The 70,412-nt window shown below is 43.2% G+C and overlaps 1 long non-coding RNA gene and 1 pseudogene across 1 annotated transcript; both read left to right on the forward strand.

The window, feature by feature from the left end:
- Positions 1 to 14,584: 14,584 nt before the first annotated feature.
- Positions 14,585 to 15,592, forward strand: LOC144325159 (uncharacterized). The gene is made up of 3 exons (XR_013390476.1): positions 14,585 to 14,676; positions 14,959 to 15,038; positions 15,568 to 15,592. It is a non-coding gene; the product is annotated as an uncharacterized LOC144325159 (long non-coding RNA).
- A 1,163-nt stretch (positions 15,593 to 16,755) lies between these two features.
- Positions 16,756 to 19,320, forward strand: LOC144325158 (heat shock protein HSP 90-beta pseudogene; annotated as a pseudogene).
- The last annotated feature ends 51,092 nt before the right edge of the window (positions 19,321 to 70,412 follow it).

Raw genomic sequence — 70,412 nt, forward strand, 5'->3', positions numbered from 1 at the left:
AAATGATGGAATACTTCCATGTTGCCGAACTAACAGGGAGGATAAGAGGAGATATGGTACCAAAAGTGAATAAGGAGTGGGCTATCTTTAATGAATACATCAAAATTTATGTGGGAAAAGTAGAATTTCTGACAGATACTGAGTGAATCCAGAAAATGATTAGAGTGAAAGGAGAGTAAAGCTAAGAGAAAAGAAGAGATTAAAGGAATAATGAAATGTGTTTAAGCTAGTTGGAAAATAAAGTAGTGTAACAAGAACGGCTGGAAGTCAAGTCACTTGGTGGGTGTCCGTGTGGGGTAGGTATGTAGGTATGTATGTATAGTGTAGGTAGGTATTATATAGAGCATAGCTGTCAACTTACAGATTTGAAAATAAGGGACCAGCAACCTCGAAAATAAGGGATCAGTTGTCAAAATAAGGGATTTTCCAGGCACAGGTGTGTTCAACTTCTGAGCCCCTCCGAGCCAAAGGCAGAAAGCCCAGCCAGCAGCCAAACGAAGCCTCAAGCGGTGGTTCCCACAGCGCAGCAACCTGGCAAAGGGGATGCAGCAAGGAAAATGACCGTCACTTCTCCGCTGGGAAGCGCTGAGCAAAGGCGAGTCCCCAGGCAACGCGGCTGATTTGATCGGCACAAGGCATGCAAGCTCCACCCCCCAGTCGTTCTTAGATTCCTTATTGGGTGAGCAACGCAGCCAAGCAACACAGTTGGAGCCTCCCTCCTCCCTGGCCGGCAGGGAGGGAGGGAGAGGAGCTGCTTCCTTTGAAACCCGGGAAATTTAAGGGACATCATCAATAAGGGACAGCAGCGGGACACGGCACTGGGATAAGGGACTTTCCCGCCACATAAGAGACGGTTGACAGCTATGATATAGAGTAATGTAGGTAAGTTTTATGTTATGAAAATTAGGTAGTGTGTTGTGTACGTGTATTGTGTAAATGTATATGTATGTGTTTTATATGTTAAAAAATTAAAAAAAAAAAACAACCTGACGGACGTCGTCTTCAGTCTTCCAACTAAACTCATGCCTTCTTTTTTTTTAAAAAAAAAATTTCCTCCGGTTAAGTTGTCGAGGGTGGATGTCTTTTAATGTGACAAAAAGCCTTCTGTTTCAACTGCCAGATCTTTTAAGGGAGCATTTGCAAGCGTTTGGCACCATTTTTGAGTGAATTGCCAAAAGTCAGATTTTTGCTGAAAATGTGACCCCGGGGCTTCAGGATTTTTTTTAAAAAATTATTTTCCGCCGGTTAAGTTGTTGAAGGCTGCTTTCTTCTCCTGTGGCAAAAAGCCTTCTCTTTAGACTGCCAAAGCTTTCAGGGCAGCATTTTCAAGCGTTTGGCACCATTTTTGAGTGAATTGCCAAAAGTCAGATATTTGCTGAAATTGTGACCCCGGGGCTTAGGGAATTTTTCAAAAAATTATTTTCCGCCGGTTAAGTTGCTGAGGGCTGATTTCTTTTCCCGTGAAAAAAAGCCTTCTGTTTCTACTGCCAAAGCTTTCAGGGGAGCATTTGCAAGCGTTTGGCTCCATTTTTGAGTGAATTGCCAAAAGTCAGATTTTTGCTGAAATCGTTACCCCGGGGCTTAGGGATTTAAAAAAAAAAAAAAAAATTGTCCGCCGGTTAAGTTGTCGAGGGTGGATGTGTTTTCCTGTGACAAAAAGCCTTCTGTTTCGACGGCCAAAGCTTTGAGAGGAGCATTAGCAAGCGTTTGGCTCCATTTTTGAGTGAATTGCCAAAAGTCAGATTTTTCTGAAATTGTGACCCCGTGGTTCAGGGAGTTTTACAAAAAAATTTTTTTCCGCCGGTTAGGTTGAAGGCTGCTTTCTTCTCCTGTTGCAAAAAGCCTTCTGTTTCGACTGCCAAAGCTTTCAGGGGACCATTTGCAAGCGTTTGACACCATTTTTGAGTGAATTGCCAAAAGTCAGATTTTTCCTGAAATTGTGACCCCAGGGCTTAGGGATTTTTTCAAAAAAAAAATTTCCGCCGGTTAAGTTGTCGAGGGTGGATGTCTTTTCCTGTGACAAAAAGCCTTCTGTTTCGACGGCCAAAGCTTTGAGAGGAGCATTTGCAAGCGTTTGGCACCATTTTTGAGTGAATTGCCAAAAGTCAGATTTTTGCTGAAATTGGGACCCCGGGGCTTAGGGATTTTTTTTTTAAAAAAAAAAAATTCTGCCGGTTAAGTTGCTAAGCAGTGATTTCTTTTCCTGTGACAAAAAGCCTTCTGTTTCGACGGCATTTGCAAGCGTTTGGCACCATTTTTGAGTGAATTGACAAAAGTCAGATTTTTGCTGAAATTGTGACAGCGGGGCTTAGGGATTTTTTTAAAAAAAACCATTTCTGCCGGTTAAGTTGTTGAAGGCTGCTTTCTTCTCCTGTGACAAAAAGCCTTCTCTTTCGACTGCCAAAGCTTTCAAGGGAGCATTTGCAAGCATTTGGCTCCATTTTTGAGTGAATTGCCAAAAGTCAGATTTTTGCTGAAATTGTGACCCCGGGGCTTAGGGATTTTTTCAAAAAATTATTTTCCGCCGGTTAAGTTGCTGAGGGCTGATTTCTTTTGCCGTGACAAAAAGGCTTCTGTTTCGACTGCCAAAGCTTTCAAGGGAGCATTTGCAAGCGTTTGGCACCATTTTTGAGTGAATTGCCCAAAGTCAGATTTTTGCTGAAATTGTGACCCCGGGGCTTAGGGATTTTTTCAAAAAAAATTTTTCTGCCGGTTAAGTTGCTGAGGGTGGATGTCTTTTCCTGTGATAAAAAGCCTTCTGTTTCTATCGCCAAAGCTTTCAGGGGAGCATTTGCAAGCGTTTGGCACCATTTTTGAGTGAATTGCCAAAAGTCAGATTTTTGCTGAAAATGTCACCCCGGGGCTTCAGGATTTTTTTAAAAAAATTATTTTCCGCCGGTTAAGTTGCTGAAGGCTGATTTCTTCTCCTGTGGGAAAAAACCTTCTGTTTCGACTGCCAAAGCTTTCAGGGCAGCATTTTCAAGCGTTTGGCACCATTTTTGAGTGAATTGCCAAAAGTCAGATATTTGCTGAAATTGTGACCCCGGGGCTTAGGGAATTTTTCAAAAAATTATTTTCCGCCGGTTAAGTTGCTGAGGGCTGATTTCTTTTCCCGTGACAAAAAGGCTTTTTTTTCTACTGCCAAAGCTTTCAGGGGAGCATTTGCAAGCGTTTGGCACCATTTTTGAGTGAATTGCCAAAAGTCAGATTTTTGCTGAAATTGTGACCCCGGTGCTTCAGGATTTTTTTTAAAAAAATTATTTTCCACTGGTTAAGTTGTCGAGGGCTGATTTCTTCTCTTGTGACAAAAAGCCTTCTGTTTCGACTGCCAAAGCTTTCAGGGGAGCATTTGCAAGCATTTGGCTCCATTTTTGAGTGAATTGCCAAAAGTCAGATTTTTGCTGAAATTGTGACCCCGGGGCTTAGATATTTTTTCAAAAAATTATTTTCCGCCGGTTAAGTTGCTGAGGGGTGATTTCTTTTCCCGTGACAAAAAGCCTTCTGTTTCGACTGCCAAAGCCTTCAAGGGAGCATTTGCAAGCATTTGGCACCATTTTTGAGTGAATTGCCAAAAGTCAGATATTTGCTGAGATTGTGACCCCGGGGCTTAGGGAATTTTTCAAAAAATTATTTTCCGCCGGTTAAGTTGCTGAGGGCTGATTTCTTTTCCCGTGAAAAAAAGTCTTCTGTTTCTACTGCCAAAGCTTTCATGGGAGCATTTGCAAGCGTTTGGCTCCATTTTTGAGTGAATTGCCAAAAGTCAGATTTTTGCTGAAATTGTGACCCCGGGGCTTCAGGATTTTTTTAAAAAAATTATTTTCCGCTGGTTAAGTTGTCGAGGGCTGATTTCTTCTCCTGTGACAAAAAGCCTTCTGCTTCGACTGCCAAAGCTTTCAGGGGAGCATTTGCAAGCATTGCGCTCCATTTTTGAGTGAATTGCCAAAAGTCAGATTTTTGCTGAAATTGTGACCCCGGGGCTTAGGGATTTTTTCAAAAAAAAAAAAATTTCCACCGGTTAAGTTGTTGAAGGCTGCTTTCTTCTCCTGTGACAAAAAGCCTTCTGTTTCGACTGCCAAAGCTTTCAGGGGAGCATTTGCAAGCATTTGGCTCCATTTTTGAGTGAATTGCCAAAAGTCAGAGTTTTGCTGAAACTGTGACCCCGGGGCTTAGGGATTTTTTCAAAAAATTATTTTCCGCCAATTAAGTAGCTGAGGGCTGTTTTCTTTTCCCGTGACAAAAAGGCTTCTGTTTTGACTGCCAAAGCTTTCAGGGGAGCATTTGCAAGCATTTGGCTCCATTTTTGAGTGAATTGCCAAAAGTCAGATTTTTGCTGAAATTGTGACCCCGGGGCTTAGGGATTTTTTGAAAAAATTATTTTCCGCTGGTTAAGTTGTCGAGGGTGGATGTCTTTTCCTGTGACAAAAAAGCCTTCTATTTCGACTGCCAAAGCTTTCAGGGGAGCATTTGCAAGCATTTGGCTCCATTTTTGATTGAATTGCCAAAAGTCAGATTTTTGCTGAAATTGTGACCCCGGGGCTTAGGGAATTTTTCAAAAAATTATTTTCCGCCGGTTAAGTTGCTGAGGGCTGATTTCTTTTCCCGTGAAAAAAAGCCTTCTGTTTCTACTGCCAAAGCTTTCAGGGGAGCATTTGCAAGCATTTGGCTCCATTTTTGATTGAATTGCCAAAAGTCAGATTTTTGCTGAAATTGTGACCCCGGGGCTTAGGGAATTTTTTTTTAATAAAAAAATTCCGCCGGTTAAGTTGTTAAGCGGTGATTTCTTTTCCTGTGACAAAAAGCCTTCTGTTTCGACTGCCAGATCTTTCAACGGAGCATATGCAAGCGTTTGGCACCATTTTTGAGTGAATTGCCAAAAGTCAGATTTTTGCTGAAATTGTGACCCCGGGCCTTAGGGATTTTTTCAAAAAAATATTTTCCGCTGGTTAAGTTGTCGAGGGCTGATTTCTTCTCCTGTGACAAAAAGCCTTCTGTTTAGACTGCCAAAGCTTTCAGGGGAGCATTTGCAAGCGTTTGGCACCATTTTTGAGTGAATTGCCAAAAGTCAGATTTTTGCTGAAATTGTGAACCCGGGGCTTAGGGATATTATCAAAAAAATATTTTCCGCTGGTTAAGTTGTTGAAGGCTGCTTTCTTCTCCTGTGACAAAAAGCCTTCTGTTTCGACTGCCAAAGCTTTCAGGGGAGCATTTGCAAGCATTTGGCTCCATTTTTGAGTGAATTGCCAAAAGTCAGAGTTTTGCTGAAACTGTGACCCCGGGGCTTAGGGATTTTTTCAAAAAATTATTTTCCGCCAATTAAGTAGCTGAGGGCTGTTTTCTTTTCCCGTGACAAAAAGGCTTCTGTTTTGACTGCCAAAGCTTTCAGGGGAGCATTTGCAAGCATTTGGCTCCATTTTTGAGTGAATTGCCAAAAGTCAGATTTTTGCTGAAATTTTGACCCCGGGGCTTAGGGATTTTTTCAAAAAATTATTTTCCGCTGGTTAAGTTGTCGAGGGTGGATGTCTTTTCCTGTGACAAAAAAGCCTTCTATTTCGACTGCCACAGCTTTCAGGGGAGCATTTGCAAGCATTTGGCTCCATTTTTGAGTGAATTGCCAAAAGTCAGATTTTTGCTGAAATTGTGACCCCGGGCCTTAGGGAATTTTTTTTTAATAAAAAAATTCTGCCGGTTAAGTTGTTAAGCGGTGATTTCTTTTCCTGTGACAAAAAGCCTTCTGTTTGACTGCCAAAGCTTTCAGGGGAGCATTTGCAAGCATTTGGCTCCATTTTTGAGTGAATTGTGAAAAGTCAGATTTTTGCTGAAATTGTGACCCCGGGGCTTAGGGATTTTTTCAAAAAAAAAAATTTCCGCCGGTTAAGTTGTCGAGGGTGGATGTCTTTTCCTGTGACAAAAAGCCTTCTGTTTCGACTGCCAAAGCTTTCAGGGGAGCATTTGCAAGGGTTTGTGACCCCGGGGCTTAGGGATTTTTTCAAAAAAATATTTTCCGCTGGTTAAGTTGTCGAGGGCTGATTTCTTCTCCTGTGACAAAAAGCCTTCTGTTTCGACTGCCAAAGCTTTCAGGGGAGCATTTGCAAGCGTTTGGCACCATTTTTGAGTGAATTGCCAAAAGTCAGATTTTTGCTGAAATTGTGAACCCGGGGCTTAGGGATATTATCAAAAAAATATTTTCTGCTGGTTAAGTTGTCGACGGCTGATTTCTTCTCCTGTGACAAAAAGCCTTCTGTTTCGACTGCCAAAGCTTTCAGGGGAGCACTTGCAAGCGTTTGGCACCATTTTTGAGTGAATTGCCAAAAGTCAGATTTTTGCTGAAATTGTGACCCCGGGGCTTAGGGATTTTTTAAAAAAATATTTTCCGCCGGTTAAGTTGTTGAGGGGTGATTTCTTCTCCTGTGACAAAAAGCCTTCTGTTTCGACTGCCAGATCTTTCAACGGAGCATATGCAAGCGTTTGGCACCATTTTTGAGTGAATTGCCAAAAGTCAGATTTTTGCTGAAATTGTGACCCCGGGCCTTAGGGATTTTTTCAAAAAAAAATTGTCCGCCGGTTAAGTTGCCGAGGGTGGATGTCTTTTCCTGTGACAAAAATCCTTCTGTTTCGACGGCCAAAGCTTTGAGAGGAGCATTTGCAAGCGTTTGGCACCATTTTTGAGTGAATTGCCAAAAGTCAGATTTTTGCTGAAATTGTGACCCCGGGGCTTAGGGATTTTTTCAAAAAAAAAAAAATTTCCGCCGGTTAAGTTGTCGAGGGTGGATGTCTTTTCCTGTGACAAAAAGCCTTCTGTTTCGACTGCCAAAGCTTTCAGGGGAGCATTTGCAAGCGTTTGTGACCCCGGGGCTTAGGGATTTTTTGAAAAAATTATTTTCCGCTGGTTAAGTTGTCGAGGGTGGATGTCTTTTCCTGTGACAAAAAAGCCTTCTATTTCGACTGCCAAAGCTTTCAGGGGAGCATTTGCAAGCATTTGGCTCCATTTTTGAGTGAATTGCCAAAAGTCAGATTTTTGCTGAAATTGTGACCCCGGGTCTTAGGGAATTTTTTTTTAATAAAAAAATTCTGCCGGTTAAGTTTTTAAGCGGTGATTTCTTTTCCTGTGACAAAAAGCCTTCTGTTTCGACTGCCAGATCTTTCAACGGAGCATATGCAAGCGTTTGGCACCATTTTTGAGTGAATTGCCAAAAGTCAGATTTTTGCTGAAATTGTGACCCCGGGCCTTAGGGATTTTTTCAAAAAAATATTTTCCGCTGGTTAAGTTGTCGAGGGCTGATTTCTTCTCCTGTGACAAAAAGCCTTCTGTTTCGACTGCCAAAGCTTTCAGGGGAGCATTTGCAAGCGTTTGGCACCATTTTTGAGTGAATTGCCAAAAGTCAGATTTTTCCTGAAATTGTGACTCCAGGGCTTAGTGATTTTTTCCCAAAAAAAAATTTCCGCCGGTTAAGTTGTCGAGGGTGGATGTCTTTTCCTGTGACAAAAAGTCTTCTGTTTCGACGGCCAATGCTTTGAGAGGAGCATTTGTAAGCGTTTGGCACCATTTTTGAGTGAATTGCCAGAAGTCAGATTTTTGCTGAAATTGTGAACCCGGGGCTTAGGGATATTATCAAAAAAATATTTTCCGCTGGTTAAGTTGTCGACGGCTGATTTCTTCTCCTGTGACAAAAAGCCTTCTGTTTTGACTGCCAAAGCTTTCAGGGGAGCACTTGCAAGCGTTTGGCACCATTTTTGAGTGAATTGCCAAAAGTCAGATTTTTGCTGAAATTGTGACCCCGGGGCTTAGGGATTTTTTAAAAAAATATTTTCCGCCGGTTAAGTTGTTGAGGGGTGATTTCTTCTCCTGTCACAAAAAGCCTTCTGTTTCGACTGCCAGATCTTTCAGGGGAGCATTTGCAAGCGTTTGGCACCATTTTTGAGTGAATTGCCAAAAGTCAGTTTTTTGCTGAAATTGTGACCCCGGGGCTTAGGGATTTTTTCCAAAAAAAATTGTCCGCCGGTTAAGTTGTCGAGGGTGGATGTCTTTTCCTGTGACAAAAAGCCTTCTGTTTCGACGGCCAAAGCTTTGAGAGGAGCATTAGCAAGCGTTTGGCACCATTTTTGAGTGAATTGCCATAAGTCAGATTTTTGCTGAAATTGTGATCCCGGGGCTTAGGGATTTTTTTTTTAATAAAAAAATTCTGCCGGTTAAGTTGTTAAGCGGTGATTTCTTTTCCTGTGACAAAAAGCCTTCTGTTTGACTGCCAAAGCTTTCAGGGGAGCATTTGCAAGCGTTTGGCACCATTTTTGAGTGAATTGCCAAAAGTCAGATTTTTCCTGAAATTGTGATCCCGGGGCTTAGGGATTTTTGCAAAAAAAAAAATTGTCCGCCGGTTAAGTTGTTGAAGGCTGCTTTCTTCTCCTGTGACAAAAAGCCTTCTGTTTCGAACTGCCAAAGCTTTCAGGGGAGCATTTGCAAGCATTTCGCTCCATTTTTGAGTGAATTGCCAAAAGTCAGATTTTTGCTGAAATTGTGACCCCGGGGCTTAGGGATTTTTTCAAAAAAAAATAATTCCAACGGTTAAGTTGTTGAAGGCTGCTATCTTCTCCTGTGACAAAAAGCCTTCTGTTTCGACTGCCAAAGTTTTCAGGGGAGCATTTGCAAGCATTTGGCTCCATTTTTGAGTGAATTGCCAAAAGTCAGAGTTTTGCTGAAACTGTGACCCCGGGGATTAGGGATTTTTTCAAAAAATTATTTTCCGCTGGTTAAGTTGTCGAGGGTGCATGTCTTTTCCTGTGACAAAAAAGCCTTCTATTTCGACTGCCAAAGCTTTCAGGGGAGCATTTGCAAGCGTTTGGCTCCATTTTTGAGTGAATTGCCAAAAGTCAGATTTTTGCTGAAATTGTGACCTTAGGGCTTAGGGATTTTTTTTTTAATAAAAAAATTCTGCCGGTTAAGTTGTTAAGCGGTGATTTCTTTTCCTGTGACAAAAAGCCTTCTGTTTGACTGCCAAAGCTTTCAGGGGAGCATTTGCAAGCGATTGGCACCATTTTTGAGTGAATTGCCAAAAGTCAGATTTTTCTTGAAACTGTGACCCCGGGGATTAGGGATTTTTTCAAAAAATTATTTTCCGCTGGTTAAGTTGTCGAGGGTGGATGTCTTTTCCTGTGACAAAAAAAGCCTTCTATTTCGACTGCCAAAGCTTTCAGGGGAGCATTTGCAAGCATTTGGCTCCATTTTTGAGTGAATTGCCAAAAGTCAGATTTTTGCTGAAATTGTGACCCCGGGGCTTAGGGATTTTTTTTTTAATAAAAAAATTCTGCCGGTTAAGTTGTTAAGCGGTGATTTCTTTTCCTGTGACAAAAAGCTATCTGTTTCGACTGCCAGATCTTTGAAGGGAGCATTTGCAAGCGTTTGGCACCATTTTTGAGTGAATTGCCAAAAGTCAGATTTTTGCTGAAATTGTGACCCCGGGCCTTAGGGATTTTTTCAAAAAAATATTTTCCGCTGGTTAAGTTGTCGAGGGCTGATTTCTTCTCCTGTGACAAAAAGCCTTCTGTTTCGACTGCCAAAGCTTTCAGGGGAGCATTTGCAAGCGTTTGGCACCATTTTTGAGTGAATTGCCAAAAGTCAGATTTTTCCTGAAATTGTGACCCCGGGGCTTAGGGATTTTTTTTTAAATAAAAAAATTCTGCCGGTTAAGTTGTTAAGCGCTGATTTCTTTTCCTGTGACAAAAAGCCTTCTGTTTCGACTGCCAAAGCTTTCAGGGGAGCATTTGCAAGCGTTTGGCACCATTTTTGAGTGAATTGCTAAAAGTCAGATTTTTGCTCAAATTGTGAACCCGGGGCTTAGGGATATTATCAAAAAAATACTTTCCGCTGGTTAAGTTGTCGAGGGTGGATGTCTTTTCCTGGGACAAAAAGCCTTCTGTTTTGACTGCCAAACCTTTCAGGGGAGCATTTGCAAGCGTTTGGCTCCATTTTTGAGTGAATTGCCAAAAGTCAGATTTTTGCGGAAATTGTGACCCCGGGGCTTAGGGATTTTTTCAAAAAAATATTTTCCGCCTGTTAAGTTGCTGAGGGTGGATGTCTTTTCCTGTGACAAAAAGCCTTCTGTTTTGACTGCCAAACCTTTCAGGGGAGCATTTGCAAGAGTTTGGCCCCATTTTTGAGTGAATTGCCAAAAGTCAGATTTTTGCTGAAATTGTGACCCCGGGGCTTAGGGATTTTTTCCAAAAAAATATTTTCCGCTTTTTAAGTTGTCGAGGGCTGATTTCTTCTCCTGTGACAAAAAGCCTTCTGTTTTGACTGCCAAACCTTTCAGGGGAGCATTTGCATGAGTTTGGCACCATTTTTGAGTGAATTGCCAAAAGTCAGATTTTTGCTGAAATTGTGACCCCGGGGCTTAGGGATTTTTTCCAAAAAAAAATTGTCCGCCGGTTAAGTTGTCGAGGGCTGATTTCTTCTCCTGTGACAAAAAGCCTTCTGTTTCGACTGCCAAAGCTTTCAGGGGAGCATTTGCAAGTGCTTGGCTCCATTTTTGAGTGAATTGCCAAAAGTCAGATTTTTGCTGAAATTGTGACCCCGGGCCTTAGGGATTTTTTCCAAAAAAAAATTGTCCGCCGGTTAAGTTGTCGAGGGTCGATGTCTTTTCCTGTGACAAAAAGCCTTCTGTTTCGACGGCCAAAGCTTTGAGAGGAGCATTTGCAAGCGTTTGGCACCATTTTGAGTGAATTCCTAAAAGTCAGATTTTTGCTGAAAATGTGACCCCGGGGCTTGGGGATTTTTTCAAAAAAAAAGTTGTCCGCCGGTTAAGTTCTCGAGGGTGGATGTCTTTTCCTGTGACAAAAAGCCTTCTGTTTCGACTGCCAAAGCTTTCAGGGGAGCATTTGCAAGCATTTGGCTCCATTTTTGAGTGAATTGCCAAAAGTCAGATTTTTGCTGAAATTGTGACGCCGGGGCTTAGGGATTTTTTCCAAAAAAAAATTGTCCGCCGGTTAAGTTGTCGAGGGCTGATTTCTTCTCCTGTGACAAAAAGCCTTCTGTTTCGACTGCCAAAGCTTTCAGGGGAGCATTTGCAAGTGCTTGGCTCCATATTTGAGTGAATTGCCAAAAGTCAGATTTTTGCTGAAATTGTGACCCCGGGCCTTAGGGATTTTTTCCCCAAAAAAATTGTCCGCCGGTTAAGTTGTCGAGGGTCGATGTCTTTTCCTATGACAAAAAGCCTTCTGTTTCGACGGCCAAAGCTTTGAGAGGAGCATTTGCAAGCGTTTGGCACCATTTTGAGTGAATTCCTAAAAGTCAGATTTTTGCTGAAAATATGACCCCAGGGCTTGGGGATTTTTTTTTAAAAAAATTTGTCCGCCGGTTAAGTTCTCGAGGGTGGATGTCTTTTCCTGTGACAAAAAGCCTTCTGTTTCGACTGCCAAAGCTTTCAGGGGAGCATTTGCAAGCATTTGGCTCCATTTTTGAGTGAATTGCCAAAAGTCAGATTTTTGCTGAAATTGTGACGCCGGGGCTTAGGGATTTTTTTAAAAAAATATTTTCCGCTGTTTAAGTTGTCGAGGGCTGTTTTCTTCTCCTGTGACAAAAAGCCTTCTGTTTTGACTGCCAAAGCTTTCAGGGGAGCACTTGCAAGCGTTTGGCACCATTTTTGAGTGAATTGCCAAAAGTCAGATTTTTGCTGAAATTGTGACCCCGGGGCTGAGGGATTTTTCCAAAAAAAAAATTGTCCGCCGGTTAAGTTGTCGAGGGTGGATGTCTTTTCCTGTGACAAAAAGCCTTCTGTTTCGACGGCAAAAGCTTTGAGAGGAGCATTTGCAAGCGTTTGGCACCATTTTTGAGTGAATTGCCAAAAGTCAGATTTTTGCTGAAATTGTGACCCCGGGGCTGAGGGATTTTTCCAAAAAAAAAATTGTCCGCCGGTTAAGTTGTCGAGGGTGGATGTCTTTTCCTGTGACAAAAAGCCTTCTGTTTCGACGGCAAAAGCTTTGAGAGGAGCACTTGCAAGCATTTGGCACCATTTTTGAGTGAACTGCCAAAAGTCAGATTTTTGCTGAAATTGTGACCCCGGGGCTTAGGGATTTTTTCCAAAAAAAAATTGTCCGCCGGTTAAGTTGTCGAAGGTGGATGTCTTTTCCTGTGACAAAAAGCCTTCTGTTTCGACGGCCAAAGCTTTCAGAGGAGCATTTGCAAGCTTTTGGCACCATTTTTGAGTGAATTGCCAAAAGTCAGATTTTTGCTGAAATTGTGACCCCGGGGCTTAGGGATTTTTTTCAAAAAAATCTTTTTCCTCCGTTTAAGTTGTTGAGGGCTGATTTCTTGTCCTGTGATAAAAAGCCTTCTGCTTCGCCTGCCAAAACTGTAAGGCGAGCATTTGCAAACATTTGGCACCATTTTTGAGTAAATTGCCAGAAGTCAGATTTTTGCTGAAAGTGTGACCCAGCTTCGGGATTTTTTCAAAAAAATCTTTTTCCTCCGGATACGTTCCTGAGGGCTGATTTCTTGTCCTGTGATAAAAAGCCTTCTGTTTCGACTGCCAAACCTTTCAGTGTAGCATTTGCAAATGTTTGGCACCATTTTTGAGTGAATTGCCAAAAGTCAGATTTTTGTTGACATTGTGACCTCTGGGCATAGGGATTTTCTCAAAAAAATAATATTTCGCCTGTTAAGTTGCTAACAATATAGGAGAAAAACACACGGAGTGAATTTTTCACAGCCCCACAGTTGTTGTTGTCTGTATTTATTGAATTATTTCAGCATGCAAAATAGGGCACGGATGTCAGGATTGATGGGTCCAAGTAGGCATGATGGGAGCAACAGTATTTGTTCTTTAAGTGTGTCTGCCACATTTACATGTGAGGAAGCCAGAAACTAGCAAACAAGCAACAGAATAAGAAATCTACCCACTACTGTCTTCATTACTAACACACATCTAAAGCAGCAGGTAAGTTTTGGCACTTTGAAGTCACTGGTTTTTATTCACACAATGTTCCCAGTTGCGCCTCAGCTGTGTCATATCTACGGGAAACTGCCCAGAATAGACCCACATCCCATGTCATTCTGGCCTCCTTCGGGAGAAAGGGTGAAATATAAATTCAATAAATAAAATAATTATAAGTGAGTGTCTGGCTTGCAGATGTTCTTTGGAAGCCCAACATCTGACATGGCTTCCTTCTGAGAGCAGGAAGCTCCTGCAGCCAATCAGAAGCCGTCCCTTGCCCCCCCCTTCTAGAACCCACCACTCTCAACCAACTCTCAACTGCCTCCCCCCCAACATTCAGACTCGCTTTAATAGCATAACTCTGCCCCACTACTGTGAACTGAGTTACTGAGTTACACTGCTATGGCTGACCTTCGCAAAGGTAAGAACCTGGAACCCCATAGGATTATAGAATTGTAGAGTTGGGAGGGACCCCAAGGGTCATCTAGACCAACCCCCAGCTCAAGCATCCATGGCAGATGGCCATCCCACCTCTGCTGAAAAACCTCCAAGGAAGGAGAGTCTACTGCCCACTGAGGGATTTCTTCCCACTGTCAAACAGCTCCTGCTGTCAGAAAGCTTTTCTTGAAGTTGAGTCAGAATCTCCTTATTGTAGCTTGAATCCACGGCTTCAGGTCCTGAGGGCCTCTGGAGCAGGAGAAAACAATCTTTCTCCTTCCTCCCTGTGACGGCCCTTGAGATATTGTCAGGGCTGCATGGTGTGGCTCTCATATCCATGTCCTGAGGGACAGAGAGCAAAACGCTTCTCTGTCCCCTTTCTCCAGCCCAGGCAGAATTGCAAGGGGTCAGTGCATCTGGCTGGTAAGAAGATGGTTGGAGTTTGGAGCCCAGCCGGGGCTGGCTGTGGGCAGGATATTTTCTGTTGTGAATTACCATATTTTTCGCTCTATAGGACGCACTTTTTCCCCTTCAAAAATGAAGGGGAAATGTGTGTGCGTCCTATGGAGCGAAGAAGCCATAGCCCCGCGACCCTCTCCCAGCTGGAAAGGTGATGCGCGGCTATGGCAGGAGCCTCTCCGCTGCGCCTTTCCGCTGCTCCCTGACCTGCTCTTTGGGGCTGGTGGTGGGCTTCCCCTGCCAGCCCCAAAGAGCAGGTCGAAAGGAACCTGAAGCCTGGAGAGTGAGAGGGGTCGGTGCACACCGACCCCTCTCGCTCTCCAGGTTTCCAAGGTAAGCCGCCTGAACGGCACCTTGTTTTATTGGCAGAAGTAAGGGGTTGCTGGAAAAATTACTAACTAGAGATGCAGAAAAGGGAGGCATGGGGAAGTCGGTGAAAGAGGGTAAATGAAAAGAGGGTTATGAACCTATACGTGTTTTATATGTTGTGTTTGTTTTTGTATTGCGTTGTGTATGTTTAAAAAATTTATGTTGGAAAACTAATAAAAATTTATATATATATAAAAAAAAGAACGGCACCTTGTTTTAGAGTGGGGAAACAAGAGGGGGAAAATTCTCCCCCTCTCTGCGCAGCGCCTCCTGCCGCTTCACTGAAGGGGCGCTGGGCAGAGAGGGGGAGAATTTTTTTTCTTGTTCTTCCCCCTCTAAAACAAGGTGCGTCCTATTGTCCGGTGCGTCCTATGGTGCAAAAAATACGGTACTGGTTGGTAACTTCCTCTGTTTTTATTTTCCTTTCTGTCTCACAGGTTCTCAGGCAGGAAGACATCAGCATAAACAAATCTCCCTGGAGATTGTGGTATGTTAATTCCTTGGGGAGCCTCTTCAGTGGGGCTGGCTGGTGGGTCTGGGCCTGGCCCCCTGGCCAGGTGGAAAGGGCCTTGCAGGGAGCAGCCTTCACCCTCCCACCTGCCCCCTAGGTCCCTCCGCTGGCTGGCCGCCCCCTGGTGTGGCTGGGGGGAGAGAAAATATGGACGGCGATCTGCCCCAGAAGAAAATCTTTGGGGAGGGCCCACGGGACCCCTGTCCCCTAGAGTGGATGCCTTTGGCAGGAGAGTAAAATGTCCTTCTTCCTTTGCAGGGCCGTGGTTTGGAAGTGCCGGTCAGGGCTCCGGCCAAGCAGCAGCCCAGCGGTGCCACGTCCAAAACCAACATCGGCAGGTATGCTGTGCCCTTCTGTGGCAGGGGTGGGGCAGTCTGAGGATGGCACGGCCGGTGTGCTGGGCTATTGCCTCATAAGAAAAGGTTTTTAATAGAGGGTGAATTGAAAGGGTGGAGGGTTGGAGGAGAGGCAGAAAGAAGAGCTCATTCGACCGTGGCTAGGGGGCGCGATCTGGACGGTTCTCCAGGGGCGCAAGATCACTCAGCTACGGCTCTGCGTACAGGGCGCCCTTGACATTTGAGAGCCCAAAGTTGGCCCTTGGTTGGGCACAGTTCCAGGTTGAAACCTGTGGAGGCCCCTAGGCAGTCAAAATATCCCTGGGCTCCTTGCAAATCATATCCTGATACATTTTTTATTTTAGCAACCAACAATAATTAATAGGCAAAATAAACAGTACTTATTCTGATCCGTTGTTGCCTGGCCCATAGGCCTGCTCTGTCCATTGAATAATCTGGCTCTGGTGGAGATCAATCCCAGAATTCTCCCTGTCTCCCCCAATCATACTAACTGAGCTTGTTTCTTCCTTAGGCGAGAGGCCGGCCAGAACAAAGGGGGAAAGGCTCCCAGCTCAGGTAAGTGGAAATGCCAACTGAGTGCCCCATATTTTAGGGATGCTTCCTTCCCTTGTCCCCCATCCTCATGCCCCAGACTGGGGCTAGCATGGCAGGGAGCCAGGCGCCTGCTCATGTTTCTTTTTTCTTTGCAGTGTGGGAGCCTTTCCCCAACACATATTTTGTTCTGGCAAAATCCCTGGAGAGGCGTGGCGAACATCAGGTACGAGGGCAGAGGGAATGAAGGGATCCTTGTGAAACATGTTTTGGGAGTCCCACCTGTGGCTTCCATTCTCATGCGATGTCCTTCTTCCTCCACAGGGCCACGCCTCCAGGGATGAGGCTCCAGCGCCGGCTCCCGGAATGAACCAAGCAACATCCCGGCGGTTCCCGGCTGTCGTCCCTCGCGGCGCGTCCCCACTGCCCCTCCCCCATACGGGCATGGCTCCATCCCGACCCGGTTTGGCACAGAAGCAGCAGCCAAAGTTTCCTCCCATTAAAACAGCTTCTCAGCTGAGGGAGGAGACTTTGGCTGTTGCTTCTGTGCTAGGCCGGTCGGACGCCCGTACGGTGGAGAAGTGGGGAGCCCTTCTAAGATCAGGTAAGTGGAAATGCCCCTTCCCAGGTCCCCCACCCTCCTGCCCCAGACTGGGGCTAGTGTGGCTGGGAGACAGGAGCCTTCTGATGTCTCTGTTTGTTTTGCAGCGAGGGATAAGTACAGCCGTGGAACCGCCACATTCCTCCGGGAGGGACTGGAGCCCAGACGACGGCCTCTCGCCCCTGAGGTAATGGGACAGGGGGGAGGAGGGGGGCCTTAGGAAACACACAAGGAGGGCCTGCAGGATCAGGCCAAGGGGCCATCTGGTCCACCCTCCTCTTCTCCCAGGGGCCACCCAGATGCCACTGCGAAAGCAGTCAACAGGATTCGACCCCAAGAAGCAGTGCTTCAAAGATCCCTTCTTTCTTGCAGGATCTCGATCGTGCACCGCTGTGGCTGCTGCCCAAGCCTCCCCCCAAAAGACTAGGTAAGAGGAAGGGAACCTTTGCACGGGGCGAGGAGAAGGCTGGGGGCCTTCCTACAGGGGTTGCTTCACTACAGCTCCCATTGTCCTTGACGACTGTCCTTTCCCCCCTTCTTCTTTTTTTAATAAAAAAACACAGGTTGAGGCGAATTCCAGAGCGTTTGGATCTCAGCTGAAGGACTGGAAATCTTTATGCAGGAGATCATTTCCAACGCCTCTGATGCACTGGACAAGATCAGCTATGAGAGTCTGACAGATCCCTCAAAGCTGGAAAGTGGCAAAGAGCTGAAGATAGATATCATTCCCAATCCCCATGATCGCACCCTCACCTTGGTGGACACCGGTATTGGCATGACAAAGGCAGACCTTATCAACATTCTGGGCACCATTGCGAAGTCTGGCACCAAATCCTTCATGGAAGCCTTGCAGGCTGGTGCAGACATCTCCATGATTGGACAGTTCGGTGTGGGCTTTTACTCTGCTTACCTTGTGGCTGAGAAGGTTGTGGTTATCACCAAGCACAACGATGATGAACAGTATGCCTGGGAGTCATCTGCAAGCAGCTGCTTCACTGTCAAAACTGACCATGGCGAACCCATTGTCCGTGGTACCAAAGTGATCTTGCACCTGAAGGAAGATCAGACTGAATACCTGGAGGAACGTTGCATCAAGGAAGTGGTGAAGAAGCACTCCCAGTTCATCGGCTACCCTATCACCCTCTATCTGGAGAAGGAGCGTGAGAAGGAAATCAGCGACGATGAGGCGGAAAAGGAAAAAGTGGAGAAGGAGGATGAAGAGGCAGCCCCCAAGGATGAGGAGAAGAAGCCCAAGATTGAAGATGTGGGCTCAGATGAAGAGGAGGAAGGTGGCAAGAGCAAGAAGAAGACCAAGAAGAACAAGGAAAAGTACATCGACCAGGAGGAACTGAACAAGCCCAAGCCCATCTGGACTCGAAACCCTGATGACATCACTCAGGAGGAGTATGGCGAGTTCTACAAGAGCTTGACTAATGATTGGGAAGACCATCTGGCTGTTAAGCGCTTCTCTGTGGAGGGGCAGTTGGAATTCTGGGCGCTTCTCTTCATCCCACGCCGGGCCCCATTGACCTCTTTGAGAACAAGAAGAAAAAGAACAACATCAAGCTCTATGTGAGGCGTGTCTTCATTATGGACAGCTGTGATGAACTCATCCCTGAGTACCTGAACTTCATCCGGGGTGTAGTGGACTCTGAGGATCTGCCCCTGAACATCTCCCATGATATGCTGCAACAAAGCAAGATTCTCAAAGTGATTCGCAAGAACATCGTCAAGAAATGCCTGGAGCTTTTTGCAGAGCTGGTGGAGGACAAAGAAAACTACAAGAAGTTCTACAAGGCCTTCTCCAAAAATCTCAAGCTGGGGATCCATGAGGACTCTACCAACAGGAAACGCCTGTCAGAACTGTTGCGGTATCACACTTCCCACTCCGGCGACAAGATGAATTCCCTCTCCGAATATGTGTCCCGTATGAAGGAAAACCAGAAAAGCATCTCTTACATCACAGGTGAGAGCAAGGAGCAGGTGGCTAACTCTGCCTTTGTGGAGCAAGTGAGGAAAAGTGGTTTTGAGGTGGTGTACATGACAGAGCCCATTGATGTGTAGAGCGTCCAGCAGCTGAAGGAATTTGATGGCAAGACCTTGGTGTCCATCACCAAAGAAGGGCTGGAGCTGCCAGAGGATGAGGACAAGAAGAAGAAGATGGAGGAAAGCAAAGCCAAGTTTGAGAACCTTTGCAAACTCATGAAGGAAATCCTGGAGAAGAAAGTTGACAAGGTGACGGTCTCAAACAGGCTGGTCTCCTGGCCCTGCTGTATTGTCACCAGCACCTATGGCTGGACCGCCAACGTGGAACGTATCATGAAGGCCCAGGCCTTGCGAGACAACTCCACCACGGGCTACATGATGGCCAAGAAGCACCTGGAGATCAATCCTGACCACCCCATTGTAGAGACGCTGCGTCAGAAGGCCGAGGCAGACAAGAACGACAAGGCTGTCAAGGACCTTGTGGTGCTGCTCTTGGAGACAGCACTGCTTTCCTCTGGCTTCTCCTTGGAGGATCCACAGACTCACTCTAACCGTATCTCTAGGATGATCAAGCTGGGACTCGGGATTGAGGAAGATGAGGTTGGTGCTGAAGAGCCTAGTGCCGCTGCCTCTGAAGATATTCCCCCTCTGGAAGGAGACGAGGATGCCTCACGCATGGAGGAGGTGGACTAAAGAGACCTCCCCCTCTGTCTTGCCCCCATCCATTCCCTGCACCATCGCCTTGCTCAGGAAGACTGGCTCCGGCAGGGCTCTGGCAGGCCTTCGTAAGCAGTCTCTCACTACCTTCCTGTACAATTGGTAGCCAGTGTGACAAGGGGTCTCCACACCTATCTGATCTGTCTTTCTGCTGCTCTAGGGGAAAGGGACCGGCCCACTGGTTTTAGGTTTTCCCTCCCCCCCATGCGGGTTTTATCCTTTTTCTGTTGGGCCACCAAGCATCCATCCTACCATAGCTGAGGTGAACACAGTGAATGTCCTCCCCACTAACAGAGCAGTGAGTTGACTCCTTGCCTCCCTCCCTCCCTGCTGCCCTTTGTCCTCAGAGAGCAGGGACTTGTACTCTTGTTGGCTGTTTGTATTTGGTTTGGTTTTACTGGAATTAAAATAACAAAGAATGTGGTTTACCTTGATGAAAACAAGGCGCATTAAATGCTTCAATATATTACTTTCGTCCTGTGTTTACTGTCAGTACAAATGTCTTGTAATGGTCGCCTGTGGCTTCTAAAAGCAGGCCCTCCAACATTTCTCCAGTGAGAATAGGGATGTCCCATTCCATAATGATAATTTTACTATTTATACCCTACCCATCTGATTGGGTTGCCCCAGCCACTCTGGGCAGCTTCCAACATATATAAAAACATAATAAAACATTAAACTTTTTGTGCTATACAGGATTGTCTTCAGACAGCTCGGGGGTTGGATAACTCCATAACCTCCAACATCTCTCCAATGAAAATAGAGACATATTAAGGAAAAGTGGGGCATTGTGGGATCAAATCAGAAACCGAGACGGCTTCTCCAAATTAGGGATGTTCCTGGAAAATAGGGACACTTGGAGGGTCTGTAAAAGCCATCAGCGTGTAGCAGCAGCCACACCCCAGGAAAGGCTTTGACCAGCCAGCTAAAGCAAGTGAGGGTAACCAATGGTTCTCAAACCCTCAGAGAGTTAACACAGAGACAGGCCCTGGTGGATTGAGCAGAGGAGACCAATTGTGGTTCCAGTGGTCTGCAGGTACTGTAGAGGGATGTGAGGGGCAGAGGGGGTTTGTCGGCCTGGCAAGGCAGCCCATCTCAGAGACAAAAAACCTTGATTTTAAATCTCCACTGCATGCATGTATGTGTGTTGCATATATGATGGAAATCTTTAAACGGCTCCCAATACTGGTGTTGCCTCAAATCTAGTTTTATTTTTTTAGGGAGACGTGTCTCAAATTAGTTCTATGCCTCCTACTGATGTGGGTGGTGCTGTGGTCTAAAACCACTGGGACTCTTGGGATTGCCGATCAGAAGGTTGGCGGTTCAAATCCCCGTGACGGGGTGAGCTCCCATTCCTCTGTCCCAGCTCCTGCCAACCTAGCAGTTCAAAAGCACACCAGTGCAAGTAGATAAATGGGTATCAGTGCGGTGGGAAGCTAAATGGCATTTCCGTGTGCTTTGGTTTCCGTCACAGTGTCCCATTGCGCCAGAAGCGGTTTAGTCCTGCTGGCCACATGACCTGGAAAACTCTGTGGACAAACGCCGGCTCCATTGGCCTGAAAGCAAGATGAGCACCACAACCCCATAGTTGCCTTTGACTGGACTTAACCATCCAGGGGTCCTTTGCCTTTTTTTCTAATGCCTCCTACTATATCAACTTCCAGTAAAGTTTTCCAGTTTTTGAGGCTCCATCAATTCTTTCCACAGTATGTTCCTCCTATCTCTCAAGAGTGAGGAAGTAATAGAGTTGTGGGGACATTTTTCTCTTGTTTCTGGATAGTGGGTGAACAACTCTGGGCATTTGTTGTTTGGAATAAATTACATTGTAGATTAGAGGTAGGAATTAATAAATACGTATTATATGTAATTATGCTTCATTCATCCATAATAGCATATACTTAAGGGTATTGCTTAATCTACTTTTGGAAAACCGTAAACAAGCAAAATTGTAAACAGCAAATTAAACACTGACTCATGACTTTTCCACGGTCTTCAACTGGAAAGTTCTCAGGGACAGATTTACAAGAACAATACACTTGCTTCCAACTGCCATACCTGTGTTTCCTTTCCTGAAGGGGAGGGGGAGAGTTAAATGATGCAAGGAAACTATAAATATCAGTTAGGCATAGTAATACTTCTTTAAACCACACCAAGGAAACACCATAATGTTGTGGGAACCACTAAACAAAGTTTCCTATTTCTTTCACACACACTGTTTGAAACGGTGAACTGAAACTTGACTTACTCGAGTAAATTAGAGTAGAATAGGGCTTAATTTTAGCAAGGTTACAGAGATCATTTTGCCAAAAGAACATCGCTGTTCTCAAGGGAGATCCAAGGAGGAAACAAACCTCCCTCGCAGAGTCATATTCCGGAGCCTCTTTTATTCCTGCGGCACTGAGAATGTCTACATGAGATTAGTTCTTAAGTATAGCAAATGCAGTACAGTATACTAATAGAGTTTAAAATTAAGGATGTGGACCTGTGGGAATTAGAGATATGGCCAAGTCATGTGGCATGTGATAGACTGGTGCAGGAATCGAACAGGGTACCTCTGAGGGATTCTGTGTGACACACACACTGCCAGCTAAGGGCATTTCCACACTTCTGTTTGCCCCATGGTTTCTAGACATGTTTCTAGGCAAGCAGTTTTCTGCTTTCCCCCTTGCCATCTTCCTTTCTAGGGAGCTCTTTAGCTCTAAACTGGAGCAAACATCAATCTGGAGAAAACCCGAATGGCCATTTGTTCCAAATGAGCACTAAAGAGCTGTGGGGTTTTTTTCCTGGGAGGAAAGCCCTAAGAGACAAAAGAAGCGTGAGAAAAGTGAAATCTCTGGAAACGAAAAACAGGAATCAAAGCAGTAACAACAAAGAAGTTTCCTAAATTCACTCAGACATTACCATTCACGTGGTTGTGCCATCCAAAACAGAATGGTACTGCCATCGCCGGATTTACATATAAGCTTAACAAGCTATAGCTTAGGGCCCCACTCTCTTGGGGGCCCCAAAAAAATTAAAGGAAAAAAACCTGGACATGCATTTCCAAAATATAAGATAAAAAAACAAATTAAATAAAACCTACATACAGCAACAGTGTTTTGTATTGTGTAGGTCCATAAAATACCATATAGCATATATTCAACACAAAAAACAGTGACAATTTGTTGTTGACAAACGACAGCTGGACATATAAAGGGCCCCATTATCTTCAAGAGCTTAGGGCCTCATCAAACCTAAATCCAGCCCTAGGTACAGCTATTAGCCCTGAAATCCTGCCCTAAATCTAAACCTAAACCTAAATCCAGCCCTGGGTACAGCTATTAGCCCTGAACATGGAACCTTCCGGGGAGGAAAGGATTGCTGATTTCTTGCCCTGCTTGTATACTTCCCCAAAGCATTCTCCGCTGGAAAGACGACGTTCTAGACCAGGGATTACTATTGTTATTTGTTGAATTTATATATCGCCCTATACCTGGAGGTCTCAGGGCGGTTCTGTGCTGTCTGGGACTGGTCAGAGTATTGATCTGGACAGTACCACACTGGCTACCCCTACCTCAGTGGACCTTTGATCTGAGGATCAAGGGTCAGCAAACTTTTTCAGCAGGGGGCCGGTCCACTGTACCTCAGACCTTGTGGGGGGCCGGACTATATTTTGAAAAAAAATAATGAATGAATTCCTATGCCCCACAAATAACCCAGAGATGCATTTTAAATAAAAGCACACATTCTACTCGTGTAAAAACATGCTGATTCCCAGACCGTCCGCGGGCTGGATTTAGAAAGCAGTTGGGCCGGATCCATAGCTGTCAACTTACAGATTTGAAAATAAGGGACCGGCAGACTCGAAAATAAGGGACCAGCAGCCAAAATAAGGGATTTTGCTTAGCTTATACAGAAATTCACCACTGATGGAGCCATGCTGCTTTGGCTGCGACTGACTGTGTTTTGCGGGGGTTGGACTAGATGATCCTAAGGGTCTACAACTCCGACCAAAGTAGAGTGGCAGACAAAACTGATGAACGACGTCAAGATGGCAAAGCTTACAGGCAGAATTAGAAACCAGGAAGATGACCTCTTTAATAAAGAATGGGGAAAGTTTATCATTTATTTGAAATGCTATTGTAAAGAGTTACATACATTGGTAGGATTGACAGAAAACTTGTAGTGAAAATTTGAACTATGGATGGACAAATGATTTATAAAAATAGAGTTATGAAAGGGATGCAGAGGGGGAAATCACTACATTAAGATGCTGCACTGATTGGAGGGTATGCTAAGCAGCACGTCGGGGCTGCCGTCGTCCTGGTGCGAGGAGTTCCATCGGCCCTTCCCCGCCCAAGAGAGAGGGAGAGAGACTCTCGCCCATGCTGCCCGCAAGCCCGGCATGAGGCGGTTGCGGCGGCGACGCGGCAGCTGAAGCGCTGCCCTTCTGCATCCCTCCCCATCCCCTCCTCTTCCTCCTCCCTCAGGCCACCTCCTCAGCCACCACTGCCCCCTCCGGCTTCCCCTGGCAGCGCGGTGGAAGTCTCGCAAGAGAGGGGCTGCCTGCTCGCCCGCCGCCACCCGTCTCCTCATGTGGCAGCTCGCGCGCATGCTCTCTCTCACGGCGGAGGACCCTGAGCCGCTGCTTCCCTCCCTAGCCGAGCAAGCATGAAACCCGGGAAATTTAAGGGACATCATCAATCCGGGACAGCAGCGGGAAACGGCGCTGGGATAAGGGAGTTTCCCGCCAAATAAGGGACGGTTGACAGCTATGGCGCACCGACCCCTCTCGCTCTCCAGGCTTCAGGAAGCTATCAGCAAGCCTGGGGAGCCCGCGGGAGTTCCTGCCGGGCTCCCTAGGCTGCGAATAGCAGCCTGCTTGCCCGGAGCGCGGGGCGCACTGAAGCAGAGCGCCCCGCACTTCAGGCAGACATCGGCCAGCCCCACAAGCTCGGGGGACAGCGGGGAGGCGCAGCGCTGCCATCCCGCTGTTCCTCGACCTGGTTTGGATTCCCTGACCTGGTTTTGGGGGGGAAATAAAGGGGGAAAATTTTCCTTTATTTCCCCCCCAAAAAACTAGGTGTGTCCTATGGGCCGGTGCGTCCTATGGGACGAAAAATACGGTAATTACTAAAGAAGGTGGTCAAAATGACCTGACCTAAAATGACGGAATACTTCCATGTTGCCGAACTAACAGGGAGGATAAGAGGAGATATGGTACCAAAAGTGAATAAGGAGTGGGCTATCTTTAATGAATACATCAAAATTTATGTGGGAAAAGTAGAATTTCTGACAGATACTGAGTGAATCCAGAAAATGATTAGAGTGAAAGGAGAGTAAAGCTAAGAGAAAAGAAGAGATTAAAGGAATAATGAAATGTGTTTAAGCTAGTTGGAAAATAAAGTAGTGTAACAAGAACGGCTGGAAGTCAAGTAACTTGGTGGGTGTCCGTGTGGGGTAGGTATGTAGGTATGTATGTATAGTGTAGGTAGGTATTATATAGAGCATAGCTGTCAACTTACAGATTTGAAAATAAGGGACCAGCAACCTCGAAAATAAGGGATCAGTTGTCAAAATAAGGGATTTTCCAGGCACAGGTGTGTTCAACTTCTGAGCCCCTCCGAGCCAAAGGCAGAAAGCCCAGCCAGCAGCCAAACGAAGCCTCAAGCGGTGGTTCCCACAGCGCAGCAACCTGGCAAAGGGGATGCAGCAAGGAAAATGACCGTCACTTCTCCGCTGGGAAGCGCTGAGCAAAGGCGAGTCCCCAGGCAACGCGGCCGATTTGATCGGCACAAGGCATGCAAGCTCCACCCCCCAGTCGTTCTTAGATTCCTTATTGGGTGAGCAACGCAGCCAAGCAACACAGTTGGAGCCTCCCTCCTCCCTGGCCGGCAGGGAGGGAGGGAGAGGAGCTGCTTCCTTTGAAACCCGGGAAATTTAAGGGACATCATCAATAAGGGACAGCAGCGGGACACGGCACTGGGATAAGGGACTTTCCCGCCACATAAGGGACGGTTGACAGCTATGATATAGAGTAATGTAGGTAAGTTTTATGTTATGAAAATTAGGTAGTGTGTTGTGTACGTGTATTGTGTAAATGTACATGTATGTGTTTTATATGTTAAAAAATTAAAAAAACAACAACCTTACGGACGTCGTCTTCAGTCTTCCAACTAAACTCATGCCTTCTTGTTACTCATGATGATCCAGGAAAGTTCTATGGGCACCCTTTCAATTCAACCCAGCTCCTTTTATCCCTGAGGTTCTAGAAGCCTGGTGAAATTATTTGGCCATCCCCTTTACCCTTACACCTCCTTAGGAAGGAGTGTGTGGCTATGGCACTAGTCCATGGCGCCATGAATCATAGTTTATTAACATAAAGAGCATTAACTCCTGTATCCCATGGAATAGGAGGGACGTGGGTGGCGCTGTGGTCTAAACCACTGAGCCTCTTGGGCTTGCCAATCAGAAGGTCAGCGGTTCGAATCCCCGCGATGGGGTGAACTCCCGTTGCTCGGTCCCTGCTCCTGCCAACCTAGCAGTTCAAAAGCACATCAAAGTCCAAGTAGATAAATAGGTACTGCTCTGGTGGGAAGTTAAACAGTGTTTCCGTGCGCTGCTCTGGTTCACCAGAAGCAGCTTAGTCAAGCTGGCCACATGACCCAGAAGCTGTACGCCAGCCGACGTGGGGATCCAGGGCACAGTCCTTCAATGGCTGCGCTCGTTTCTCTCTGGTCGGGGACAGAGGGTGGCGCTTGGGGGGGAATTGTCATCGCACCTCTCCTTGGTGTGTGGAGTGCCTCAGGGTGCGATTCTCTCCCCGATGCTTTTTAACATCTTTATGCGCCCCCTCGCCCAGCTTGTCCGGAGTTTTGGGCTGGGTTGCCATCAGTATGCTGATGACACCCAACTCTATCTGTTGATGGATGGCCATCCTGACTCGGCCCCAGACACACTGACCAGATGTCTGGAAGCTGTGGCTGGATGGTTACGTGGGAGCTGGTTGAAGTTAATCCTGCGAAGACAGAGGTCCTCTGGCTGGGGCGGGACGATATGGGATCGAGGGGGCAACTCCCATCTCTTGCGGGGGTGCAATTGGTGCCAGCACCGTCCGTTAAGAGTCTGGGTGTAATCTTCGATACCTCCCTCTCTATGGAGGCGCAGATTACAGCTATAACAAAGGCGGCATTTTTTCATCTCCGCCAAGCTAAGCAGTTGGCCCCTTATCTCTCTCGCCCTGACCTAGCCACTGTGATCCATGCGACGGTCACCTCCAGACTGGATTATTGTAACTCGCTCTACGTGGGGCTGCCCTTGAGACTGACCCAGAAACTCCAGCGGGTACAGAATGCCGCAGCGAGACTCCTTACGGGGTCCTCGCTGCGAGATCACATTCACCCGGTGCTATACCACCTGCACTGGCTCCCGGTGGAGTATAGGATCAGGTTTAAGGTGCTGGTTTTAACCTTTAAAGCCCTATACGGCCTAGGACCCTCGTACCTACGGGACCGCCTCTCCTGGTACGCCCCACAGAGAAACCTACGGTCTGTAAATAAAAACATCCTCAAGGTCCCAGGCCTCAGAGAGGTTAGGCTGGCCTCAACTAGAGCCAGGGCCTTCTCGGCTGCGGCTCCAATCTGGTGGAATCCTCTGTCACAAGAGACTAGGGCCCTGCGGGACCTGACATCTTTCCGCAGGGCCTGCAAGACAGAGTTGTTCCACCAGGCCTTTGGTCAGGGCGCAGCCTGACTCCCTCCTCTGGCAACCTGCACAGTATTTTGGTTGCCATCAATTTGATTTTAATTAATTTTTATAATGAAATATTTTAGAATGTGTGATTATTCAACTATTTGGTTATTTGATTGTTGTTAGCCGCCCTGAGCCCAGCTTCGGCTGGGGAGGGCGGGATATAAATAAAATTTATTATTATTATTACGCCAGCTCCTTCTGCCAATAAAGCGAGATGAGTGCCGCAACCCCAGAGTCATCCGCGACTAGTCAGGGGTCCCTTTACCTTTACCTTATCCCGTGGAATAAGTTCACCCTGGGTAAGAAGGAAAAGCTAGACCTCAACAGCCACCTTAATAAAGCTGTGTATCTCCTTATTGGCAGACTGAACCCCATGTTCTGAAATCTATGGGCAAAAGCAGTAGGCACCATTGGAGAGTTTCATGTGACGTATTCACTGTGGCCCTACAAAGGAACTTGCATCAAGACAAGAGTTCCCCTTTTCAGATTCTGTGAAGTGAACCAACAGGTGGGTACTTAATTTGTTCCGGAGGTCCGTACTTAACCTGAAACTTTACTTAACCTGAAGCACCACTTTAGCTAATGGGGCCTCCTGCTGCCGCCGTGCTGCCGGAGCACGATTTCTGTTCTCATCCTGAAGCAAAGTTCTTAACCTGAAGCACTATTTCTGGGTTAGCGGAGTTTGTAACCTGAAGCGTATGTAACCTGAAGCGTATGTAACCTGAGGTACCACTGTATGGGGAAATGGTGTGTGTGTCCCTTTGTGTATCAGGGTCACGGCTGACGTTTTGTTTCCAAAACATACAGGGAGCCTCTATAGATACAAGATCTATCAATGACTATTCATCAAATAGCTAAAGAGAACTTCCTGAATGAGAGGCAGAAATCCTATGAAAACCAGTTGATGTGGGGCAAACGATGGGAAAGGGCCAGCATCTTCACATCCTGATTATGGGCTTTCCAGGGGCATCTAATTGGCCACTGCTGGAAGATGCTGGACTAGGTAAAACCTTTGGGATGATCCAGCAGAACTCACTTTTTCTCACTTCTCACTCTTTCTCCCTCTCCCAGCACACTGCTATTCTGTACATTGTGCCCCAGTGTCTGCAACAATAGGACCAAGCTACCATTAAGGGACGCGGGTGGCGCTGTGGGTTAAACCACAGAGCCAAGGACTTGCCGATCAGAAGGTCGGCGGTTCTAATCCCCGCAATGGGGTGAGCTTCCATTGTTCGGTCCCTGCTCCTGCCCACCTAGCAGTTCAAAAGCAGTCAAAGTGCAAGTGGATAAAAAGGTACCACTCCGGCGCGAAGGTAAACGGCGTTTCCGTGTGCTGCTCTGGTTTGCCAGAAGCGGCTTAGTCCTGCTGGCCACATGACCCGGAAGCTGTACGCCGGCTCCCTTGGCCAATAAAGTGAGCACCGCAACCCCAGAGTCGTTTGTGACTGGACTTAACTGTCAGGGGTCCCTTTACCTTTACCTTTACCGTTAACAATATTTACCACTTACCCATGTGGTCAGTGCCCTTCAATGACTTCTTTTTCCAGTAAGCCAACTTCACTGGTAACACTGGTGGGAAACACTAGGTTTATTCTCTCAGCCACCACACACATACAAACAAACACACCTGCCTTTAAGCCATTGTTTGATAGTAAAGTCTATTTTACAGTTTATGCTCTGTGACCATTGATACCCTACTCATGTTCAGGTTTCGCTTCACCAAGAAATGGATAAAGTGATTTTGGAGCTAGAAACCACAGGAAGTTTGCATACGTTCTACTGTCTGCTGTCATCTAGTGTTCCTGCAGGGTATCTCAGGCAATTCTGTAAATCAGAGCTAGGGCAATGTGCCTTCAGACAGTAAGTCATCATTTTGATAGGTTCATCTCATTGGGTTGCTGAAACATTAAGAAGTCTGCTACTATAGATGGGCGGGACCAATTGTGCTGATTGCCACCTGATTGCCATCCCCAATGCCAGCCAGTTAACAATTGTCTGTAATAATAATAATAATAATAATAATAATAATAATAATAATAATAATAATTTATTATTTATACCCCACCCATCTGGCGGAGTTTCCCCAGCCACTCTGGGCAGCTCCCAATCAAATGTTAAAAACAGTACAGCATTAAATATTAAAAACTTCCCCGAACAGGGCTGCCTTCAGATGTCTTTTAAAGATAGGATAACTGCTTATTTCCTTCACATCTGAAGGGAGGGTGTTCCACAAGGTGGGCGCCACTACCGAGAAGGCCCTCTGCCTGGTTCCCTGTAACCTCACTTCTCGCAATGAGGGAACCACCAGAAGGCCCTGGGAGATGGACCTCAGTGTCCGAGCAGAACGTTGGAGGTGGAGACACTCCTTCAGGTATACAGGGCTGAGGCCATTTAGGGCTTTAAAGGTCAGCACCAACACTTTGAATTGTGCTCAGAAACGTACTGGGAAGCTGTAAAGCGCCCACACGATTGATCCACACATTACAGCAGCGACATGATATGAACCCATGGAGAAACAACTCCCATTCAGCTTCTGTAAAGTCAAAAACAAGGGGAAGAAATGGAGGCAGTGAGAGATTTTACTTTCTTGGGCTCCATGATCACTGCAGATGGTGACAGCAGCCACGAAATTAAAAGATGCCTGCTTCTTGGGAGAAAAGCAATGACAAACCTAGGCAGCATCTTAAAAAGCAGAGACATCACCTTGCCAACAAAGTTCCGTATAGTAAAAGCCATGGTTTTCCCAGTAGTGATGTATGGAAGTGAGAGCTGGACCATAAAGAAGGCTGATCGCCAAAGAATTGATGCTTTTGAATTATGGTGCTGGAGGAGACTCTTGAGAGTCCCATGGACTGCAAGAAGATCAAACCTCTCCATTCTGAAGGAAATAAGCCCTGAGTGCTCACTGGAAGGACAGATCCTGAAGCTGAGACTCCAATACTTTGGCCATCTCATGAGAAGAGAAGACTCCCTGGAAAAGACCCTGATGTTGGGAAAGATGGAGGGCACAAGGAGAAGGGGACGACAGAGGACGAGATGGTTGGACAGTGTTCTCAAAGCTACCAGCATGAGTTTGACCAAACTGCGGGAGGCAGTGGAAGACAGGAGTGCCTGGCGTGCTCTGGTCCATGGGGTCACGAAGAGTCGGACACGACTAAACGACTAAACAACAACAACAAAGTCAAAAACGGACAGGGGTGGAGGCCAAGAGGTTTCTCTCCAGATGTTATTGAACTTTAATTTCTAGAAGGAAAACTCTGATCCGAAACCTCAGCTGCCTTGCGGGACATCTTCAGAAGAAGAAACAGGTGAACCCTACACAAATCCAGAGTGGAATCCCTAAGACGGTTGGATGGTGTCTTGCACGCCTCCCTCCGTCAACTCCTGCAGCCAAGCTGCTGCCAAACATATTCCTTTCCTTTCCTTTGGACCACATCAACAAGGCTGAGAGTCTGTTGTCTGGGCAGCTCAGGACCTCCACACACACTGCCCAAGCCTGCACCCCACACTACACTTGGGGGTAGCTAACAGAGGGATCTGAGTTCACCCCCACACTCCATGTCTCTTATAAAGGTACCCCTGCCCGTACGGGCCAGTCTTGACAGACTCTAGGGTTGTGCGCCCATCTCACTTAAGAGGCCGGGGGCCAGCGCTGTCCGGAGACACTTCCGGGTCACGTGGCCAGCGTGACATCGCTGCTCTGGCGAGCCAGAGCCGCACACGGAACGCCATTTACCTTCCCGCTAGTAAGCGGTCCCTATTTATCTACTTGCACCCGGAGGTGCTTTCGAACTGCTAGGTTGGCAGGCGCTGGGACCGAACAACGGGAGCGCACCCCGCCGCGGGGATTCGAACCGCCGACCTTTCGATCAGCAAGCCCTAGGCGCTGAGGCTTTTACCCACAGCGCCACCCGCGTCCCATGTCTCTTATAAATAATAATAAATTTTTATTTATACCCCACCCTTCCCGGTTCAGAAACCTGGGCTCAGGGCGGCTAGCAACAAATTTAAAACACTTAATTGATGCAACAAAAAACAGCATAAAATACAGTATAAAATGTGAATAACAATAAATTCAGAATTCAAAAATCAATTTAGGGGGGAAGTCCATCCAATAAACATTAGATGATCACCAGGGCTAGCTGGCTAAAATAGTCCTACTTGGGCCAGCGAGGAGACCAGGGGAGAATTAGCTGTGGGATCCCACAGCAGGTAATCTTCATAAAAAGGGGAGGGGGAGGGAAGGAAGGGGAATAAAAGATCAGGCTAAGTTTAAATTGAAAGCCAGGTGGAATAGCTCTGTCTTACAGGCCCTGCGGAAGGAAGTTAAATCCTGCAGGGCCCTGGTCTCATGGGACAGAGCATTCCACCAGGTCGGAGCCATCACTGAGAAGGCCCTGGCCCTGGTGGAGGATACTCCAACTTCCTTAGGGCCCGGGACCTCTAAACTATGATTATTCATGGACCTTAAGGTCCTCTGCGGGGCATACCAGGAGAAGCGGTCCCGTAAATACAAGGGCCCTAAGCCAACAGCGGATGCCAAAAAGATCAGTGTTTAAAAGCTGTAGTTTGGCACAGGCGTTCACAAGCTTTGAAGTTACTCAGGACTCAAAACTTTGCATTCCCATACCTAGAAACAATGGTCCCAGAAAAATGACATCTGACCTATTTTGTGTATATCAAACTTCTAACCCGTAGGTAACACCCCAGAGGGGGTCTAGGGGATCGGCTGATAGTATGAAATAATGGAATTATCCTGGCCTGTTGCTCCATCCAGAAATTCCCATTGTGGGGGCCCAGACAGCTATAAAGGACCCTGCCTTTAGACCCCAAATTTGGCTCATTTCTTCCGTTTGTATAAGGCGGAACTTTCTATCATTCTGGCAAACATATGCGTTTGCCCATAGGATGCCTCCAAACTTGCATTTGCTTCAAGGATGGGGAGGAAGTGCAGATATCTGTCGGATCAGCTGGTGGGGGGGGTGCTTGCTTAACCTGTCTTTAGAACACAGCACCACCCACATCAGTAGGAGGCATAGAACTAATTTGAGACACGTCTCCCTAAAAAAATAAAACTAGATTTGAGGCAACACCAGTATTGGGAGCCGTTTAAAGATTTCCATTATATATGCAACACACATACATGCATGCAGTGGAGATTTAAAATCAAGGTTTTTTGTCTCTGAGATGGGCTGCCTTGCCAGGCCGACAAACCCCCTCTGCTCCTCACATCCCTCTACAGTACCTGCAGACCACTGGAACCACAATTGGTCTCCTCTGCTCAATCCACCAGGGCCTGTCTCTGTATTAACTCTCTGAGGGTTTGAGAACCATTGGTTACCCTCACTTGCTTTAGCTGGCTGGTCAAAGCCTTTCCTGGGGTGTGGCTGTTTCCATCGCCAAAGCTTTCAGGGGATCATTTTCAAGCTTCCGGCACCATTTTTGAGTGACTTGACAAAAGTCAGATTTTTGCTGAAATTGTGACCCCGGGGCTTAAGGATTTTTTCAAAAAAATATTTTCTGCCGGTTAAGTTTTTGAGGGCTGATTTCTTGTCCTGTGATAAAAAGCCTTCTGTTTCGAATGCCAAACCTTTCAGTGGAGCATTTTCAAGCTTTTGGCACCATTTTTGAGTGAATTTCCAAAAGTCAGATTTTTGCTGAAATTGTGACCCCGGGTTAGGGATTTTTTCAAAAAAATATTTTCTGGCGGTTAAGTTTTTGAGGGCTGATTTCTTGTCCTGTGATAAAAAGCCTTCTGTTTCGAATGCCAAAGCTTTCAGGGGAGCATTTTCAAGCTTTTGGCACCATTTTTGAGTGAACTCCCAAAAGTTAGATTTTTGCTGAAATTGTGACCCTGGGGCTTAGGGATTATTTCAAAAAATATATTTTCTGCCGGTTAAGTTTTTGAGGGCTGATTTCTTGCCCTGTGATAAAAAGCCTTCTGTTTCCATCGCCAAAGCTTTCAGGGGATCATTTTCAAGCTTCCGGCACCATTTTTGAGTGACTTGACAAAAGTCAGATTTTTGCTGAAATTGTGACCCCGGGGCTTAGGGATTTTTTCAAAAAAATATTTTCTGCCGGTTAAGTTTTTGAGGGCTGATTTCTTGTCCTGTGATAAAAAGCCTTATGTTTCAAGTGCCAAACCTTTCAGGGGAGCATTTTCAAGCTTTTGGCACCATTTTTGAGTGAATTGACAAAAGTCAGATTTTTGCTGAAATTGTGACCCCGGGGCTTAAGGATTTTTTCAAAAAAGTATTTTCTTTTTTTTTTTAAAATAGTTTTTTATTGTATTTTTTCAAACATAGACAGAAGAAAGAAGAAAAAAGAAAAAAAAGACAAAAAGAAGACAAAAAGAATCATAACCCTTCAACAAAAAAGTATTTTCTGCCGGTTAAGTTTTTTGGGCTGATTTCTTGTCCTGTGATAAAAAGCCTTCTGTTTCCATCGCCAAAGCTTTCAGGGGATCATTTTCAAGCTTTTGGCACCATTTTTGAGTGAACTCCCAAAAGTCAGATTTTTGCTGAAATTGTGACCCCGGGGCTTAGGGATTTTTTCAAAAAAATATTTTCTGCCGGTTAAGTTTTTGAGGGCTGATTTCTTGTCCTGTGATAAAAGGCCTTCTGTTTCCATTGCCAAAGCTTTCAGGGGATCATTTTCAAGCTTTTGGCACCATTTTTGAGTGAATTGCCAAAAGTCACATTTTTTTCTGAAATTGTGACCCCGGGGCCTAGGGATTTTTTCAAAACAATATTTTCTGCCGCTTAAGTTTTTGAGGGCTGATTTCTTGTCCTGTGATAAAAAGTCTTCTGTTTCGAGTGCCAAACCTTTCAGGGGAGCATTTTCAAGCTTTTGGCACCATTTTTGAGTGAACTCCCAAAAGTCAGATTTTTGCTGAAATTGTGACCCCGGGGCTTAGGGATTTTTTGAAAAAAATATTTTCCACAGGTTAAGTTTTCGACGGCTGATTTCATGTCCTGTGATAAAAGGCCTTCTGTTTCCATTGCCAAAGCTTTCAGGGGATTATTTTCAATCTTTTGGCACCATTTTTGAGTGAATTGCCAAAAGTCAGATTTTTGCTGAAATTGTGACCCCGGGGCTTAGGGATTTTTTCAAAAAAATATTTTCTGCCGCTTAAGTTTTTGAGGGCTGATTTCTTGTCCTGTGATAAAAAGCCTTATGTTTCGAGTGCCAAACCTTTCAGGGGAGCATTTTCAAGCTTTTGTCACCATTTTTGAGTGAATTGACAAAAGTCAGATTTTTGCTGAAATTGTGACCCCGGGGCTTAGGGATTTTTTCAAAAAAATATTTTCTGCCGGTTAAGTTTTTGAGGGCTGATTTCTTGTCCTGTGATAAAAAGCCTTCTGTTTCGAATGCCAAACCTTTCAGTGGAGCATTTTCAAGCTTTTGGCACCATTTTTGAGTGAACTCCCAAAAGTCAGATTTTTGCTGAAATTGTGACCCTGGGGCTTAGGGATTATATCAAAAAATATATTTTCTGCCGGTTAAGTTTTTGAGGGCTGATTTCTTGTCCTGTGATAAAAAGCCTTCTGTTTCGAATGCCAAACCTTTCAGGGGAGCATTTTCAAGCTTTTGGCACCATTTTTGAGTGAATTGACAAAAGTCAGATTTTTGCTGAAATTGTGACCCCGGGGCTTAAGGATTTTTTCAAAAAAGTATTTTCTGCCGGTTAAGTTTTTGAGGGCTGATTTCTTGTCCTGTGATAAAAAGCCTTCTGTTTCGAATGCCAAACCTTTCAGTGGAGCATTTTCAAGCTTTTGGCACCATTTTTGAGTGAACTCCCAAAAGTCAGATTTTTGCTGAAATTGTGACCCTGGGGCTTAGGGATTATATCAAAAAATATATTTTCTGCCGGTTAAGTTTTTGAGGGCTGATTTCTTGTCCTGTGATAAAAAGCCTTCTGTTTCGAATGCCAAACCTTTCAGGGGAGCATTTTCAAGCTTTTGGCACCATTTTTGAGTGAATTGACAAAAGTCAGATTTTTGCTGAAATTGTGACCCCGGGGCTTAAGGATTTTTTCAAAAAAGTATTTTCTGCCGGTTAAGTTTTTGAGGGCTGATTTCTTGCCCTGTGATAAAAAGCCTTCTGTTTCCATCGCCAAAGCTTTCAGGGGATCATTTTCAAGCTTCCGGCACCATTTTTGAGTGAATTTCCAAAAGTTACATTTTTTCTGAAATTGTGACCCCGGGGCTTAGGGATTTTTTCAAAAAAATATTTTCTGCCGGTTAAATTTTTGAGGGCTGATTTCTTGTCCGGTGATAAAAAGCCTTCTGTTTCGAGTGCCAAACCTTTCAGGGGAGCATTTTCAAGCTTTTGGCACCATTTTTGAGTGAACTCCCAAAAGTCAGATTTTTGCTGAAATTGTGACCCCGGGGCTTAGGGATTTTTTCAAAAAAATATTTTCTGCCGGTTAAGTTTTGTACGGCTGATTTCTTGTCCTGTGATAAAAGGCCTTCTGTTTCCATCGCCAAAACTTTCAGGGGATCATTTTCAAGCTTTTGGCACCATTTTTGAGTGAATTGCCAAAAGTCACATTTTTTTCTGAAATTGTGACCCCGGGGCCTAGGGATTTTTTCAAAACAATATTTTCTGCCGCTTAAGTTTTTGAGGGCTGATTTCTTGTCCTGTGATAAAAAGTCTTCTGTTTCGAGTGCCAAACCTTTCAGGGGAGCATTTTCAAGCTTTTGGCACCATTTTTGAGTGAACTCCCAAAAGTCAGATTTTTGCTGAAATTGTGACCCCGGGGCTTAGGGATTTTTTGAAAAAAATATTATCCACAGGTTAAGTTTTCGACGGCTGATTTCATGTCCTGTGATAAAAGGCCTTCTGTTTCCATTGCCAAAGCTTTCAGGGGATTATTTTCAATCTTTTGGCACCATTTTTGAGTGAATTGCCAAAAGTCAGATTTTTGCTGAAATTGTGACCCCGGGGCTTAGGGATTTTTTCAAAAAAATATTTTCTGCCGCTTAAGTTTTTGAGGGCTGATGTCTTGTCCTGTGATAAAAAGCCTTATGTTTCGAGTGCCAAACCTTTCAGGGGAGCATTTTCAAGCTTTTGTCACCATTTTTGAGTGAACTCCCAAAAGTCAGATTTTTGCTGAAATTGTGACCCCGGGGCTTACGGATTTTTTTAAAAAAAAAATATTCTGCCGGTTAGCTTTTTTAAGGGCTCATTTCTTGTCCTGTGATAAAAAGCCTTCTGTTTCCATCGCCAAAGCTTTCAGGGGAGCACTTGCAACCGGTTGGCACCATTTTTGAGTGAACTGCCAAAAGTCAGATTTTTGCTGAAATTGTGACCTGGGGGCTTAGGGATTTTTTCAAAAAAATATTTTCCACAGGTTAAGTTTTCGACGGCTGATTTCATGTCCTGTGATAAAAGGCCTTCTGTTTCCATTGCCAAAGCTTTCAGGGGATCATTTTCAAGCTTTTGGCACCATTTTTGAGTGAATTGCCAAAAGTTACATTTTTTCTGAAATTGTGACCCCGGGGCTTAGGGATTTTTTCAAAAAAATATTTTCTGCCGGTTAAATTTTTGAGGGCTGATTTCTTGTCCGGTGATAAAAAGCCTTCTGTTTCGAGTGCCAAACCTTTCAGGGGAGCATTTTCAAGCTTTTGGCACCATTTTTGAGTGAACTCCCAAAAGTCAGATTTTTGCTGAAATTGTGACCCCGGGGCTTAGGGATTTTTTGAAAAACATATTTTCCACAGGTTAAGTTTTCGACGGCTGATTTCATGTCCTGTGATAAAAGGCCTTCTGTTTCCATCGCCAAAGCTTTCAGGGGATTATTTTCAATCTTTTGGCACCATTTTTGAGTGAATTGCCAAAAGTCAGATTTTTGCTGAAATTGTGACCCTGGGGCTTAGGGATTTTTTCAAAAAAATATTTTCCGCCGGTTAAGTTTTTGAGGGCTGATTTCTTGCCCTGTGATAAAAAGCCTTCTGTTTCCATCGCCAAAGCTTTCAGGGGATCATTTTCAAGCTTCCGGCACCATTTTTGAGTGAATTGCCAAAAGTCACATTTTTTCTGAAATTGTGACCCCGGGGCCTAGGGATTTTTTCAAAACAATATTTTCTGCCGCTTAAGTTTTTGAGGGCTGATTTCTTGTCCTGTGATAAAAAGACTTCTGTTTCGAGTGCCAAACCTTTCAGGGGAGCATTTTCAAGCTTTTGTCACCATTTTTGAGTGAACTCCCAAAAGTCAGATTTTTGCTGAAATTGTGACCCCGGGGCTTACGGATTTTTTCAAAAAAAAAAAATATTCTGCCGGTTAGGTTTTTGAGGGCTCATTTCTTGTCCTGTGATAAAAAGCCTTCTGTTTCCATCGCCAAAGCTTTCAGGGGAGCACTTGCAACCGGTTGGCACCATTTTTGAGTGAATTGACAAAAGTCAGATTTTTGTTGAAATTGTGACCCCGGGGCTTAAGGATTTTTTCAAAAAAGTATTTTCTGCCGGTTAAGTTTTTTGGGCTGATTTCTTGTCCTGTGATAAAAAGCCTTCTGTTTCCATCGCCAAAGCTTTCAGGGGAGCATTTGCAACCGGTAGGCACCATTTTTCACCATTTTAGGTGAAATGCAAACAGGGGACACAGAAAGGGCTGAACTCCTCAATGCCTTCTTTGCCTCAGTCTTCTCCGATAAAGAAAACAATGCCCGACCTGAAGAATTTGGAGCAAATGATTCAGCAGAGGAAACACAGCCCAGAATAACTAAGGAGATAGTACAAGAATACTTGGCTAGTCTAGATGTATTCAAGTCTCCAGGGCCAGATGAACTGCATCCAAGAGTATTAAAAGAACTGGCAGATGTGATTTCAGAACCACTGGCAGTCATCTTTGAGAATTCCTGGAGAACAGGCGAAGTCCCGGCAGACTGGAGGAGGGCAAATGTTGTCCCTATTTTCAAAAAGGGGAAAAGAGAGGACCCAAATAATTACCGCCCAGTCAGTCTGACATCAATACCAGGGAAGATTCTGGAGCAGATCATTAAGCAAACAGTCTGTGAGCACCTAGAAAGGAGTGCTGTGATCACCAATAGTCAGCATGGATTTCTGAAAAATAAGTCATGTCAGACTAACCTGATCTCGTTTTTTGACAGAATTACAAGCCTGGTAGATGAAGGGAACGCAGTGGATGTAGTCTACCTTGATTTCAGCAAGGCATTTGACAAGGTGCCCCATGATATTCTTGTAAAGAAGCTGGTAAAATGCGGTCTTGACTATGCTACCACTCAGTGGATTTGTAACTGGCTGACTGACCGAACCCAAAGGGTGCTCATCAATGGTTCCTCTTCATCCTGGAGAAGAGTGACTAGTGGGGTGCCACAGGGTTCTGTCTTGGGCCCGGTCTTATTCAACATCTTTATCAACGACTTGGATGATGGACTCAAGGGCATCCTGATCAAATTTGCAGATGACACCAAACTGGGAGGGGTGGCTAACACCCCAGAGGACAGGATCACACTTCAAAACGACCTTGACAGATTAGAGAACTGGGCCAAAACAAACAAGATGAATTTTAACAGGGAGAAATGTAAAGTATTGCACTTGGGCAAAAAAAAATGAGAGGCACAAATACAAGATGGGTGACACCTGGCTTGAGAGCAGTACATGTGAAAAGGATCTAGGAGTCTTGGTTGACCACAAACTTGACATGAGCCAACAGTGTGACGCGGCAGCTAAAAAAGCCAATGCAATTCTGGGCCTCATCAATAGGAGTATAGCATCTAGATCAAGGGAAGTAATAGTGCCACTGTATTCTGCTCTGGTCAGACCTCACCTGGAGTACTGTGTCCAGTTCTGGGCACCACAGTTCAAGAAGGACACTGACAAACTGGAACGTGTCCAGAGGAGGGCAACCAAAATGGTCAAAGGCCTGGAAATGATGCCTTATGAGGAACGGCTAAGGGAGCTGGGCATGTTTAGCCTGGAGAAGAGGAGGTTAAGGGGTGATATGATAGCCATGTTCAAATATATAAAAGGATGTCACATAGAGGAGGGAGAAAGGCTGTTTTCTGCTGCTCCAGAGAAGCGGACACGGAGCAATGGATCCAAACTACAAGAAAGAAGATTCCACCTAAACATTAGGAAGAACTTCCTGACAGTAAGAGCTGTTCGACAGTGGAATTTGCTGCCAAGGAGTGTGGTGGAGTCTCCTTCTTTGGAGGTCTTTAAGCAGAGGCTTGACAACCATATGTCAGGAGTGCTCTGATGGTGTTTCCTGCTTGGCAGGGGGTTGGACTCGATGGCCCTTGTGGTCTCTTCCAACTCTATGATTCTATGATTCTATGATTCTATGATTTTTGAGTGACTTGAGAAAAGTCAGATTTTTGCTGAAATTGTGACCCCGGGGCTTAGGGATTTTTTCAAAAAAATATTTTTTGCCGGTTAAGTTTTTGAGGGCTGATTTCTTGTCCTGTGATAAAAAGCCTTCTGTTTCGAATGCCAAACCTTTCAGGGGAGCATTTTCAAGCTTCCGGCACCATTTTTGAGTGACTTGACAAAAGTCAGATTTTTGCTGAAATTGTGACCCGGGGCTTAGGGATTTTTTCAAAAAATTATTGTCTGCCGGTTAAGTTTTTGAGGGCTGATTTCTTGTCCTGTGATAAAAAGCCTTCTGTTTCGAGTACCAAACCTTTCAGGGGATCATTTTCAAGCTTCCGGCACCATTTTTGAGTGACTTGAGAAAAGTCAGATTTTTCCTGAAATTGTGACCCAGGGCTTAGGGATTTTTTCAAAAAAATATTTTCTGCCGGTTAAGTTTTTGAGGGCTGATTTCTTGTCCTGTGATAAAAAGCCTTCTGTTTCGAATGCCAAACCTTTCAGGGGAGCATTTTCAAGCTTTTGGCACCATTTTTGAGTGAATTTCCAAAAGTCAGATTTTTGCTGAAATTGTGACCCTGGGGCTTAGGGATTTTTTCAAAAAAATATTTTCTGCCGGTTAAGTTTTTGAGGGCTGATTTCTTGCCCTGTGATAAAAAGCCTTCTGTTTCCATCGCCAAAGCTTTCAGGGGATCATTTTCAAGCTTCCGGCACCATTTTTGAGTGAATTGCCAAAAGTCACATTTTTTCTGAAATTGTGACCCCGGGGCCTAGGGATTTTTTCAAAACAATATTTTCTGCCGCTTAAGTTTTTGAGGGCTGAATTCTTGTCCTGTGATAAAAAGACTTCTGTTTCGAGTGCCAAACCTTTCAGGGGAGCATTTTCAAGCTTTTGTCACCATTTTTGAGTGAACTCCCAAAAGTCAGATTTTTGCTGAAATTGTGACCCCGGGGCTTACGGATTTTTTCAAAAAAAATATATTCTGCCGGTTAGGTTTTTGAGGGCTCATTTCTTGTCCTGTGATAAAAAGCCTTCTGTTTCCATCGCCAAAGCTTTCAGGGGAGCACTTGCAACCGGTTGGCACCATTTTTGAGTGAATTGACAAAAGTCAGATTTTTGTTGAAATTGTGACCCCGGGGCTTAAGGATTTTTTCAAAAAAGTATTTTCTGCCGGTTAAGTTTTTTCGGCTGATTTCTTGTCCTGTGATAAAAAGCCTTCTGTTTCCATCGCCAAAGCTTTCAGGGGAGCATTTGCAACCGGTAGGCACCATTTTTGAGTGACTTGAGAAAAGTCAGATTTTTGCTGAAATTGTGACCCCGGGGCTTAGGGATTTTTTCAAAAAAATATTTTTTGCCGGTTAAGTTTTTGAGGGCTGATTTCTTGTCCTGTGATAAAAAGCCTTGTGTTTCCATCGCCAAAGCTTTCAGGGGATCATTTTCAAGCTTCCGGCACCATTTTTGAGTGACTTGACAAAAGTCAGATTTTTGCTGAAATTGTGACCCCGGGGCTTAGGGATTTTTTCAAAAAAATATTTTCTGCCGGTTAAGTTTTTGAGGGCTGATTTCTTGTCCTGTGATAAAAAGCCTTATGTTTCAAGTGCCAAACCTTTCAGGGGAGCATTTTCAAGCTTTTGGCACCATTTTTGAGTGAATTGACAAAAGTCAGATTTTTGCTGAAATTGTGATCCCGGGGCTTAAGGATTTTTTCAAAAAAGTATTTTCTTTTTTTTTTTTAAATAGTTTTTTATTGTATTTTTTCAAACATAGACAGAAGAAAGAAGAAAAAAGAAAAAAAAGACAAAAAGAAGACAAAAAGAATCATAACCCTTCAACAAAAAAGTATTTTCTGCCGGTTAAGTTTTTTGGGCTGATTTCTTGTCCTGTGATAAAAAGCCTTCTGTTTCCATCGCCAAAGCTTTCAGGGGATCATTTTCAAGCTTTTGGCACCATTTTTGAGTGAACTCCCAAAAGTCAGATTTTTGCTGAAATTGTGACCCCGGGGCTTAGGGATTTTTTCAAAAAAATATTTTCTGCCGGTTAAGTTTTCTACGGCTGATTTCTTGTCCTGTGATAAAAGGCCTTCTGTTTCCATTGCCAAAGCTTTCAGGGGATCATTTTCAAGCTTTTGGCACCATTTTTGAGTGAATTGCCAAAAGTCACATTTTTTTCTGAAATTGTGACCCCGGGGCCTAGGGATTTTTTCAAAACAATATTTTCTGCCGCTTAAGTTTTTGAGGGCTGATTTCTTGTCCTGTGATAAAAAGTCTTCTGTTTCGAGTGCCAAACCTTTCAGGGGAGCATTTTCAAGCTTTTGGCACCATTTTTGAGTGAACTCCCAAAAGTCAGATTTTTGCTGAAATTGTGACCCCGGGGCTTAGGGATTTTTTGAAAAAAATATTTTCCACAGGTTAAGTTTTCGACGGCTGATTTCATGTCCTGTGATAAAAGGCCTTCTGTTTCCATTGCCAAAGCTTTCAGGGGATTATTTTCAATCTTTTGGCACCATTTTTGAGTGAATTGCCAAAAGTCAGATTTTTGCTGAAATTGTGACCCCGGGGCTTAGGGATTTTTTCAAAAAAATATTTTCTGCCGCTTAAGTTTTTGAGGGCTGATTTCTTGTCCTGTGATAAAAAGCCTTATGTTTCGAGTGCCAAACCTTTCAGGGGAGCATTTTCAAGCTTTTGTCACCATTTTTGAGTGAATTGACAAAAGTCAGATTTTTGCTGAAATTGTGACCCCGGGGCTTAGGGATTTTTTCAAAAAAATATTTTCTGCCGGTTAAGTTTTTGAGGGCTGATTTCTTGTCCTGTGATAAAAAGCCTTCTGTTTCGAATGCCAAACCTTTCAGTGGAGCATTTTCAAGCTTTTGGCACCATTTTTGAGTGAACTCCCAAAAGTCAGATTTTTGCTGAAATTGTGACCCTGGGGCTTAGGGATTATATCAAAAAATATATTTTCTGCCGGTTAAGTTTTTGAGGGCTGATTTCTTGTCCTGTGATAAAAAGCCTTCTGTTTCGAATGCCAAACCTTTCAGGGGAGCATTTTCAAGCTTTTGGCACCATTTTTGAGTGAATTGACAAAAGTCAGATTTTTGCTGAAATTGTGACCCCGGGGCTTAAGGATTTTTTCAAAAAAGTATTTTCTGCCGGTTAAGTTTTTGAGGGCTGATTTCTTGCCCTGTGATAAAAAGCCTTCTGTTTCCATCGCCAAAGCTTTCAGGGGATCATTTTCAAGCTTCCGGCACCATTTTTGAGTGAATTTCCAAAAGTTACATTTTTTCTGAAATTGTGACCCCGGGGCTTAGGGATTTTTTCAAAAAAATATTTTCTGCCGGTTAAATTTTTGAGGGCTGATTTCTTGTCCGGTGATAAAAAGCCTTCTGTTTCGAGTGCCAAACCTTTCAGGGGAGCATTTTCAAGCTTTTGGCACCATTTTTGAGTGAACTCCCAAAAGTCAGATTTTTGCTGAAATTGTGACCCCGGGGCTTAGGGATTTTTTCAAAAAAATATTTTCTGCCGGTTAAGTTTTGTACGGCTGATTTCTTGTCCTGTGATAAAAGGCCTTCTGTTTCCATCGCCAAAACTTTCAGGGGATCATTTTCAAGCTTTTGGCACCATTTTTGAGTGAATTGCCAAAAGTCACATTTTTTTCTGAAATTGTGACCCCGGGGCCTAGGGATTTTTTCAAAACAATATTTTCTGCCGCTTAAGTTTTTGAGGGCTGATTTCTTGTCCTGTGATAAAAAGTCTTCTGTTTCGAGTGCCAAACCTTTCAGGGGAGCATTTTCAAGCTTTTGGCACCATTTTTGAGTGAACTCCCAAAAGTCAGATTTTTGCTGAAATTGTGACCCCGGGGCTTAGGGATTTTTTGAAAAAAATATTATCCACAGGTTAAGTTTTCGACGGCTGATTTCATGTCCTGTGATAAAAGGCCTTCTGTTTCCATTGCCAAAGCTTTCAGGGGATTATTTTCAATCTTTTGGCACCATTTTTGAGTGAATTGCCAAAAGTCAGATTTTTGCTGAAATTGTGACCCCGGGGCTTAGGGATTTTTTCAAAAAAATATTTTCTGCCGCTTAAGTTTTTGAGGGCTGATTTCTTGTCCTGTGATAAAAAGCCTTATGTTTCGAGTGCCAAACCTTTCAGGGGAGCATTTTCAAGCTTTTGTCACCATTTTTGAGTGAACTCCCAAAAGTCAGATTTTTGCTGAAATTGTGACCCCGGGGCTTACGGATTTTTTTTTAAAAAAAATATTCTGCCGGTTAGCTTTTTTAAGGGCTCATTTCTTGTCCTGTGATAAAAAGCCTTCTGTTTCCATCGCCAAAGCTTTCAGGGGAGCACTTGCAACCGGTTGGCACCATTTTTGAGTGAACTGCCAAAAGTCAGATTTTTGCTGAAATTGTGACCCGGGGGCTTAGGGATTTTTTCAAAAAAATATTTTCCACAGGTTAAGTTTTCGACGGCTGATTTCATGTCCTGTGATAAAAGGCCTTCTGTTTCCATTGCCAAAGCTTTCAGGGGATCATTTTCAAGCTTTTGGCACCATTTTTGAGTGAATTGCCAAAAGTTACATTTTTTCTGAAATTGTGACCCCGGGGCTTAGGGATTTTTTCAAAAAAATATTTTCTGCCGGTTAAATTTTTGAGGGCTGATTTCTTGTCCGGTGATAAAAAGCCTTCTGTTTCGAGTGCCAAACCTTTCAGGGGAGCATTTTCAAGCTTTTGGCACCATTTTTGAGTGAACTCCCAAAAGTCAGATTTTTGCTGAAATTGTGACCCCGGGGCTTAGGGATTTTTTGAAAAACATATTTTCCACAGGTTAAGTTTTCGACGGCTGATTTCATGTCCTGTGATAAAAGGCCTTCTGTTTCCATCGCCAAAGCTTTCAGGGGATTATTTTCAATCTTTTGGCACCATTTTTGAGTGAATTGCCAAAAGTCAGATTTTTGCTGAAATTGTGACCCTGGGGCTTAGGGATTTTTTCAAAAAAATATTTTCCGCCGGTTAAGTTTTTGAGGGCTGATTTCTTGCCCTGTGATAAAAAGCCTTCTGTTTCCATCGCCAAAGCTTTCAGGGGATCATTTTCAAGCTTCCGGCACCATTTTTGAGTGAATTGCCAAAAGTCACATTTTTTCTGAAATTGTGACCCCGGGGCCTAGGGATTTTTTCAAAACAATATTTTCTGCCGCTTAAGTTTTTGAGGGCTGATTTCTTGTCCTGTGATAAAAAGACTTCTGTTTCGAGTGCCAAACCTTTCAGGGGAGCATTTTCAAGCTTTTGTCACCATTTTTGAGTGAACTCCCAAAAGTCAGATTTTTGCTGAAATTGTGACCCCGGGGCTTACGGATTTTTTCAAAAAAAAAAAAATATTCTGCCGGTTAGGTTTTTGAGGGCTCATTTCTTGTCCTGTGATAAAAAGCCTTCTGTTTCCATCGCCAAAGCTTTCAGGGGAGCACTTGCAACCGGTTGGCACCATTTTTGAGTGAATTGACAAAAGTCAGATTTTTGTTGAAATTGTGACCCCGGGGCTTAAGGATTTTTTCAAAAAAGTATTTTCTGCCGGTTAAGTTTTTTGGGCTGATTTCTTGTCCTGTGATAAAAAGCCTTCTGTTTCCATCGCCAAAGCTTTCAGGGGAGCATTTGCAACCGGTAGGCACCATTTTTCACCATTTTAGGTGAAATGCAAACAGGGGACACAGAAAGGGCTGAACTCCTCAATGCCTTCTTTGCCTCAGTCTTCTCCGATAAAGAAAACAATGCCCGACCTGAAGAATTTGGAGCAAATGATTCAGCAGAGGAAACACAGCCCAGAATAACTAAGGAGATAGTACAAGAATACTTGGCTAGTCTAGATGTATTCAAGTCTCCAGGGCCAGATGAACTGCATCCAAGAGTATTAAAAGAACTGGCAGATGTGATTTCAGAACCACTGGCAGTCATCTTTGAGAATTCCTGGAGAACAGGCGAAGTCCCGGCAGACTGGAGGAGGGCAAATGTTGTCCCTATTTTCAAAAAGGGGAAAAGAGAGGACCCAAATAATTACCGCCCAGTCAGTCTGACATCAATACCAGGGAAGATTCTGGAGCAGATCATTAAGCAAACAGTCTGTGAGCACCTAGAAAGGAGTGCTGTGATCACCAATAGTCAGCATGGATTTCTGAAAAATAAGTCATGTCAGACTAACCTGATCTCGTTTTTTGACAGAATTACAAGCCTGGTAGATGAAGGGAACGCAGTGGATGTAGTCTACCTTGATTTCAGCAAGGCATTTGACAAGGTGCCCCATGATATTCTTGTAAAGAAGCTGGTAAAATGCGGTCTTGACTATGCTACCACTCAGTGGATTTGTAACTGGCTGACTGACCGAACCCAAAGGGTGCTCATCAATGGTTCCTCTTCATCCTGGAGAAGAGTGACTAGTGGGGTGCCACAGGGTTCTGTCTTGGGCCCGGTCTTATTCAACATCTTTATCAACGACTTGGATGATGGACTCAAGGGCATCCTGATCAAATTTGCAGATGACACCAAACTGGGAGGGGTGGCTAACACCCCAGAGGACAGGATCACACTTCAAAACGACCTTGACAGATTAGAGAACTGGGCCAAAACAAACAAGATGAATTTTAACAGGGAGAAATGTAAAGTATTGCACTTGGGCAAAAAAAAATGAGAGGCACAAATACAAGATGGGTGACACCTGGCTTGAGAGCAGTACATGTGAAAAAGATCTAGGAGTCTTGGTTGACCACAAACTTGACATGAGCCAACAGTGTGACGCGGCAGCTAAAAAAGCCAATGCAATTCTGGGCCTCATCAATAGGAGTATAGCATCTAGATCAAGGGAAGTAATAGTGCCACTGTATTCTGCTCTGGTCAGACCTCACCTGGAGTACTGTGTCCAGTTCTGGGCACCACAGTTCAAGAAGGACACTGACAAACTGGAACGTGTCCAGAGGAGGGCAACCAAAATGGTCAAAGGCCTGGAAATGATGCCTTATGAGGAACGGCTAAGGGAGCTGGGCATGTTTAGCCTGGAGAAGAGGAGGTTAAGGGGTGATATGATAGCCATGTTCAAATATATAAAAGGATGTCACATAGAGGAGGGAGAAAGGCTGTTTTCTGCTGCTCCAGAGAAGCGGACACGGAGCAATGGATCCAAACTACAAGAAAGAAGATTCCACCTAAACATTAGGAAGAACTTCCTGACAGTAAGAGCTGTTCGACAGTGGAATTTGCTGCCAAGGAGTGTGGTGGAGTCTCCTTCTTTGGAGGTCTTTAAGCAGAGGCTTGACAACCATATGTCAGGAGTGCTCTGATGGTGTTTCCTGCTTGGCAGGGGGTTGGACTCGATGGCCCTTGTGGTCTCTTCCAACTCTATGATTCTATGATTCTATGATTCTATGATTTTTGAGTGACTTGAGAAAAGTCAGATTTTTGCTGAAATTGTGACCCCGGGGCTTAGGGATTTTTTCAAAAAAATATTTTTTGCCGGTTAAGTTTTTGAGGGCTGATTTCTTGTCCTGTGATAAAAAGCCTTCTGTTTCGAATGCCAAACCTTTCAGGGGAGCATTTTCAAGCTTCCGGCACCATTTTTGAGTGACTTGACAAAAGTCAGATTTTTGCTGAAATTGTGACCCGGGGCTTAGGGATTTTTTCAAAAAATTATTGTCTGCCGGTTAAGTTTTTGAGGGCTGATTTCTTGTCCTGTGATAAAAAGCCTTCTGTTTCGAGTACCAAACCTTTCAGGGGATCATTTTCAAGCTTCCGGCACCATTTTTGAGTGACTTGAGAAAAGTCAGATTTTTCCTGAAATTGTGACCCAGGGCTTAGGGATTTTTTCAAAAAAATATTTTCTGCCGGTTAAGTTTTTGAGGGCTGATTTCTTGTCCTGTGATAAAAAGCCTTCTGTTTCGAATGCCAAACCTTTCAGGGGAGCATTTTCAAGCTTTTGGCACCATTTTTGAGTGAATTTCCAAAAGTCAGATTTTTGCTGAAATTGTGACCCTGGGGCTTAGGGATTTTTTCAAAAAAATATTTTCTGCCGGTTAAGTTTTTGAGGGCTGATTTCTTGCCCTGTGATAAAAAGCCTTCTGTTTCCATCGCCAAAGCTTTCAGGGGATCATTTTCAAGCTTCCGGCACCATTTTTGAGTGAATTGCCAAAAGTCACATTTTTTCTGAAATTGTGACCCCGGGGCCTAGGGATTTTTTCAAAACAATATTTTCTGCCGCTTAAGTTTTTGAGGGCTGAATTCTTGTCCTGTGATAAAAAGACTTCTGTTTCGAGTGCCAAACCTTTCAGGGGAGCATTTTCAAGCTTTTGTCACCATTTTTGAGTGAACTCCCAAAAGTCAGATTTTTGCTGAAATTGTGACCCCGGGGCTTACGGATTTTTTCAAAAAAAATATATTCTGCCGGTTAGGTTTTTGAGGGCTCATTTCTTGTCCTGTGATAAAAAGCCTTCTGTTTCCATCGCCAAAGCTTTCAGGGGAGCACTTGCAACCGGTTGGCACCATTTTTGAGTGAATTGACAAAAGTCAGATTTTTGTTGAAATTGTGACCCCGGGGCTTAAGGATTTTTTCAAAAAAGTATTTTCTGCCGGTTAAGTTTTTTCGGCTGATTTCTTGTCCTGTGATAAAAAGCCTTCTGTTTCCATCGCCAAAGCTTTCAGGGGAGCATTTGCAACCGGTAGGCACCATTTTTGAGTGACTTGAGAAAAGTCAGATTTTTGCTGAAATTGTGACCCCGGGGCTTAGGGATTTTTTCAAAAAAATATTTTTTGCCGGTTAAGTTTTTGAGGGCTGATTTCTTGTCCTGTGATAAAAAGCCTTGTGTTTCCATCGCCAAAGCTTTCAGGGGATCATTTTCAAGCTTCCGGCACCATTTTTGAGTGACTTGACAAAAGTCAGATTTTTGCTGAAATTGTGACCCCGGGGCTTAGGGATTTTTTCAAAAAAATATTTTCTGCCGGTTAAGTTTTTGAGGGCTGATTTCTTGTCCTGTGATAAAAAGCCTTATGTTTCAAGTGCCAAACCTTTCAGGGGAGCATTTTCAAGCTTTTGGCACCATTTTTGAGTGAATTGACAAAAGTCAGATTTTTGCTGAAATTGTGATCCCGGGGCTTAAGGATTTTTTCAAAAAAGTATTTTCTTTTTTTTTTTTAAATAGTTTTTTATTGTATTTTTTCAAACATAGACAGAAGAAAGAAGAAAAAAGAAAAAAAAGACAAAAAGAAGACAAAAAGAATCATAACCCTTCAACAAAAAAGTATTTTCTGCCGGTTAAGTTTTTTGGGCTGATTTCTTGTCCTGTGATAAAAAGCCTTCTGTTTCCATCGCCAAAGCTTTCAGGGGATCATTTTCAAGCTTTTGGCACCATTTTTGAGTGAACTCCCAAAAGTCAGATTTTTGCTGAAATTGTGACCCCGGGGCTTAGGGATTTTTTCAAAAAAATATTTTCTGCCGGTTAAGTTTTCTACGGCTGATTTCTTGTCCTGTGATAAAAGGCCGTCTGTTTCCATTGCCAAAGCTTTCAGGGGATCATTTTCAAGCTTTTGGCACCATTTTTGAGTGAATTGCCAAAAGTCACATTTTTTTCTGAAATTGTGACCCCGGGGCCTAGGGATTTTTTCAAAACAATATTTTCTGCCGCTTAAGTTTTTGAGGGCTGATTTCTTGTCCTGTGATAAAAAGTCTTCTGTTTCGAGTGCCAAACCTTTCAGGGGAGCATTTTCAAGCTTTTGGCACCATTTTTGAGTGAACTCCCAAAAGTCAGATTTTTGCTGAAATTGTGACCCCGGGGCTTAGGGATTTTTTGAAAAAAATATTTTCCACAGGTTAAGTTTTCGACGGCTGATTTCATGTCCTGTGATAAAAGGCCTTCTGTTTCCATTGCCAAAGCTTTCAGGGGATTATTTTCAATCTTTTGGCACCATTTTTGAGTGAATTGCCAAAAGTCAGATTTTTGCTGAAATTGTGACCCCGGGGCTTAGGGATTTTTTCAAAAAAATATTTTCTGCCGGTTAAGTTTTTGAGGGCTGATTTCTTGTCCTGTGATAAAAAGCCTTCTGTTTCGAATGCCAAACCTTTCAGTGGAGCATTTTCAAGCTTTTGGCACCATTTTTGAGTGAACTCCCAAAAGTCAGATTTTTGCTGAAATTGTGACCCTGGGGCTTAGGGATTATATCAAAAAATATATTTTCTGCCGGTTAAGTTTTTGAGGGCTGATTTCTTGTCCTGTGATAAAAAGCCTTCTGTTTCGAATGCCAAACCTTTCAGGGGAGCATTTTCAAGCTTTTGGCACCATTTTTGAGTGAATTGACAAAAGTCAGATTTTTGCTGAAATTGTGACCCCGGGGCTTAAGGATTTTTTCAAAAAAGTATTTTCTGCCGGTTAAGTTTTTGAGGGCTGATTTCTTGCCCTGTGATAAAAAGCCTTCTGTTTCCATCGCCAAAGCTTTCAGGGGATCATTTTCAAGCTTCCGGCACCATTTTTGAGTGAATTTCCAAAAGTTACATTTTTTCTGAAATTGTGACCCCGGGGCTTAGGGATTTTTTCAAAAAAATATTTTCTGCCGGTTAAATTTTTGAGGGCTGATTTCTTGTCCGGTGATAAAAAGCCTTCTGTTTCGAGTGCCAAACCTTTCAGGGGAGCATTTTCAAGCTTTTGGCACCATTTTTGAGTGAACTCCCAAAAGTCAGATTTTTGCTGAAATTGTGACCCCGGGGCTTAGGGATTTTTTCAAAAAAATATTTTCTGCCGGTTAAGTTTTGTACGGCTGATTTCTTGTCCTGTGATAAAAGGCCTTCTGTTTCCATCGCCAAAACTTTCAGGGGATCATTTTCAAGCTTTTGGCACCATTTTTGAGTGAATTGCCAAAAGTCACATTTTTTTCTGAAATTGTGACCCCGGGGCCTAGGGATTTTTTCAAAACAATATTTTCTGCCGCTTAAGTTTTTGAGGGCTGATTTCTTGTCCTGTGATAAAAAGTCTTCTGTTTCGAGTGCCAAACCTTTCAGGGGAGCATTTTCAAGCTTTTGGCACCATTTTTGAGTGAACTCCCAAAAGTCAGATTTTTGCTGAAATTGTGACCCCGGGGCTTAGGGATTTTTTGAAAAAAATATTATCCACAGGTTAAGTTTTCGACGGCTGATTTCATGTCCTGTGATAAAAGGCCTTCTGTTTCCATTGCCAAAGCTTTCAGGGGATTATTTTCAATCTTTTGGCACCATTTTTGAGTGAATTGCCAAAAGTCAGATTTTTGCTGAAATTGTGACCCCGGGGCTTAGGGATTTTTTCAAAAAAATATTTTCTGCCGCTTAAGTTTTTGAGGGCTGATTTCTTGTCCTGTGATAAAAAGCCTTATGTTTCGAGTGCCAAACCTTTCAGGGGAGCATTTTCAAGCTTTTGTCACCATTTTTGAGTGAACTCCCAAAAGTCAGATTTTTGCTGAAATTGTGACCCCGGGGCTTACGGATTTTTTTTAAAAAAAAATATTCTGCCGGTTAGCTTTTTTAAGGGCTCATTTCTTGTCCTGTGATAAAAAGCCTTCTGTTTCCATCGCCAAAGCTTTCAGGGGAGCACTTGCAACCGGTTGGCACCATTTTTGAGTGAACTGCCAAAAGTCAGATTTTTGCTGAAATTGTGACCCGGGGGCTTAGGGATTTTTTCAAAAAAATATTTTCTACAGGTTAAGTTTTCGACGGCTGATTTCATGTCCTGTGATAAAAGGCCTTCTGTTTCCATTGCCAAAGCTTTCAGGGGATCATTTTCAAGCTTTTGGCACCATTTTTGAGTGAATTGCCAAAAGTTACATTTTTTCTGAAATTGTGACCCCGGGGCTTAGGGATTTTTTCAAAAAAATATTTTCTGCCGGTTAAATTTTTGAGGGCTGATTTCTTGTCCGGTGATAAAAAGCCTTCTGTTTCGAGTGCCAAACCTTTCAGGGGAGCATTTTCAAGCTTTTGGCACCATTTTTGAGTGAACTCCCAAAAGTCAGATTTTTGCTGAAATTGTGACCCCGGGGCTTAGGGATTTTTTGAAAAACATATTTTCCACAGGTTAAGTTTTCGACGGCTGATTTCATGTCCTGTGATAAAAGGCCTTCTGTTTCCATCGCCAAAGCTTTCAGGGGATTATTTTCAATCTTTTGGCACCATTTTTGAGTGAATTGCCAAAAGTCAGATTTTTGCTGAAATTGTGACCCTGGGGCTTAGGGATTTTTTCAAAAAAATATTTTCCGCCGGTTAAGTTTTTGAGGGCTGATTTCTTGCCCTGTGATAAAAAGCCTTCTGTTTCCATCGCCAAAGCTTTCAGGGGATCATTTTCAAGCTTCCGGCACCATTTTTGAGTGAATTGCCAAAAGTCACATTTTTTCTGAAATTGTGACCCCGGGGCCTAGGGATTTTTTCAAAACAATATTTTCTGCCGCTTAAGTTTTTGAGGGCTGATTTCTTGTCCTGTGATAAAAAGACTTCTGTTTCGAGTGCCAAACCTTTCAGGGGAGCATTTTCAAGCTTTTGTCACCATTTTTGAGTGAACTCCCAAAAGTCAGATTTTTGCTGAAATTGTGACCCCGGGGCTTACGGATTTTTTCAAAAAAAAAAAATATTCTGCCGGTTAGGTTTTTGAGGGCTCATTTCTTGTCCTGTGATAAAAAGCCTTCTGTTTCCATCGCCAAAGCTTTCAGGGGAGCACTTGCAACCGGTTGGCACCATTTTTGAGTGAATTGACAAAAGTCAGATTTTTGTTGAAATTGTGACCCCGGGGCTTAAGGATTTTTTCAAAAAAGTATTTTCTGCCGGTTAAGTTTTTTGGGCTGATTTCTTGTCCTGTGATAAAAAGCCTTCTGTTTCCATCGCCAAAGCTTTCAGGGGAGCATTTGCAACCGGTAGGCACCATTTTTCACCATTTTAGGTGAAATGCAAACAGGGGACACAGAAAGGGCTGAACTCCTCAATGCCTTCTTTGCCTCAGTCTTCTCCGATAAAGAAAACAATGCCCGACCTGAAGAATTTGGAGCAAATGATTCAGCAGAGGAAACACAGCCCAGAATAACTAAGGAGATAGTACAAGAATACTTGGCTAGTCTAGATGTATTCAAGTCTCCAGGGCCAGATGAACTGCATCCAAGAGTATTAAAAGAACTGGCAGATGTGATTTCAGAACCACTGGCAGTCATCTTTGAGAATTCCTGGAGAACAGGCGAAGTCCCGGCAGACTGGAGGAGGGCAAATGTTGTCCCTATTTTCAAAAAGGGGAAAAGAGAGGACCCAAATAATTACCGCCCAGTCAGTCTGACATCAATACCAGGGAAGATTCTGGAGCAGATCATTAAGCAAACAGTCTGTGAGCACCTAGAAAGGAGTGCTGTGATCACCAATAGTCAGCATGGATTTCTGAAAAATAAGTCATGTCAGACTAACCTGATCTCGTTTTTTGACAGAATTACAAGCCTGGTAGATGAAGGGAACGCAGTGGATGTAGTCTACCTTGATTTCAGCAAGGCATTTGACAAGGTGCCCCATGATATTCTTGTAAAGAAGCTGGTAAAATGCGGTCTTGACTATGCTACCACTCAGTGGATTTGTAACTGGCTGACTGACCGAACCCAAAGGGTGCTCATCAATGGTTCCTCTTCATCCTGGAGAAGAGTGACTAGTGGGGTGCCACAGGGTTCTGTCTTGGGCCCGGTCTTATTCAACATCTTTATCAACGACTTGGATGATGGACTCAAGGGCATCCTGATCAAATTTGCAGATGACACCAAACTGGGAGGGGTGGCTAACACCCCAGAGGACAGGATCACACTTCAAAACGACCTTGACAGATTAGAGAACTGGGCCAAAACAAACAAGATGAATTTTAACAGGGAGAAATGTAAAGTATTGCACTTGGGCAAAAAAAAATGAGAGGCACAAATACAAGATGGGTGACACCTGGCTTGAGAGCAGTACATGTGAAAAGGATCTAGGAGTCTTGGTTGACCACAAACTTGACATGAGCCAACAGTGTGACGCGGCAGCTAAAAAAGCCAATGCAATTCTGGGCCTCATCAATAGGAGTATAGCATCTAGATCAAGGGAAGTAATAGTGCCACTGTATTCTGCTCTGGTCAGACCTCACCTGGAGTACTGTGTCCAGTTCTGGGCACCACAGTTCAAGAAGGACACTGACAAACTGGAACGTGTCCAGAGGAGGGCAACCAAAATGGTCAAAGGCCTGGAAATGATGCCTTATGAGGAACGGCTAAGGGAGCTGGGCATGTTTAGCCTGGAGAAGAGGAGGTTAAGGGGTGATATGATAGCCATGTTCAAATATATAAAAGGATGTCACATAGAGGAGGGAGAAAGGCTGTTTTCTGCTGCTCCAGAGAAGCGGACACGGAGCAATGGATCCAAACTACAAGAAAGAAGATTCCACCTAAACATTAGGAAGAACTTCCTGACAGTAAGAGCTGTTCGACAGTGGAATTTGCTGCCAAGGAGTGTGGTGGAGTCTCCTTCTTTGGAGGTCTTTAAGCAGAGGCTTGACAACCATATGTCAGGAGTGCTCTGATGGTGTTTCCTGCTTGGCAGGGGGTTGGACTCGATGGCCCTTGTGGTCTCTTCCAACTCTATGATTCTATGATTCTATGATTCTATGATTTTTGAGTGACTTGAGAAAAGTCAGATTTTTGCTGAAATTGTGACCCCGGGGCTTAGGGATTTTTTCAAAAAAATATTTTTTGCCGGTTAAGTTTTTGAGGGCTGATTTCTTGTCCTGTGATAAAAAGCCTTCTGTTTCGAATGCCAAACCTTTCAGGGGAGCATTTTCAAGCTTCCGGCACCATTTTTGAGTGACTTGACAAAAGTCAGATTTTTGCTGAAATTGTGACCCGGGGCTTAGGGATTTTTTCAAAAAATTATTGTCTGCCGGTTAAGTTTTTGAGGGCTGATTTCTTGTCCTGTGATAAAAAGCCTTCTGTTTCGAGTACCAAACCTTTCAGGGGATCATTTTCAAGCTTCCGGCACCATTTTTGAGTGACTTGAGAAAAGTCACATTTTTTCTGAAATTGTGACCCCGGGGCCTAGGGATTTTTTCAAAACAATATTTTCTGCCGCTTAAGTTTTTGAGGGCTGAATTCTTGTCCTGTGATAAAAAGACTTCTGTTTCGAGTGCCAAACCTTTCAGGGGAGCATTTTCAAGCTTTTGTCACCATTTTTGAGTGAACTCCCAAAAGTCAGATTTTTGCTGAAATTGTGACCCCGGGGCTTACGGATTTTTTCAAAAAAAAAATATTCTGCCGGTTAGGTTTTTGAGGGCTCATTTCTTGTCCTGTGATAAAAAGCCTTCTGTTTCCATCGCCAAAGCTTTCAGGGGAGCACTTGCAACCGGTTGGCACCATTTTTGAGTGAATTGACAAAAGTCAGATTTTTGTTGAAATTGTGACCCCGGGGCTTAAGGATTTTTTCAAAAAAGTATTTTCTGCCGGTTAAGTTTTTTCGGCTGATTTCTTGTCCTGTGATAAAAAGCCTTCTGTTTCCATCGCCAAAGCTTTCAGGGGAGCATTTGCAACCGGTAGGCACCATTTTTGAGTGACTTGAGAAAAGTCAGATTTTTGCTGAAATTGTGACCCCGGGGCTTAGGGATTTTTTCAAAAAAATATTTTTTGCCGGTTAAGTTTTTGAGGGCTGATTTCTTGTCCTGTGATAAAAAGCCTTGTGTTTCGAATGCCAAACCTTTCAGGGGAGCATTTTCAAGCTTCCGGCACCATTTTTGAGTGACTTGACAAAAGTCAGATTTTTGCTGAAATTGTGACCCGGGGCTTAGGGATTTTTTCAAAAAATTATTTTCTGCCGGTTAAGTTTTTGAGGGCTGATTTCTTGTCCTGTGATAAAAAGCCTTCTGTTTCGAGTACCAAACCTTTCAGGGGATCATTTTCAAGCTTCCGGCACCATTTTTGAGTGACTTGAGAAAAGTCAGATTTTTCCTGAAATTGTGACCCCGGGGCTTAGGGATTTTTTCAAAAAAATATTTTCTGCCGGTTAAGTTTTTGAGGGCTGATTTCTTGTCCTGTGATAAAAAGCCTTATGTTTCGAGTGCCAAAGCTTTCAGGGGAGCATTTTGAAGCTTCCGGCACCATTTTTGAGTGAATTTCCAAAAGTCAGTTTTTTGCTGAAATTGTGACCCCGGGGCTTAGGGATTTTTTCAAAAAAATATTTTCTGCCGGTTAAGTTTTTGAGGGCTGATTTCTTGCCCTGTGATAAAAAGCCTTCTGTTTCCATCTCCAAAGCTTTCAGGTGATCATTTTCAAGCTTCCGGCACCATTTTTGAGTGAATTGCCAAAAGTTACATTTTTTCTGAAATTGTGACCCCGGGGCTTAGGGATTTTTTCAAAAAAATATTTTCTGCCGGTTAAGTTTTTGAGGGCTGATTTCTTGTCCTGTGATAAAAAGCCTTCTGTTTCGAGTGCCAAACCTTTCAGGGGAGCACTTGCAACCGGTTGGCACCATTTTTGAGTGAACTCCCAAAAGTCAGATTTTTGCTGAAATTGTGACCCGGGGGCTTAGGGATTTTTTCAAAAAAATATTTTCCACAGGTTAAGTTTTTGAGGGCTGATTTCATGTCCTGTGATAAAAGGCCTTCTGTTTCCATTGCCAAACGTTTCAGGGGATCATTTTCAAGCTTTTGGCACCATTTTTGAGTGAATTACCAAAAGTTACATTTTTTCTGAAATTGTGACCCCGGGGCTTAGGGATTTTTTCAAAAAAATATTTTCTGCCGGTTAAGTTTTTGAGGGCTGATTTCTTGTCCTGTGATAAAAAGCCTTCTGTTTCGAGTGCCAAACCTTTCAGGGGAGCACTTGCAACCGGTTGGCACCATTTTTGAATGAACTCCCAAAAGTCAGATTTTTGCTGAAATTGTGACCCCGGGGGCTTAGGGATTTTTTCAAAAAAATATTTTCCACAGGTTAAGTTTTCGAGGGCTGATTTCATGTCCTGTGATAAAAGGCCTTCTGTTTCCATTGCCAAACGTTTCAGGGGATCATTTTCAAGCTTTTGGCACCATTTTTGAGTGAATTGCCAAAAGTCAGATTTTTGCTGAAATTGTGACCCCGGGGCTTAGGGATTTTTTCAAAAAAATATTTTCCGCCGGTTAAGTTTTTGAGGGCTGATTTCTTGTCCTGTGATAAAAAGCCTTATGTTTCGAGTGCCAAACCTTTCAGGGGAGAATTTTCAAGCTTTTGGCACCATTTTTGAGTGAATTGACAAAAGTCAGATTTTTGCTGAAATTGTGACCTTAAGGATTTTTTCAAAAAAGTATTTTCTGCCGGTTAAGTTTTTTGGGCTGATTTCTTGTCCTGTGATAAAAAGCCTTCTGTTTCCATCGTCAAAGCTTTCAGGGGAGCATTTGCAACCGGTAGGCACCATTTTTGAGTTACTTGAGAAAAGTCAGATTTTTGCTGAAATTGTGACCCCGGGGCTTAGGGATTTTTTCAAAAAAATATTTTCTACCGGTTAAGTTTTTGAGGGCTGATTTCTTGTCCTGTGATAAAAAGCCTTCTGTTTCGAATGCCAAACCTTTCAGGGGAGCATTTTCAAGCTTTTGGCAACATTTTTGAGTGAACTCCCAAAAGTCAGATTTTTGCTGAAATTGTGACCCCGGGGCTTAGGGATTTTTTCAAAAAAATATTTTCTGCCGGTTAAGTTTTTGAGGGCTGATTTCTTGCCCTGTGATAAAAAGCCTTCTGTTTCCATCGCCAAAGCTTTCAGGGGATCATTTTCAAGCTTCCGGCACCATTTTTGAGTGACTTGACAAAAGTCAGATTTTTGCTGAAATTGTGACCCTGGGGCTTAGGGATTTTTTCAAAAAAATATTTTCTGCCGGTTAAGTTTTTGAGGGCTGATTTCTTGTCCTGTGATAAAAAGCCTTATGTTTCGAGTGCCAAACCTTTCAGGGGAGCATTTTCAAGCTTTTGGCACCATTTTTGAGTGAATTGACAAAAGTCTGATTTTTGCTGAAATTGTGACCCCGGGGCTTAAGGATTTTTTCAAAAAAGTATTTTCTGCCGGTTAAGTTTTTTGGGCTGATTTCTTGTCCTGTGATAAAAAGCCTTCTGTTTCCATCGCCAAAGCTTTCAGGGGAGCATTTGCAACCGGTAGGCACCATTTTTGAGTGACTTGAGAAAAGTCAGATTTTTGCTGAAATTGTGACCCCGGGGCTTAGGGATTTTTTCAAAAAAATATTTTTTGCCGGTTAAGTTTTTGAGGGCTGATTTCTTGTCCTGTGATAAAAAGCCTCCTGTTTCGAGTACCAAACCATTCAGGGGATCATTTTCAAGCTTCCGGCACCATTGAGAAAAGTCAGATTTTTCCTGAAATTGTGACCCCTGTGCTTAGGGATTTTTTCAAAAAAATATTTTCTGCCGGTTAAGTTTTTGAGGGCTGATTTCTTGTCCTGTGATAAAAAGCCTTCTGTTTCGAATGCCAAAACTTTCAGGGGAGCATTTTCAAGCTTTTGGCACCATTTTTGAGTGAACTCCCAAAAGTCAGATTTTTGCTGAAATTGTGACCCTGGGGCTTTGGGATTTTTTCAAAAAAATATTTTCTGCCGGTTAAGTTTTTGAGGGCTGATTTCTTGCCCTGTGATAAAAAGCCTTCTGTTTCCATCGCCAAAGCTTTCAGGGGATCATTTTCAAGCTTCCGGCACCATTTTTGAGTGACTTGACAAAAGTCAGATTTTTGCTGAAATTGTGACGCTGGAGCTTAGGGATTTTTTCAAAAAAATATTTTCTGCCGGTTAAGTTTTTGAGGGCTGATTTCTTGTCCTGTGATAAAAAGCCTTATGTTTCGAGTGCCAAAGCTTTCAGGGGAGCATTTTCAGGCTTCCGGCACCATTTTTGAGTGAATTTCCAAAAGTCAGTTTTTTGCTGAAATTGTGACCCCGGGGCTTAGGGATTTTTTCAAAAAAAATATTTTCTGCCGGTTAAGTTTTTGAGGGCTGATTTCTTGCCCTGTGATAAAAAGCCTTCTGTTTCCATCGCCAAAGCTTTCAGGGGATCATTTTCAAGCTTCCGGCACCATTTTTGAGTGAATTGCCAAAAGTTACATTTTTTCTGAAATTGTGACCCCGGGGCTTAGGGATTTTTTCAAAAAAATATTTTCTGCCGGTTAAGTTTTTGAGAGCTGATTTCTTGTCCTGTGATAAAAAGCCTTCTGTTTCCATCGCCAAAGCTTTCAGGGGAGCAATTGCAACCGGTTGGCACCATTTTTGAGTGAACTGCCAAAAGTCAGATTTTTGCTGAAATTGTGACCCCGGGGCTTAGGGATTTTTTCAAAAAAATATTTTCCGCCGGTTAAGTTCTTGAGGGCTGATTTCTTGTCCTGTGATAAAAAGCCATATGTTTCGAGTGCCAAACCTTTCAGGGGAGCATTTTCAAGCTTTTGGCACCATTTTTGAGTGAATTGACAAAAGTCAGATTTTTGCTGAAATTGTGACCCCGGGGCTTAAGGATTTTTTCAAAAAAGTATTTTCTGCCGGTTAAGTTTTTTGGGCTGATTTCTTGTCCTGTGATAAAAAGCCTTCTGTTTCCATCGCCAAAGCTTTCAGGGGAGCATTTGCAACCGGTAGGCACCATTTTTGAGTTACTTGAGAAAAGTCAGATTTTTGCTGAAATTGTGACCCCGGGGCTTAGGGATTTTTTCAAAAAAATATTTTCTACCGGTTAAGTTTTTGAGGGCTGATTTCTTGTCCTGTGATAAAAAGCCTTCTGTTTCGAATGCCAAACCTTTCAGGGGAGCATTTTCAAGCTTTTGGCAACATTTTTGAGTGAACTCCCAAAAGTCAGATTTTTGCTGAAATTGTGACCCCGGGGCTTAGGGATTTTTTCAAAAAAATATTTTCTGCCGGTTAAGTTTTTGAGGGCTGATTTCTTGCCCTGTGATAAAAAGCCTTCTGTTTCCATCGCCAAAGCTTTCAGGGGATCATTTTCAAGCTTCCGGCACCATTTTTGAGTGACTTGACAAAAGTCAGATTTTTGCTGAAATTGTAACCCCGGGGCTTAGGGATTTTTTCAAAAAAATATTTTCTGCCGGTTAAGTTTTTGAGGGCTGATTTCTTGTCCTGTGATAAAAAGCCTTATGTTTCGAGTGCCAAACCTTTCAGGGGAGCATTTTCAAGCTTTTGGCACCATTTTTGAGTGAATTGACAAAAGTCTGATTTTTGCTGAAATTGTGACCCCGGGGCTTAAGGATTTTTTCAAAAAAGTATTTTCTGCCGGTTAAGTTTTTTGGGCTGATCTCTTCTCCTGTGATAAAAAGCCTTCTGTTTCCATCGCCAAAGCTTTCAGGGGAGCATTTGCAACCGGTAGGCACCATTTTTGAGTGAATTTCCAAAAGTCAGATTATTGCTGAAATTGTGACCCCGGGCCTTAGGGATTTTTTCAAAAAAATATTTTCTGCCGGGTAAGTTTTTGAGGGCTGATATCTTGCACTGTGATAAAAAGCCTTCTGTTTCCATCGCCAAAGCTTTCAGGGGATAATTTTCAAGCTTCTGGCATCATTTTTGAGTGAATTGCCAAAAGTTACATTTTTTCTGAAATTGTGACCCCGGGGCTTAGGGATTTTTTCAAAAAAATATGTTCTGCCGGTTAAGTTTTTGAGGGCTGATTTCTTGTCCTGTGATAAAAAATCCTTCTGTTTCGAGTGCCAAACCTTTCAGGGGAGCATTTTCAAGCTTTTGGCACCATTTTTGAGTGAACTGCCAAAAGTCAGATTTTTGCTGAAATTGTGACCGTGGGGCTTTGGGATTTTTTCAAAAAAATATTTTCTGCCGGTTAAGTTTTTGAGGGCTGATTTCTTGTCCTGTGATAAAAAGCCTTATGTTTCGAGTGCCAAAGCTTTCAGGGGAGCATTTTCAAGCTTCCGGCACCATTTTTGAGTGAATTTCCAAAAGTCAGTTTTTTGCTGAAATTGTGACCCCGGGGCTTAGGGATTTTTTCAAAAAAATATTTTCTGCCGGTTAAGTTTTTGTGGGCTGATTTCTTGCCCTGTGATAAAAAGCCTTCTGTCTCCATCGCCAAAGCTTTCAGGGGATCATTTTCAAGCTTCCGGCACCATTTTTGAGTGAATTGCCAAAAGTTACATTTTTTCTGAAATTGTGACCCCGGGGCTTAGGGATTTTTTCAAAAAAATATGTTCTGCCGGTTAAGTTTTTGAGGGCTGATTTCTTGCCCTGTGATAAAAAGCCTTCTGTTTTGAGTGCCAAACCTTTCAGGGGAGCATTTTCAAGCTTTTGGCACCATTTTTGAGTGAACTCCCAAAAGTCAGATTTTTGCTGAAATTGTGATCACAGGGCTTACGGATTTTTTCAAAAAAAAATATTCTGCCGGTTAGGTTTTTGAGGGCTGATTTCTTGTCCTGTGATAAAAAGCCTTCTGTTTCCATCGCCAAAGCTTTCAGGGGAGCACTTGCAACCGGTTGGCACCATTTTTGAGTGAATTGCCAAAAGTCAGATTTTTGCTGAAATTGTGACCCCGGGGCTTAGGGATTTTTTCAAAAAAATATTTTCTGCCGCTTAAGTTTTTGAGGGCTGATTTCTTGTCCTGTGATAAAAAGCCTTCTGTTTCCGTCGCCAAAGCTTTCAGGGGAGCATTTTCAAGCTTCCGGCACCATTTTTGAGTGAATTGCCAAAAGTTACATTTTTTCTGAAATTGTGACCCCGGGGCTTAGGGATTTTTTCAAAAAAATATGTTCTGCCGGTTAAGTTTTTGAGGGCTGATTTCTTGTCCTGTGATAAAAAAATCCTTCTGTTTCGAGTGCCAACCCTTTCAGGGGAGCATTTTCAAGCTTTTGGCACCATTTTTGAGTGAATTGACAAAAGTCTGATTTTTGCTGACATTGTGACCCCGGGGCTTAGGGATTTTTTCAAAAAAGTATTTTCTGCTGGTTAAGTTTTTTGGGCTGATTTCTTGTCCTGTGATAAAAAGCCTTCTGTTTCCATCGCCAAAGCTTTCAGGGGAGCATTTGCAACCGGTAGGCACCATTTTTGAGTGAATTTCCAAAAGTCAGATTTTTGCTGAAATTGTGACCCCGGGGCTTAGGGATTTTTTCAAAAAAATATTTTCTGCCGGTTAAGTTTTTGAGGGCTGATTTCTTGTCCGGTGATAAAAAGCCTTCTGTTTCCATCGCCAAAGCTTTCAGGGGAGCACTTGCAACCGGTTGGCACCATTTTTGAGTGAACTGCCAAAAGTCAGATTTTTGCTGAAATTGTGACCCCGGGGCTTAGGGATTTTTTCAAAAAAATATTTTCCGCCGGTTAAGTTTTTGAGGGCTGATTTCTTGTCCTGTGATAAAAAGCCTTCTGTTTCGAGTGCCAAACCTTTCAGGAGAGCATTTTCAAGCTTTTGGCACCATTTTTGAGTATACTCCAAAAAGTCAGATTTTTGCTGAAATTGTGACCCCGGGGCTTAGGGATTTTTTCAAAAAAGTATTTTCTGCCGGTTAAGTTTTTTGGGCTGATTTCTTGTCCTGTGATAAAAAGCCTTCTGTTTCCATCGCCAAAGCTTTCAGGGGAGCATTTTCAAGCTTTTGGCTCCATTTTTGAGTGAACTCCCAAAAGTCAGATTTTTGCTGAAATTGTGACCCCGGGGCTTAGGGATTTTTTCAAAAAAATATTTTCTGCCGGTTAAGTTTTTGAGAGCTGATTTCTTGTCCTGTGATAAAAAGCCTTCTGTTTCCATCGCCAAAGCTTTCAGGGGAGCACTTGCAACCGGTTGGCACGATTTTTGAGTGAACTGCCAAAAGTCAGATTTTTGCTGAAATTGTGACCCCGGGGCTTAGGGATTTTTTCAAAAAAATATTTTCTGCCGGTTAAGTTTTTGAGGGCTGATTTCTTGTCCTGTGATAAAAAGCCTTCTGTTTCCATTGCCAAAGCTTTCAGGGGATCATTTTCAAGCTTTTGGCACCATTTTTGAGTGAATTGCCAAAAGTCAGATTTTTGCTGAAATTGTGACCCCGGGGCTTAGGGATTTTTTCAAAAAAGTATTTTCTGCCGGTTAAGTTTTTTGGGCTGATTTCTTGTCCGGTGATAAAAAGCCTTCTGTTTCCATCGCCAAAGCTTTCAGGGGATAATTTTCAAGCTTCCAGCATCATTTTTGAGTGAATTGCCAAAAGTTACATTTTTTCTGAAATTGTGACCCCGGGGCTTAGGGATTTTTTCAAAAAAATATGTTCTGCCGGTTAAGTTTTTGAGGGCTGATTTCTTGTCCTGTGATAAAAAATCCTTCTGTTTCGAGTGCCAACCCTTTCAGGGGAGCATTTTCAAGCTTTTGGCACCATTTTTGAGTGAATTGACAAAAGTCTGATTTTTGCTGACATTGTGACCCCGGGGCTTAGGGATTTTTTCAAAAAAGTATTTTCTGCCGGTTAAGTTTTTTGGGCTGATTTCTTGTCCTGTGATAAAAAGCCTTCTGTTTCCATCGCCAAAGCTTTCAGGGGAGCATTTGCAACCGGTAGGCACCATTTTTGAGTGAATTTCCAAAAGTCAGATTTTTGCTGAAATTGTGACCCCGGGGCTTAGGGATTTTTTCAAAAAAATATTTTCTGCCGGTTAAGTTTTTGAGGGCTGATTTCTTGTCCGGTGATAAAAAGCCTTCTGTTTCGAGTGCCAAACCTTTCAGGGGAGCATTTTCAAGCTTTTGGCTCCATTTTTGAGTGAACTCCCAAAAGTCAGATTTTTGCTGAAATTGTGACCCCGGGGCTTAGGGATTTTTTCAAAAAAATATTTTCTGCCGGTTAAGTTTTTGAGAGCTGATTTCTTGTCCTGTGATAAAAAGCCTTCTGTTTCCATCGCCAAAGCTTTCAGGGGAGCACTTGCAACCGGTTGGCACGATTTTTGAGTGAACTGCCAAAAGGCAGATTTTTGCTGAAATTGTGACCCCGGGGCTTAGGGATTTTTTCAAAAAAGTATTTTCTGCCGGTTAAGTTTTTGAGGGCTGATTTCTTGTCCGGTGATAAAAAGCCTTCTGTTTCCATCGCCAAAGCTTTCAGGGGATAATTTTCAAGCTTCCGGCATCATTTTTGAGTGAATTGCCAAAAGTTACATTTTTTCTTAAATTGTGACCCCGGGGCTTAGGGATTTTTTCAAAAAAATATGTCCTGCCGGTTAAGTTTTTGAGGGCTGATTTCTTGTCCTGTGATAAAAAATCCTTCTGTTTCGAGTGCCAACCCTTTCAGGGGAGCATTTTCAAGCTTTTGGCACCATTTTTGAGTGAATTGACAAAAGTCTGATTTTTGCTGACATTGTGACCAAGGGGCTTAGGGATTTTTTCAAAAAAGTATTTTCTGCCGGTTAAGTTTTTTGGGCTGATTTCTTGTCCTGTGATAAAAAGCCTTCTGTTTCCATCGCCAAAGCTTTCAGGGGAGCATTTGCAACCGGTAGGCACCATTTTTGAGTGAATTTCCAAAAGTCAGATTTTTGCTGAAATTGTGACCCCGGGGCTTAGGGATTTTTTCAAAAAAATATTTTCTGCCGGTTAAGTTTTTGAGGGCTGATTTCTTGTCCGGTGATAAAAAGCCTTCTGTTTCGAGTGCCAAACCTTTCAGGGGAGCATTTTCAAGCTTTGGCTCCATTTTTGAGTGAACTCCCAAAAGTCAGATTTTTGCTGAAATTGTGACCCCGGGGCTTAGGGATTTTTTCAAAAAAATAGTTTCTGCCGGTTAAGTTTTCTACGGCTGATTTCTTGCCCTGTGATAAAAAGCCTTCTGTTTCCATCGCCAAAGCTTTCAGGGGATCATTTTCAAGCTTCCGGCACCATTTTTGAGTGAATTGCCAAAAGTTACATTTTTTCTGAAATTGTGACCCCGGGGCTTAGGGATTTTTTCAAAAAAATATTTTCTGCCGGTTAAGTTTTTGAGGGCTGATTTCTTGTCCTGTGATAAAAAGCCTTCTGTTTCGAGTGCCAAACCTTTCAGGGGAGCACTTGCAACCGGTTGGCACCATTTTTGAGTGAACTCCCAAAAGTCAGTTTTTTGCTGAAATTGTGACCCCGGGGCTTAGGGATTTTTTCAAAAAAATATTTTCCACAGGTTAAGTTTTCGAGGGCTGATTTCATGTCCTGTGATAAAAGGCCTTCTGTTTCCATTGCCAAACGTTTCAGGGGATCATTTTCAAGCTTTTCGCACCATTTTTGAGTGAATTGCCAAAAGTCAGATTTTTGCTGAAATTGTAACCCCGGGGCTTAGGGATTTTTTCAAAAAAATATTTTCTGCCGCTTAAGTTTTTGAGGGCTGATTTCTTGTCCTGTGATAAAAAGCCTTCTGTTTCGAGTGCCAAACCTTTCAGGAGAGCATTTTCAAGCTTTTCGCACCATTTTTGAGTGAACTCCCAAAAGTCAGATTTTTGCTGAAATTGTGACCCCGGGGCTTAGGGATTTTTTCAAAAAAATATTTTCTGCCGGTTAAGTTTTTGAGAGCTGATTTCTTGTCCTGTGATAAAAAGCCTTCTGTTTCCATCGCCAAAGCTTTCAGGGGAGCACTTGCAACCGGTTGGCACGATTTTTGAGTGAACTGCCAAAAGTCAGATTTTTGCTGAAATTGTGACCCCGGGGCTTAGGGATTTTTTCAAAAAAATATTTTCCGCCGGTTAAGTTTTTGAGGGCTGATTTCTTGTCCTGTGATAAAAAGCCTTATGTTTCGAGTGCCAAACCTTTCAGGGGAGCATTTTCAATCTCTTGGCACCATTTTTGAGTGAATTGACAAAAGTCAGATTTTTGCTGAAATTGGGACCCCGGGGCTTAAGGATTTTTTCAAAAAAGTATTTTCTGCCGGTTAAGTTTTTGAGGGTTGATTTCTTGTCCGGTGATAAAAAGCCTTCTGTTTCCATCGCCAAAGCTTTCAGGGGATAATTTTCAAGCTTCCGGCATCATTTTTGAGTGAATTGCCAAAAGTTACATTTTTTCTGAAATTGTGACCCCGGGGCTTAGGGATTTTTTCAAAAAAATATGTTCTGCCGGTTAAGTTTTTGAGGGCTGATTTCTTGTCCTGTGATAAAAAATCCTTCTGTTTCGAGTGCCAACCCTTTCAGGGGAGCATTTTCAAGCTTTTGGCACCATTTTTGAGTGAATTGACAAAAGTCTGATTTTTGCTGACATTGTGACCCCGGGGCTTAGGGATTTTTTCAAAAAAGTATTTTCTGCCGGTTAAGTTTTTTGGGCTGATTTCTTGTCCTGTGGTAAAAAGCCTTCTGTTTCCATCGCCAAAGCTTTCAGGGGAGCATTTGCAACCGGTAGGCACCATTTTTGAGTGAATTTCCAAAAGTCAGATTTTTGCTGAAATTGTGACCCCGGGGCTTAGGGATTTTTTCAAAAAAATATTTTCTGCCGGTTAAGTTTTTGAGGGCTGATTTCTTTTCCGGTGATAAAAAGCCTTCTGTTTCGAGTGCCAAACCTTTCAGGGGAGCATTTTCAAGCTTTTGGCTCCATTTTTGAGTGAACTCCCAAAAGTCAGATTTTTGCTGAAATTGTGACCCCGGGGCTTAGGGATTTTTTCAAAAAAATATTTTCTGCCGGTTAAGTTTTCTACGGCTGATTTCTTGTCCTGTGATAAAAGGCCTTCTGTTTCCATTGCCAAAGCTTTCAGGGGATCATTTTCAAGCTTTTGGCACCATTTTTGAGTGAATTGCCAAAAGTCAGATTTTTGCTGAAATTGTGACCCCGGGGCTTAGGGATTTTTTCAAAAAAATATTTTCTGCCGCTTAAGTTTTTGAGGGCTGATTTCTTGTCCTGTGATAAAAAGCCTTATGTTTCGAGTGCCAAACCTTTCAGGGGAGCATTTTCAAGCTTCCGGCACCATTTTTGAGTGACTTGAGAAAAGTCAGATTTTTTGCTGAAATTGTGACCCCGGGGCTTAGGGATTTTTTCAAAAAAATATTTTCTGTCGGTTAAGTTTTTGAGGGCTGATTTCTTGTCCTGTGATAAAAAGCCTTCTGTTTCGAATGCCAAACCTTTCAGGGGAGCATTTTCAAGCTTTTGGCACCATTTTTGAGTGAACTCCCAAAAGTCAGATTTTTGCTGAAATTGTGACCCTGGGGCTTTGGGATTTTTTCAAAAAAATATTTCCTGCCGGTTAAGTTTTTGAGGGCTGATTTCTTGCCCTGTGATAAAAAGCCTTCTGTTTCCATCGCCAAAGCTTTCAGGGGATCATTTTCAAGCTTCCGGCACCATTTTTGAGTGACTTGACAAAAGTCAGATTTTTGCTGAAATTGTGACGCCGGAGCTTAGGGATTTTTTCAAAAAAATATTTTCTGCCGGTTAAGTTTTTGAGGGCTGATTTCTTGTCCTGTGATAAAAAGCCTTATGTTTCGAGTGCCAAACCTTTCAGGGGAGCATTTTCAAGCTTTTGGCACCATTTTTGAGTGAATTGACAAAAGTCAGATTTTTGCTGAAATTGTGACCCCGGGGCTTAAGGATTTTTTCAAAAAAGTATTTTCTGCCGGTTAAGTTTTTTGGGCTGATTTCTTGTCCTGTGATAAAAAGCCTTCTGTTTCGAGTACCAAACCTTTCAGGGGATCATTTTCAAGCTTCCGGCACCATTTTTGAGTAAATTGCCAAAAGTCAGATTTTTGCTGAAATTGTGACCCCGGGGCTTAGGGATTTTTTCAAAAAAATATTTTCTGCCGCTTAAGTTTTTGAGGGCTGATTTCTTGTCCTGTGATAAAAAGCCTTCTGTTTCCATCGCCAAAGCTTTCAGGGGAGCACTTGCAACCGGTTGGCACCATTTTTGAGTGAACTGCCAAAAGTCAGTTTTTTGCTGAAATTGTGACCCCGGGGCTTACGGATTTTTTCAAAAAAAAAATATTCTGCCGGTTAGGTTTTTGAGGGCTCATTTCTTGTCCTGTGATAAAAAGCCTTCTGTCTCCATCGCCAAAGCTTTCAGGGGAGCACTTGCAACCGGTTGGCACCATTTTTGAGTGAACTGCCAAAAGTCAGATTTTTGCTGAAATTGTGACTTAGGGATTTTTTCAAAAAAATATTTTCCACAGGTTAAGTTTTCGACGGCTGATTTCATGTCCTGTGATAAAAAGCCTTATGTTTCGAGTGCCAAACCTTTCAGGGGAGCATTTTCAAGCTTTTGGCACCATTTTTGAGTGAATTGACAAAAGTCAGATTTTTGTTGAAATTGTGACCCCGGGGCTTAAGGATTTTTTCAAAAAAGTATTTTCTGCCGGTTAAGTTTTTTGGGCTGATTTCTTGTCCTGTGATAAAAAGCCTTCTGTTTCCATCGCCAAAGCTTTCAGGGGAGCATTTGCAACCGGTAGGCACCATTTTTGAGTGACTTGAGAAAAGTCAGATTTTTGCTGAAATTGTGACCCCGGGGCTTAGGAATTTTTTCAAAAAAATATTTTCTGCCGGTTAAGTTTTTGAGGGCTGATTTCTTGTCCTGTGATAAAAAGCCTTTTGTTTCGAATGCCAAACTTTCAGGGGAGCATTTTCAAGCTTCCGGCACCATTTTTGAGTGACTTGACAAAAGTCAGATTTTTGCTGAAATTGTGACCCCGGGGCTTAGGGATTTTTTCAAAGAATTATTTTCTACCGGTTAAGTTTTTGAGGGCTGATTTCTTGTCCTGTGATAAAAAGCCTTCTGTTTCGAGTACCAAACATTTCAGGGGATCATTTTCAAGCTTCCGGCACCATTTTTGAGTGACTTGAGAAAAGTCAGATTTTTTGCTGAAATTGTGACCCCGGGGCTTAGGGATTTTTTCAAAAAAATATTTTCTGCCGGTTAAGTTTTTGAGGGCTGATTTCTTGCCCTGTGATAAAAAGCCTTCTGTTTCCATCGCCAAAGCTTTCAGGGGAACATTTTCAAGCTTCCGGTACCATTTTTGAGTGACTTGACAAAAGTCAGATTTTTGCTGAAATTGTGACGCCGGAGCTTAGGGATTATTTCAAAAAAATATTTTCTGCCGGTTAAGTTTTTGAGGGCTGATTTCTTGTCCTGTGATAAAAAGCCTTATGTTTTGAGTGCCAAACCTTTCAGGGGATCATTTTCAAGCTTCCGGCACCATTTTTGAGTGAATTGCCAAAAGTTACATTTTTTCTGAAATTGTGACCCCCCGGGCTTAGGGATTTTTTGAAAAAAAATATGTTCTGCCGGTTAAGTTTTTGAGAGCTGATTTCTTGTCCTGTGATAAAAAGCCTTCTGTTTCCATCGCCAAAGCTTTCAGGGGAGCACTTGCAACCGGTTGGCACCATTTTTGAGTGAATTTCCAAAAGTCAGATTTTTGCTGAAATTGTGACCCCGGGGCTTAGGGATTTTTTCAAAAAAATATTTTCTGCCGCTTAAGTTTTTGAGGGCTGATTTCTTGTCCTGTGATAAAAAGCCTTATGTTTCGAGTGCCAAACCTTTCAGGGGAGCATTTTCAAGCTTTTGGCACCATTTTTGAGTGAATTGACAAAAGTCAGATTTTTGCTGAAATTGTGACCCCGGGGCCTAAGGATTTTTTCAAAAAAGTATTTTCTGCCGGTTAAGTTTTTTGGGCTGATTTCTTGTCCTGTGATAAAAAGCCTTCTGTTTCCATCGCCAAAGCTTTCAGGGGAGCATTTGCAACCGGTAGGCACCATTTTTGAGTGAATTTCCAAAAGTCAGATTTTTGCTGAAATTGTGACCCCGGGGCTTAGGGATTGTTTTAAAAAAATATTTTCTGCCGCTTAAGTTTTTGAGGGCTGATTTCTTGTCCTGTGATAAAAAGCCTTCTGTTTCGAGTGCCAAACCTTTCAGGAGAGCATTTTCAAGCTTTTGGCACCATTTTTGAGTGAACTCCCAAAAGTCAGATTTTTGCTGAAATTGTGACACCGGGGCTTAGGGATTTTTTCAAAAAAATATTTTCTGCCGCTTAAGTTTTTGAGGGCTGATTTCTTGTCCTGTGATAAAAAGCCTTCTGTTTTGAGTGCCAAACCTTTCAGGGGAGCATTTTCAAGCTTTTGGCACCATTTTTGAGTGAACTCCCAAAAGTCAGATTTTTGCTGAAATTGTGACCCCGGGGCTTAAGGATTTTTTCAAAAAAGTATTTTCTGCCGGTTAAGTTTTTTGGGCTAATGTCTTCTCCTGTGATAAAAAGCCTTCTGTTTCCATCGCCAAAGCTTTCAGGGGAGCATTTGCAACCGGTAGGCACCATTTTTGAGTGAATTTCCAAAAGTCAGATTATTGCTGAAATTGTGACCCCGGGCCTTAGGGATTTTTTCAAAAAAATATTTTCTGCCGGTTAAGTTTTTGAGGGCTGATTTCTTGCCCTGTGATAAAAAGCCTTCTGTTTCCATCGCCAAAGCTTTCAGGGGATAATTTTCAAGCTTCCGGCATCATTTTTGAGTGAATTGCCAAAAGTTACATTTTTTTTGAAATTGTGACCCCGGGGCTTAGGGATTTTTTCAAAAAAATATGTTCTGCCGGTTAAGTTTTTGAGGGCTGATTTCATGTCCTGTGATAAAAAATCCTTCTGTTTCGAGTGCCAAACCTTTCAGGGGAGCATTTTCAAGCTTTTGGCACCATTTTTGAGTGAACTCCCAAAAGTCAGATTTTTGCTGAAATTGTGACCCCGGGGCTTAGGGATTTTTTCAAAAAAGTATTTTCTGCCGGTTAAGTTTTTTGGGCTGATTTCTTGTCCTGTGATAAAAAGCCTTCTGTTTCCATCGCCAAAGCTTTCAGGGGAGCATTTGCAACCGGTAGGCACCATTTTTGCGTGAATTTCCAAAAGTGAGATTTTTGCTGAAATTGTGACCCCGGGGCTTAGGGATTTTTTCAAAAAAATATTTTCTGCCGCTTAAGTTTTTGAGGGCTGATTTCTTGTCCTGTGATAAAAAGCCTTTTGTTTCGAATGCCAAACTTTCAGGGGAGCATTTTCAAGCTTTTGGCACCATTTTTGAGTGACTTGACAAAAGTCAGATTTTTGCTGAAATTGTGACCCCGGGGCTTAGGGATTTTTTCAAAAAAATATTTTCTGCCGGTTAAGTTTTTGAGGGCTGATTTCTTGTCCTGTGATAAAAAGCCTTCTGTTTCGAGTGCCAAACCTTTCAGGGGATCATTTTCAAGCTTCCGGCACCATTTTTGAGTGACTTGAGAAAAGTCAGATTTTTTGCTGAAATTGTGACCCCGGGGCTTAGGGATTTTTTCAAAAAAATATTTTCTGTCGGTTAAGTTTTTGAGGGCTGATTTCTTGTCCTGTGATAAAAAGCCTTCTGTTTCGAATGCCAAACCTTTCAGGGGAGCATTTTCAAGCTTTTGGCACCATTTTTGAGTGAACTCCCAAAAGTCAGATTTTTGCTGAAATTGTGACCCCGGGGCTTTGGGATTTTTTCAAAAAAATATTTTCTGCCGGTTAAGTTTTTGAGGGCTGATTTCTTGCCCTGTGATAAAAAGCCTTCTGTTTCCATCGCCAAAGCTTTCAGGGGATCATTTTCAAGCTTCCGGCACCATTTTTGAGTGAAT

The sequence above is a fragment of the Podarcis muralis genome, chromosome 13 (assembly GCF_964188315.1).
Source record: "Podarcis muralis chromosome 13, rPodMur119.hap1.1, whole genome shotgun sequence".
Lineage (NCBI taxonomy): Eukaryota > Metazoa > Chordata > Lepidosauria > Squamata > Lacertidae > Podarcis > Podarcis muralis.